This window comes from Mobula birostris, chromosome 10 (assembly GCF_030028105.1).
Source record: "Mobula birostris isolate sMobBir1 chromosome 10, sMobBir1.hap1, whole genome shotgun sequence".
Taxonomy (NCBI): domain Eukaryota; kingdom Metazoa; phylum Chordata; class Chondrichthyes; order Myliobatiformes; family Myliobatidae; genus Mobula; species Mobula birostris.
This window is the reverse complement of record NC_092379.1, coordinates 754957-827045: the sequence shown is the minus strand read 5'-3', so window position 1 is coordinate 827045 and position 72089 is coordinate 754957. Positions and strand designations below refer to the sequence as shown.

General features: G+C 43.7%; 1 protein-coding gene across 1 annotated transcript; it reads right to left on the bottom strand.

The window, feature by feature from the left end:
- Positions 1 to 35545: 35545 nt before the first annotated feature.
- LOC140204415 (uncharacterized) lies at positions 35546 to 71831 on the bottom strand. The gene is made up of 5 exons (XM_072271136.1): positions 71716 to 71831; positions 57174 to 57432; positions 51902 to 51935; positions 46574 to 46685; positions 35546 to 37633 (listed from the first exon to the last, which is right to left on the bottom strand). The coding sequence occupies exons 1-5, from the start codon at positions 71756 to 71758 to the stop codon at positions 37329 to 37331; spliced, it is 753 nt and encodes a 250-aa protein (XP_072127237.1). The 5' UTR covers positions 71759 to 71831; the 3' UTR covers positions 35546 to 37328.
- Positions 71832 to 72089: the final 258 nt, after the last annotated feature.

Here is a 72089-nt window from a genome sequence, read left to right as displayed (position 1 = left end):
GGTATCTAATCAGCCAATCATGTGGCAGCAACTCAACACATAAAAGGATGCAGACATGGTCAAGAGGTTCAGTTGATGTTCCAACCAAACATCAGACTGGGAAGGAATGTGACTTAGGTGATTTTGATCATTGAATGATTGTTAGTGACAGAGAGGGTGTTTTGAGTATCTCAGAAACTACTGATTTCCTAGGATTTTAACACACAACAGTCTCTAGAATTTATAGAGAATGGTGTAAGAAACAAAAATAATCCAGTGACTGAATGAGAGAGGCCAGAGGAGAATGGCCAGACTGATTCCTGCTGATAGGAAGGTTACAGTAACTCAAACACCATGCATTACAACAGTGGTGTACAGAAGAACATCTCTGAAAGGACTACATGTCAAACCTTGAAGTAGATGGGCTGCAACAGCAGACGTCCACACCAGATTCTATTCCTGTACCTAATAAAAGTAGCATTTGACTATATAGACAAGCTTTGTTCAGGAAATAACAAATAAATAAATATCCTCGTGTAAATAATAAATGTTATGTTTGTTAATTTCCTGCTGTACTCAAATTGTACTTGAGCACAAACAATCGACACACAGAGCCTTGAGCACAAGGGGTCCTTCCTGGCACCTCGGGGTATAATTGAACCTGAGCACTAACAATCAATCCAGGCAATACCTTGGGCATAAGGGGTCCTTCATGGCACCTTGAGGTCTTTGCAAAGACTGCACAGAAGGTCTTGTATTGAAGAGAGTCTGGGACCAGAGAGCACAACCTCAGAATAGTAGGATGTCCCTCTAGAACAGATGAGGAGGATTTTCTTGAGCCAGAGAATGGTGAATCTTTGAATTCATTGCTACAGACAGTTTGTCATTGACTATGTTTAAAGTGGAGTTTGATAGGTTCTTGATTAGTAAGGGTGTCAAAGGTTACAGCAAGAAGGCAGGTGAATAGATAGAGAAGGAAAACAAATCAGCCATGATTGAGTGGTGGAACAGACTCGACGGGTCAAATAAGGTGATAAAATATAGAAGCAGAATTAGGACACTTGTCTGTCAAATATTCTCAAACTCAGGGGTTCCCAACCTGTTAATGGTAGGAGTCCATGGCATAAAAAAAAGGTTGGAAACATCTGCTAACTCTACTAACACACATCAAAGTTGCTGGTGAATGCAGCAGGCCAGGCAGCATCTCTAGGAAGAGGTACAGTGGACGTTTCGGGCTGAGACCCTTCGTCAGGACTAACTGAAGGAAGAACTAGTAAGAGATTTGAAAGTGGGGGGGGGGGAGATCCAAAATGATAGGAGAAAACAGGAGGGGGAGGGATGGAGCCAAGAGCTGGACAGCTGATTACTTTACCTCTTCCTAGAGATGCTGCCTGGCCTGCTGTGTTCACCAGCAACTTTGATTGTGTTGCTTGAATTTCCAGCAGCTGCAGAATTCCTGTTGTTTGCTATAACCCTAATCTCTGGTTATCCACTCAATCAATGCATTTTACCCTCCAGATGTAGGGCTTGGAATCCTTTAGCAAATAATATGATTTGATGGTGGGAATGTTGTTGTCTTTTTTTTTGAATGGATGAAAAGACTCAAGTTTGTTCTGATTTTTGTCTGTGCTGTGGTCTAGTAAGGATGGGGAATTGTCTCAGCAATTTCCCTGTACATATTCTCATCCCTGCCATCTCACTATTGGCTCTCCACTGAGTCCATTAATGGCTGTACTCTGAGATGCCCCAAGAAATTTCATCTCCTCTCACCGGAGGGGAATGGAAATAGCAAATCCCCACGAGGGGTTAATGTCAATGAGCCTAGTGCGGATTCCGAGAAAATAATTCCCTGAGACTGATGGCATCTTGGATTATGAGACAAAGAAATGAAATCACTTTCCATTTAAACAGGCAGAATTTTGGACAGATGTTTAAGACTTTTGGAATTAATGTTGAATTACTGGATCAGATCAGTTTAATGTAATGTATTCTGGACGGTTAGTGGGAAAGCTTTTGGCACATTGGTCTTCATAAATCAATGTATTGAGTACAGGAGTTGGGATGTTATATTGAAATTCTGTAAGATGTTGCTAAGGCCTAATTTGGAGTATAGTGTGAAGTTTTTGTCAATGGCCCACAGGAAAGATATAAACTAGATTGAAAGAATACACAGAAAATTTACAAGATATTGCCAGATCTGGAGGACCTGAGTTGTAAGAAAAGATTGAATAGGCTAGGACTGTATTCCGTCGCATAGAAGATTGAGAGAAGATTTGATAGAGGTACACAAAATTATGAGAGCTATAGATAGGGTAAATGCAAGGAGGCTTTTTCCACTGAGGTTGGGAGGGACTACAACCAGAGGTCATGGGTTAAGGGTGAAAGGTGAGAAGTTTAAGACAAACATGAGGGGCAACTACTTCACTCAGAGGTTGTGAGTGTGGAACCAGCTGCCAGCACAATTGGTCCATGCAAGCTTGATTTCAAAATTTAAGAGCCATTGAGATAGGTACATGGATGGTAGGAGTACACAGGGTTATGGTCCTGGTGCAGGTCAATGGGAGTAGGCACTTTAAATGGTTCAGCATGGACTAGAAGGGCCTGCATTGTACTTTTCTATGACCCTTTGACTCTAATTGTAATAGAACATATGATTTACTCTTAGACCTGAGCATAATAATTTTATTCTGTAATCAAGACCTAGTCTGCTACCTAAGTCTTCCTGTCACCACCAATGTGTTATCAAAGTGTAGTTTTACTGGTAATCTCGTAAATTAAGAATGTAAAAGCTGTACCAAATTCATGTCCAAGTAGATCTGCTTTGACGGATCTTCTGGTGTGCTGTGCACCAGTTATTAAATAAATTGCCCATTATTTCAAATGCCAACTCTGTGTGATCTTCAGTTAGTTCCTACAATTGTAAATAGAAAGTTGTAGTGAGAGTAGAGGGCTATGAATGGGGTGAATTATATATGTGCAAATTTTATAAATACATTATTACTTTTGAAATAACAAAAATTGATCTCCTTCTTCTTATCTCTGCCCTTTACTCTATTTGTGAAAGATTCCAATTAATCCATTGCATTGCCTCATCAGTCAACTAAACTTTAATATTCACACAAATCACTCCTGACTTTTTCAAAAGTCATCGTTTGTCTCTTCAAGGCTAGAGCTAATAATAAACAAATTGTTACCTAGGCTGTATCTGTTATCGGTACTGACATTTGCTAATTGTTTTTCTGTCTATTTTGTGTTTTATCAGCTGAAGCTGCTCAACAGGAATGTAGTTTAACTTGTCCTTCAACAGAACTGACTCAACTGCCTAAAGTCCAAAGTTAACTCTTTCCTAACAGGAAATCTCACTGCAACACACACAAAATGCTGGAGGGACTCAGCAGGCCAGGCAACAATTAGGAAAAGAGTACAGTTAACGTTTCTGGCCGGAATGTTGATCGTAGGGTCCTGCTGAAGGGTTTCGGCCTGAAAGGTCAGCTGTACTCTTTTCTCTAGATGCTGCATGGCCTGCTAAGTTCCTCTAGCATTCTGAGTGTGTTGCTTGGACTTCCAGCATCTGCAGATTTTCTCTTGTTTGGAAATCTCACTGCAGTGGCTACTGAGCCAGCAACTTACTTAAAGGAAAATGAAAAGACATTTGTAAAGGAAAAAAAACTTGAAAACCATTAAGAGATAAGGCAGGGATATGAGATTAGAGGGATTGGTAATTATTTTGTGAATCATTCTTCGGGTATTAATAAAAACAGTCATCTTTTGCATGTGGGGATTTTAGCATCTGACTCACATTTGTGCAAACACTGACATGACATCCCCTAATTCATTCTGCATTGTAATATACAAAGTACAATCATAGCAACAACTTTATTGTAGGATTAGATGGGCTGAATGGCCTCAGTCTGTACTATAAAGATGGAGACGAGCTGCGATGTCCATCAATGCTGTGGCTCTGACTTTATTCTTAGGTTGGCAGGGACGGTTTTGGGGACAGGTTAAAGCTCAGGGATAGGGATGAGGCAGGAGCCAGTGTTCAGAGCTCAGGCCAGAGCTTAAAGGTCAGTGATACTGGAGATTGGGTTAAGAGGAACTGAGGAGACCAGCAATCCCTAGGTTGGCGAATCCTGAGTCAGAAATCCATAAGCGTGGGAGTTGTGAAGGCTGGTAATCCTCCAGGGCTCCTGAATATCAGAGGTTCACAATAGTCTGTAGTTTGAGGCCTGAAACACTCCACAGTCAAAGGACAGTGATCCTGGGGGTTAGGTTGGCAGGTGCTGAGGAGACCAGTGACTCCCAGGTTGGTGAGTCCTCAATTTGAAATCTGTACAGTGGTAGTTACGAGGGCCTGTGATTCCCCAGCTCACTGGAGGTCCATGCAAGTCCAGAAGTATAGTCTCAAGGGTCAAATCCATGATTGGCGAGTCCTGGGGTCAATACCCAGGGGGCCAATGAGATCTGGAGAGCAAAGCCAAAGGCTGAAAGTCTAGAGCTCAGCAAGTCTGGCGGTAGAGGCCTGAAGGTCGAATCTGCGAGTCTGGGTCTAAGGACTGGAGTCCTGGTCTGTGTGTGTGAGTGGGTGGGAAAAGGGCTTGTTTTGCTGTTTTGTTCTGTTGTTGCTATTTGTGTTGCTCTGTTGAGCTTTGTAGGCATGCAGTGTTTGTGCCGGAATGTGTGGTGTCACTTGCAGGCAGCCTCTCCCCTCAACTCATCCTTGGGTGTATTGGTTGTTAACACAAACAATGCATTTCACTACAGAGTTATGTTTCAATGTATGTAGCTAAACAAATTTGAATCTGAGAAAGTGAGAAGTATATACAGAGTCCATAGAACAGAACAGGCCCATAGCGATGAGGTAAAAGCTTAGCAACGCTTGTTTAAAAGGAGACCATTGCGGGCATTCGGGCTCATTCCAACGCTCAGTCAGCAGTGGGAGCGGGCCACCACGACAAGGTTTCTCACAGGTCGGCGATGCTGATTTAAAAGTACAGAAGGGACAACCGGGGTGGCCATTGTCGGGAATAGGTGAGTGATGAGAGTAGGTTCTTGATTGGACATGGCATCAAAGGATACGGAGAGAAGGCCGGGAACTGGGATTGAGGAGGAGAAGGAAAAAAGGATCAGCCATGATTGAATGGTGGAGTAGACTCGATGGGCCAGATGGCCTAATTCTGCTCCAGTGTCTTATGGTCTTATGACGTGTCAGGCTTTGGCTGAAAGGAGGCTTTGGCTCGAAAGAGGCATTAGCTCTGGGTAAGTTTCTGTTAAAGGTTCCCCTTTTTCCCTCTCTTATCATATCTAGTGTAGTAAATGGCTGTTATGTGTTCTTCATGCCAGATGTTGGAGTCCTGGGAGACCGGGTCTCGGCCCAAAACATCGACTGTACTTCTTCCTATAGATGCTGCCTGGCCTGCTGTGTTCCACCAGCATTCTGTGTGTGTTGCTTGAATTTCCAGCATCTGCAGATTTTCATGTGTTTGCGTCTCCCAGGGAACTACATCTGGGTGAAGTGGATCCAGCTGCAGCTCCTTGAAGACTGTTTTAGGAATTTGGAGCAGCAGCTGGATGACCTTTGACTTGTACGGGGGAGTGAGGAGATAATTGAGCAGAGTTACAGGGAAGTAGTCATCCCGAAGTTGCAAAAGGCGAGTAGCTGGGCGACTGTCAGGGGAAATAGAAATGTGAATAGGAATTTAGCACAGAGCACTCTTGTGGTCAGTCCCCTCAATAATAAGTATACTGTTTTGGATATTGTTGTGGGGGATGATCTTCCAGAAGAATGCCACTGCGACCAGGTTACTGGCACTGAGCATAGGTTAGTGGTGCAGAAGGGAAAGAAGGAGAAGAGGGAAGCAGTAGTGATAGAGGACACAACAGTCAGGGGAACAGAAAGGAGATTTTGTGGACGCGAATGGGACGTCCGTCTGGTATGTTGCCTCCCTGGTGCCAGGATCAGGGATGTCTCGGATCACATCCACAGCATTTTGGAGAGAAAGTGAGCAGCCAGATATCTTGGTGCATATTGCTACCAATGACATGGGAAGTATAATCAATGAGGTCCTGAAAAGAGAATTTAGAGAGCTAGGTAGAAAGCTGAGAAGCAGGACATCCAGGATAGTAATTTCTGGATTGCTGCCTGTGCCGTGCACAGTGAGGGTAACAACAGGATGATTTGGCAGATTAATGCATGGCTAGAAGCTGGTGCAGGGGGCAGGGGTTCAGATTCTCGGATCATTGGGATCTCTTCTAGGGAAGGTATGACCTGTACAAAAGTGAAGGGTTGTATCTGAACCTGAGAAGGAACCAATATTCTCATGGGTAGGTTTGTTAGAGCTGTTAGGGAGGGTTTAAACTAATTTAGCGCCGGGGGGAGGGGAGAACTGGAGTGAGGGGACTCAGGATAGGACGGATGGTGAAAAAGCAAAGATAGACTGTCAGAAAGGGCAGGCAGATGATAGGACAAAATTGCTGCTAGCAGGGTGAGTATCAGTGCATTACGGATGCAGAATCAAAAAGGGTAGCAAACACAGCACTCAAAGTGTGACATCTGAATGTACAGATTATGAGAAATAAGGTGGATGATCTTGTTGGACTATTACAGATTGTCAGGCATGATGTTGTGGCCACCACTGAATTGTGGGTGAAGTATGGTTGTGGTTGAGAGCTGAATGTCCAAGGTTACACAATGTATCAGAGAGATAGGAAGATAGGCAAAGGGGTGGCATGGCTCTACTGGTAAAGAATAGCATCAAATCAGTAGAAGGATGTGACATAGGATCGATAGATGTTGAATACTTGTGGATTGAGTTAAGAAACTGCAAGGGTAAAAAGACCCTGATGGCAGTTATATACAGGCCTCACAACAGTAACTGGAATGTGGACTACAGATTACAATGGGAAATAGAAAAGGCGTGTCTAAAGGCAATCTTATGATAACCATGGGAGATTTTAACATGCAGGTAGATTGGGAAAATCAGGTTGGTAATGGATCTCAAAAGAATGAATTTGTTGAATGCCTATGAGGTGGCTTTTTAGAGGAGTTTGTTGTTGAATCTACTAAGAGATCAGCTATACTAGATTGGATGTTACGTAATGAGCCAGAGGCTATTAGGGAGCTTAAGGTAAAGGAACCCTTCAGAGGAAGTGATCACAATATGATTGAGTTCAACTTGAAATTTGATAGGCAGAAGGTAAAGTCTAACATAGCAGTATTTCAGTGGAGTAAAGGAAATTACAGAGGTATGAGAGAGGAGTTGGCCAAAGTAAATTGGAAAAAGATGCTGGCAGGGAAGACAGCAGAGCAGCAATGGCGTGAGTTTCTGGGGGAGAATGTAGAAGTTGCAGATTAGATGTATTCTAAAAACAAAGAAATAGTTCAACAGTGGTTAACGGGGAAGTCAAAGCTAATGTAAAAGCAAAGGAGAGGACATACAACAACGCAAACATTAATGGTAAGACAGAGGATTGGGAAGCTTTTAAAGACCTACAGAAAGCAACTAAAAGAAGCTTTAGGAAAGAAAAGATGAAATATGAAAGCAAGCTAGCAAACAATATCAAAGTGGATAGTAAAAGCTTTATCAAGATTATAAAAAAAAAGAGAGATGAGAGTGAAAATGAGGCTGGAGAAATAATATCAGGGGACAAGGAAATGACAGATGAACCAAATGAGTATTTTGCATCAGCCTTCACTGTGGAAGATACTAGTAGTGTGCCAGTGTCACAACCGCGGATTCAGCAGCGCAGCAGATATGGCAATGGCGCTTGTGAATATGCACATGTCAGCTAATTATTATTTCATTGTGATAGCATTTAACTCCATTTATTCTGTTGTAGTATTTGTTGAGACTTGGATACAGCAACACTTCGCTGTCTGCTTGCATTCCGCCTTGCCTGAGAAATTGGACTATCAAGTCAGTTGACTCTGAAGACTTGTAGTATTAGTTTTACTCTTAGTTGTTCTTTTCAGCTGCAGTGTAGGCTTCATTTTCCATTTGAGGGTTTTAGTTAACAGCCCTGTTTGGCCTAGCTTTTATTGTTTTCTTTTCCCTTTAACACGGTTTGCATTAAAATCTGTGAGCTATCGACCTGCTTCAGTGTCTCTCACTCCGTACTTGGGCTATATCCGAACCTGGTGACAGCCAAATGTTGAAGGGTGCAAGGGAGAAGTGAGTGCAGTTACTATTACAAGGGAGAAGGTGCTCAAGAAGCTGAAAGACCTGAAGGTTCATAAGTTATCCAGAGCAAATGAACTGCACCCTAGGGTTCTGAAAGAAATAGTGGTCGAGATTGTGGTGGCATTAGTAATGATCTTTCAAAAATCATTGGACTCTGGTGTGGTGCCAGAGGATTGGAAAATTGCAAATGTCTCAACACTCTTTAAGAAAGGAAGAAGCCAGCAGAAAGGAAATTATAGACCAGTTAGCCTGACCTAAGTGCTTGAGAATATGTTGGAGTCGATGTTTAAGGATGAGGTTATGGAGACACAGGGCAAGATAAGACAAAGTCAGCATGGTTTCCTTAATGGAAAATCTTGCCTGAGGAACCTGTTGGAATTCTTTAAAGAGATATACATGGGATAGATAAAGGGGATGCAGTGGATGTTGTATAAGGCTTCAAGTGTGCAGACTATTTTCTAAATGGAGAGAAAAACCAAAAATCTGAGATGCATGGGGACTTGAGACACCCTAATGGTTAACTTGTAGGTTGAGTCAGTGGTGAGGAAGGCAAATGCAATGTTAGCATTCATTTCAAGAGGTCTAGAATATAAAAGCAGGGATGTGATGCTGAGGCTTTATAAGGCACTGGCGAGACACTTTTGTTTATTGTAAACAGTCGGGGTTCCTCGTACAAGAAAATATGTACTGGCTTTGGAGAGGGTTCAGAGAAGGTTCACAAGGATGATCCGGGAATGAAAGAGTTATCGTACAAGGAAGGTTTGATAGCTCTGGGTCTGTATTTGCTGGAATTTAGAAGGATGAACTGGGATCTCATTGAAACCTTTCAAATGTTGAAAGGCCTAGACAGAGTAGATGTGGAAAGGTTGCTTACCATGGTGGGGTAGCCTAGAATAAGAGGCACACCCTCAGGATAGAGGGGCGCCCACTTAAAATAGAGATGCGGAGAAACTTCAAACAAGAGAAAATCTGCAGATGCTGGCAATCCGAGCAACACACTCAAAATGCTGGAGGAATTCAGCAGGCTAGATAGCATCTATGAAAAAGAGTACAGTCGACATTTCTGTCCGAGACCCTTCAGTGGAGAAATTTCTTTAGCCAGAGGGTGGTGAATTTGTGGAATTTATTACCACAGGCAGCTGTGGAGGCCCGGTTGTTGGGTGTATTCAAGGCAGAGCTTGATATGTTCTTGATTAGACATGGTGTCAAAGGTTATGGAAAGGCCAGGATTGGGGTTGAGGAGGGATAAAAAGGATCAGCCATTATTGAATGACAGAGCAGACTCGATGAACCAAATGGCCTAATTCTACTGCTATGTCTTATGGTCATTTTCTTGCGATCACGTACAGAGCAGGTGCGACACCAAGCCATTCTGCATCCAGGCAGAATGCTTTCTGTGGTGCATCAATAAAAAATGGTGAGAGTCTACGGGGATGTGCCGTGTTTCTTTAGCCTCCTGAGGAAGTAGAGATGTTGTCATTCTCCCATGGATGTGCAGCCAAGTTTTGTAACTGAGAAAAGACCATTTAGCCCGACAGATCTGTGTCGGATTTTAAGCTTCATTCTTTCAGGTTGCAGACTTGCTTCCAATGGAGTTCTCGAAACCAGTAATATTCCTGTGCAGGTCACACAGAAGCACAAAGAGATATGGATACCGGGAATCATTCATAAGTGAGTTGAGCCACTTCTCTTAACCAAAGGAATTAAGCTGAGGCCCTCCTATAGCTGAGATCCATTGATGTGTTTGTGAGTCCCCAAGTTCAGATGGAAGTAATTTTTTTGAAGTATCTTCTGGCCACTTTGAGTTTTTCATGCACATTTTTTTTAGTTGTGGAATCCACCTAATGTTGAACCAGAGTAAAGTTGACTATTTTTGGACTCTTTTGACACTTGTGGAACCCACAGCTCTGGTCTGACTAACTTTGCCTGAGGCTGCGCTATTGTGAAAAAAGCTTGGATGCATTTTCAACAAATGCAAAATCTCATGAAAAGGTGCCTTTTCCACACACAGCCCTCTTATGTGCTGCCAATTCTTCATTTCCCTTTTGGGGTGGATAGAGTCAGAGATCCACACTGTAATCAGGCACGTTCTTCCACTGTGTTGATGCTGACCATCACGCTTACCTACATTAAATCCACTTGTCTACGTTAATTCCATGTTCCCGCTATGCCCTGCTCAGTCAAATACTTATCAAATCAAATTGAAGTTTAATTAATGTTCATAAATCCTGCCTCTCAGGATCTTTTCCATCAACTTACCAACCACTGAAGTAAGACTCACTGGTCTATAATTTCCTGCGCTATTTCTACTCCCTTTCTTGAATAAGGGAACAACATCTGCAACCCACCAATCCTCTGGAACCTCTCCCATCCCATTGATGATGCAAAGATCATCGCCAGAGGCTCGGCAATCTCCTCCCTCGCCTCCCACAGTAGCCTGGGGTACATCTCATCTAGTCCCAGTGACTTAGCCAACTTGATGCTTTCCAAAAGGTCCAGCACATCCTTTTTCTTAATATCTATATGCTCAAGCTTTTCAGTCCACTGTAAGTCATCCCTACAATCGCCAAGGTCCTTTTCCGTAGTGAATACTGAAGCAAAGTATTCATTAAGTACCTCTGCTATCTCGTCCAGTTCCATACACACTTTTCCACTGTCACACTTGATTGGTCCTATTCTCTCACGTCTTATCCTCTTGCTCTTCACATACTGTAGAATGCCTTGGAGTTTTCCTTAATCCTGTCCACCAACGCCATCTCATGGCCCCTACTGGCTCTCCTAATTTCATTCTTAAGCTCCTTCCTGCTAGCCTTATAATCTTCTAGATCTCTATCGTTACCTAGTTTTTTGAGCCTTTCGTAAGCTTTTCTTTTCTTCTTGACTAGATTTACAACAACCTTTGTACACCACGGTTCCTGTACCCTGCCATCCTTTCAACGTACCGGTGCAGAACTCCATGCAAATATACCCTGAACATTTCTGCTGTATATTTCCTTGAGAACATCTGTTCCCAATTTATGCTTCCAAGTTCCTGCCTGATAGCCTCATATTTCCCCTTACTCAAATTAAACGCTTTCCTAACTTGTCTGTTCCTACCTCTCTCCAATGCTATGGTAAAGGAGATAGAATTGTGATCACTATCTCCAAAATGCTCTTTCACTGAGAGATCTGACACTTGACCAGGTTCATTTCCCAATACCAGATCAAGTACAGCCTCTCCTCTTAGGCTCTACATATTGTGTCAAGAATCCTTCCTGAACACACCTAACAGACTTCACCCCATCTAAACCCATTGCTCTATGGAGATGCCAATCAATATTTGGGAAATTAAAATCTCCCACCACAACAGCCCTGTTATTATTACACCTTTCCATAATCTGCCTCCCTATCTGCTCCTCGATGTCCCTGTTACTATTGGGTGGTCTATAACAGACACCCAGTAGAGTTATTGACCCCTTCCTGTTCCTAACTTCCAACCACAGAGACACAGTAGACAATCCCTCCATGACTTCCTCCTTTTCTACAGCCATGACACTATCTCTGATCAGTAGTGCCACGCCCCCACCTCCCTGTCCTTTCCGAAACATCTAAAGCATGGCACTCAAAGTAACCATTCCTGCCCCTGAACCATCCAAGTCTCTGTAATGGCCACAACATCACAGCTCCAAGTACTAATCCATGCAGTAAGCTCCTCCACTTTGTTCATAATACTCCTTGCATTAATATAGACACATCTCAAACCATCGGTCTGACTGCATCCCTTCCCTATCACCTGCCTATCCTCCCTCTCGCACTTCTGTATTTGTGAGCCAATCACCCCTTCCTCTGTCTCTTCAGTTTGGTTCCCACCCCCCAGCAATTCTAGTTTAAACTCTCCCCAATAGCCTTAGCAAGCCTCCCTGCCAGGATATTGGTCCCCCTCAGATTCAAGTACAATCCATCCTTTTTGTACGGGTCACGCCTGCCCTAAAAGAGGTCCCAATGATCTAGAAATCTGAATCCCTGCCTCCTGCTCCAATCCCTCAGCCACGCATTTATCCTCCACCTCATTCTGTTCCCGTACTCACTGTCACGTGGCACAGGCAGTAATCCCGAGTTTACTACCTTTGAGGTCCTGCTTCTCAACTTCCTTTCTAACTCACTGCAATCTGTTTTCAGGACCTCCTCCCTTTTCATACCTATGTTGATGTTACCAATCTGTACCACAACCTCTGACTGTTCTCCTTCCCACCTCAGGATATTGTGGACACGGTCAGAAACATTCCGGACCTGAAGGACAGCCTGACATCGGCTCTGAGACAGAGATTATGGGGTGACCAGGTGGTGCAGGGATCCTCACAGCTGTAGTTTTATTCTCCTTTTCAAAACGAGCATGAAAGGTGTTGAGCTCATCTAGTCGTTAAGCATTGCTGCCATTCATACTATTTGGTTTCGCTTTATAGGAAGTAATAGTCTGCAAACCCTGCCAGAGTTGGAGTGCATCCGATGTTGCCTCCAAACTCATTTGGAGTTGTTTCTTAGCTCTTGAAATAGCCCTCCGGAAGTCATACCTGGTTTTCTTGTACAGACCTTGTTGGCCAGGCTTATATGTCACAGATCTAGCCCCCAGCAGACGCCGAACCCCCTGGTTCAACCACGGCTTTTGATTTGGATATGTACAGCAAGTTTTCATAGGCACTCAACCAACCAAACAGGTTTTAATGATTTCAGTGACAGTTACAACATACTCATCCAGGCTTGAAGATGACTCCCTGAATACAGTCCACCAGTTCAAAGCAGTCCTGTAAATGCTCCTGTGCCTCCCTGGTCCATGCCTTCTTGGTCCTCACTACTGGTGCTATAGTCTTCAATCTCTGCCTATACTTAGGTAGTAGAAGTACAGCCAGGTGATCAGAGTTTCTATAGACGGGTGTTGAATAGCAGGGTAAGCACTCTTGATGGTGGTATGACAGTGGTTCAGTGTGTTGGTTCCTCCGATACTACAAGTGATTTGTTATTAATAATTATTCAGAGACTTTTTCAAGCTGGCCTGGTTAAAATCCCCTAGAATAATGGAGAAGGCATCAGGATGTGCTGTTTCATGCCTGTTGATCACATCACTGAGATCGTCTAGAGCCTGAGGTAGAATGTACATTCTACCAAAAAGATCGCTGAGATCTACATTGGCAGGTAAAATGAATGGCACTTTACCACGATGTGTTCCAGGTCTGATGAGCAGGACTGGGACAGCACCACCATGTTTGTACACCATGAGGAATTGATCATGAAGCAAACCACACCACCTCCTCCCCCGTCTTACCTTTAAAAGACTCAGCAATCTTATATTGACTGTGTAATGTGAACCCGTCTATCTGAATCGCTTCATCTGGAATGGAAGGGGTTAATCAAGATCACATGAAACAAAAGATGCAAGTGGTCCTAATGTCTCTCTGTACAGCACCGAAACTCTGAGATCTTCAATTTTATTTACCAGAGACTCTATGTCTGCCTGAAAGATAGTCAGTATCAGGAGTTGAAAACCTTGTATTTGATGGTTTTGATGTTTTCCATCAGAACTGCCACATGAGTCGTCTTTATCTATGGCCCCCTTGAAGTCAAAGATCAATAAATAGTGCAAGGCAGAGCAGTGAGGTAGTGCTCATGGATTCATGCTCCACTCGGAAATCTGATGGCAGAGTGCTCTAATCCTCTTATAATTCATAATTTTATATTCCACTGTCATATCACCTCTCATTCCAGTGAAAGCAGACCTGGCCTGTCCACTCTCTCCTAATATCTCAAGCCCTTCATTGTCCAGAGACAGGGGCCTCTAACTGTATTCTGAACCCTGGCATAGTTTTGACCAATTTCTGCATCCTTCCAACTCAGTAACAGCCTTTCATATCCACAATCAAAAATGGAATTAGTATCAGATTTTGTGGGTTTTTTTGGCACTCCTCTAGCCCCTGACTCCACAAGATGTTCCAAAGTCATATAACAACACAGAGACCATTTGGCCCCTTAGATCCATGCTGGCTGTCATTGATCCTAATCCCTCTCCTAGTTCCCTGCAACTTAATCTTTCCTGCACTTACTCATGGATTCCTTTCTGATTCTCCTGGCTGTTAACCTATGTTCTAGGGTAATTTACAGTTCACAATGAACCTTTTAGCACGTCTTTGCGACATAGTTGGAATATAGTAGTTCTAACAGCCCTAACATAGAAACCATAGAAAACTACAGCACAGAAGCAGGCCTTTTGGCCCTTCTTGGCTGTGCCGAATCACTTTCTGCCTAGTCCCACTGACCTGCACACAGACCATATCCCTCCATACACCTCCCATCCATGTATCTGTCCAATTTATTCTTAAATGTTAAAAAAGAACCTGCATTTACCACCTCCTCTGGGAGCTCATTCCATACTCCCACCACTCTCTGTGTGAAGAAGCCCCCCCAATGTTCCCTTTAAACTTTTCCCCCTTCACCCTTAACCCATGTTCTCTGGTTTTTTTCTCCCCTTGCCTCAGTGAAAAAAGCCTGCTTGCATTCACTCTATCTATACCCATCATAATTTTATATACCTCTATCAAATCTCCCCTCATTCTTCTACGCTCCAGGGAATAAAGTCCTAACCTATTCAACCTTTCTCTGTAACTGAGTTTCTCAAGTCCCAGCAACATCCTTGTAAACCTTCTCTGCACTCTTTCAACCTTATTAATATCCTTCCTGTAATTTGGTGACCAAAACTGAACACAATACTCCAGATTTGGCCTCACCAATGCCTTATACAACCTCATCATAACATTCCAGCTCTTATACTCAGTACTCTGATTAATAAAGGCCAATGTACCAAAAGCTCCCTTTATGACCCTACCTACCTGTGACGCCACTTTTAGGGAATTTTGTATCTGTATTCCCAGATCCCTCTGTTCTACTGCACTCCTCAGTGCCTTACCATTTACCCTGTATGTTCTATCTCGGTTTGTCCTTCCAAAGTGCAATACCTCACACTTGTCTGTATTAAACTCCATCTGCCATTTTTCAGTCCACTTTTCCGCCCATTTTTCCAGCTGGTCTAAATCCCTCTGCAAGCTTTGAAAACCTTCCTCACTGTCTACTACACCTCCAGTCTTTGTATCATCAGCAAATTTGTTGATCCAGTTTACCACATTATCATCCAGATCATTGATATAGATGACAAATAACAATGGACCCAGCACTGATCCCTGTGGCACACTACTAGTCACAGGCATCCACTCTGAGAAGCAATCCTCTACTACCACTCTTTGGCTTCTTCCATTGAGCCAATGTCTAATCCAATTTACCACCTCTCCATGTATACCTAGCGACTGAATTTTCCTAACTAATCTCCCATGTGGGAACTTGTCAAAGGCCTTACTGAAGTCCATGTAGACAATAGCCACTGCCTTCCCTTCATCCACTTTTCTGGTAACCTCCTCGAAAAACTCCAATAGATTGGTCAAACATGACCTACCACGCGCAAAGCCATGTTGACTCTCCCTAATAAGTCCCTGTCTATCCAAATGCTTGTAGATTCTGTCTCTTAGTACTCCCTCCAATAACTTACCCACTACCGACGTCACACTGACTGGCCTATAATTTCCCCGATTACTTTTCGATCCTTTTTTAAACAATGGAACAACATGAGCCATTCTCCAATTCTCTGGCACCTCACCCGTAGACACCGACATTTTAAATATATCTGCAGATGAATATAAATCCACATAGGAATGTGGGGAGCCTGTCACCAGCCATTCTACTTTTGACCACCTTCCCCTTAAGACATCCTTCTGCAGCTGCACGGATGCATGTGAGCAGCCCTTCTGTGATGGAAGAGTTCATAGCATGCAATACAACATTAACCATTCTTAATGCATTTCTTCACAGTTTCCTTCCTGGTAGATAAATTATTTAATATTTTTTATGATAATTAATAAAATTAACAGAATTTTATCATCTGGTCATTCCTATGTCATTCTTTCAGATGGGAAAGAGGAATGTTGGCAGCTCAGCTGCTGTAACAGTGCGGAGATGATTTGTAATGTTTTTTTAAAGATATTTTTAGCTACCCTGTTTTTAACTTCATGCTTTTAAAAGTTTTTGGGTGCTTTCAGAGTCATGGAGAGATACTGCACAGAAACAGGCCCTTCAGCCATTGAATCCACAGCAACCATTACCCACCCATTTACATTAATCCTACACCATTCCTGTGTTATCCTTCCCACATTCCCATCAACTGCCCCCAGATTCTGCCACACACCTACACCCCAGGGACAAGTTACACTGGCCAATTAACTCATCAACCCACACATCATTAGGATGTGGGAGGAAACCAGAGATCCTGGGGGAAACCACATGGTCAGTGGAAGAATGTGTAAGCTCCAGCTAGACAGCACCTGAGATCAGCATCAAAACATCACTCTGTAGCCATGACATTGAATGTCAGCGTGCCATTGTAGCATAGCAGATAACACAGCGCTATTACAGCTCAGAGCGTTCTGGAGATCAGAGTTCAAGTCTGGTGCCTTCAATTCCACTCAGCCCTCATTGCTGGGGGAGAAGCTCCATTCAATGCAGGTTGGCACTTCCATTGTATCCTGGATAAGGTACTACCTGAGTGGCAGACCACAGTTTGTGCAGTTTCAGAGTTGTGTGTCAGACATGGTTATAAGTAGCACTGGGGGCCCACAGGGGTCTGTGTTGGCTCCCTTCCTGCTTACGCTGTATACCTCAGACTTTAGATACAACACTGAATCGTCTCATCTGCAGAAATTCTTTGACAACTCAGCAATACTTGGGTGTATAAAGGAAGGACGGGAGGAGAAATACAGGGCCCTGGTGGAGGACTTTGTCAAATAATGCAAGCTGCATCATCTGCAGTTCATCATCAATAAAAGAAAAGAGATGGTGATGGACTCTAGGGAGACTAACCTGCACTGCTCTGTGTAACTATTGATGGCGAGGGTGTGGATGTGGTGAGGACCTACAGGTACCTGGGGGTGCACCTGGATGACAGACTTGAGTGGAGCACCAACACAGAGGCTGAGTACAAGAAAGGCCAGAGTCGTCTTTACTTCTGGAGGAGACTGAGGTCTTTCGGAGTATGCAGGCCTCTCCTTCACATGTTCTACCAGTCTGTTGTTGCCAGTACAATTTTCTATGTGCTGGTGTGCTGGGGCAATGGGATCAACATGGGTGATACCAACAGGCTCAATAAACTGATTAGAAAGGCTAAGCTCTATTATAGAGACAAACAGGACACACTGGAGGCTGTAATAGAACAAAGGACCTTGGCTATTCTCACCCTGTTTATGCCACCTTGGCTGAATAGAAGAACACTTTTAGTAATAGACTAAGACAACTGTGCTGCTACAAAGAGTGCTATATGAAGTCTATATAAAATATCTAATTATAGACCTGTTAGCCTAACGTCGGTGGTGGGGAAACTGCTGGAGTCAGTTATCAAAGATGTGATAACAGCACATTTGGAAAGCGGTGAAATCATCGGACAAAGTCAACATGGATTTGTGAAGGGAAAGTCATGTCTGATGAATCTCATTGAATTTTTTGAGGATGTAACTAGTAGAGTGGATAGGGGAGAACCAGTGGATGTGGTATATTTGGATTTTCAAAAGGCTTTTGACAAGGTCTCACACAGGAGATTAGTGTGCAAACTTAAAGCACATGGTATTGGGGGTAAGGTATTGATGTGGATGGAGAATTGGTTAGCAGACAGGAAGCAAAGAGTGGGAATAAACGGGACCTTTTCAGAATGGCAGGCGGTGACTAGTGGGGTACCGCAAGGCTCAGTGCTGGGACCCCAGTTGTTTACAATATATATTAATGACTTGGATGAGGGAATTAAATGCAGCATCTCCAAGTTTGCGGATGACACGAAGCTGGGTGGCAGTGTTAGCTGTGAGGAGGATGCTAAGAGGATGCAGGGTGACTTGGATAGGTTGGGTGAGTGGGCAAATTCATGGCAGATGCAATTTAATGTGGATAAATGTGAAGTTATCCACTTTGGTGGCAAAAATAGGAAAACAGATTATTATCTGAATGGTGGCCGATTAGGAAAAGGGGAGGTGCAACGAGACCTGGGTGTCATTATACACCAGTCATTGAAAGTGGGCATGCAGGTACAGCAGGCGGTGAAAAAGGCGAATGGTATGCTGGCATTTATAGCGAGAGGATTTGAGTACAGGAGCAGGGAGGTACTACTGCAGTTGTACAAGGCCTTGGTGAGACCACACCTGGAGTATTGTGTGCAGTTTTGGTCCCCTAATCTGAGGAAAGACATCCTTGCCATAGAGGGAGTACAAAGAAGGTTCACCAGATTGATTCCTGGGATGGCAGGACTTTCATATGAAGAAAGACTGGATGAACTGGGCTTGTACTCGTTGGAATTTAGAAGATTGAGGGGGAATCTGATTGAAACGTATAAAATCCTAACGGGATTGGACAAGCTAGATGCAGGAAGATTGTTCCCGATGTTGGGGAAGTCCAGAACAAGGGGTCACAGTTTGAGGATAAAGGGGAAGCCTTTTAGGACCGAGATTAGGAAAAACTTCTTCACTCAGAGAGTGGTGAATCTGTGGAATTCTCTACCACAGGAAGCAGTTGAGGCCAGTACATTGGCTATATTTATGAGGGAGTTAGATATGGCCCTTGTGGCTACGGGGATCAGGGGGTATGGAGGGAAGGCTGGGGCGGGGTTCTGAGTTGGATGATCAGCCATGATCATAATAAATGGCGGTGCAGGCTCTAAGGGCCGAATGGCCTACTCCTGCACCTATTTTCTATGTTTCTATGTTTCTATGTTTCTATGTTTCTATCTATCTATCTATCCAGGAGTGTAATGTTACTTGGAGGTTGCTAAATCTTTGGAATTTTCTAACTGAGATCAATATATTTCTGGAAGTTATAGAATACCCTCAAAAACATCCCTGTGTAAAGGTCCAGAAAATGTCAGGATTGGTTTTATGATAATTACATGCAGGTAGAACAACTTATCTCCAAAACAAGAAAATGACTTCAGCAGCAAAGTCAAAAGAGAAACTTACTCCAGAGCCAAGGCAAATGTCCAGAGCAGGGTGAGAGAGCTAAGAAGTTCTTGGTGGATTGAGAAAACCTTGTAAATCCAGAGACAGACAGACTCTGGTAGCACGAGAGACTTCTTCAGTGCTACCAAAGCAGTCTATCATCCAAGTGACACACATAAAAGTTGCTGGTGAACGCAGCAGGCCAGGCAGCATCTCTAGGAAGAGGTACCTAGAAGAGATCCCTCCCCCTCCCACTTTTAAATCTCTTATTAGCTCTTCTTTCAGTTAGTTCTGATGAAGGGTCTTGGCCCGAAATGTCGACTGTACCTCTTCCTAGAGATGCTGCCTGGCCTGCTGCGTTCACCAGCAACTTTTACGTGTGTTGCTTGAAATTCCAGCATCTGCAGATTTCCTTGTGTTTGAGTCTATGGATTCAAAGACTCCATAGTTTGGATTCAAAGAATGGGAAGAACTTGCTAAAGGAGGGAAATCATATGCATGATCGATGGAGAGAGCACTTTCAAGAACTTCTTAATTGTGACAGCGCTGCTGAACCAAAGGAAACTAACCAAATCCTCCAGATAGACCTGTGAGAAAAGACATGGGGGAACCTCCCAATATGAAGGAGGTTCATATGCCATCAAGAGACTGAAAAGCCACAAAGTCACTGGTCCTGATGGGATCTCAGCAGAAATTCTCAGTGAAAGTGGACCAGTGCTCCTGAACTGCATTGATGCCTTGCTCTTGAAAGTCTGGGAAAAAGAACAACTGCCCTCAGAGATCAGGGATGCTCTAATAGTGATCATATTCAAGAAGGCAGACGAGACAGATTGTGGCAATTACAGTGGCATCTTCTTCCTGTTAACAGGCAAAGTGCTTGCACGTGTCCTTGTCTACCGAATCTTTCCGCTCTCTGAAGAAGCACTCCCTGAAACACAGTGTGGTTTCAGCCCATTTAAAGATACCACAGAGATGAACACAGTAAGCCAATTACAGGAAAAATGCCGAAAGCCAAGGCAGCCCATGTACTTGGCTTTCATAGATTTCACAAACAGATTTGATACAGTAGGCTGCCAAGCTCTCTGGTGCATATTATCAAGACCTGGCTGTCCTGACAAGTACTTGCGAATACTGTGGCTACTGTATGATGGCATGTCAGCCACGGTACTCAGCAAGAGTGGTGCTGGATCATAACCTTCACTGTCAAGTCAGGAGTCAAACAGGCCTGCAACATTGCACCCACCGTATTTGCCATCTTTATGGTGTCAAAGCAGCTGGTTGAGATGTTGGGAAAGAAGCCCGTTGGGATATCAGGGGAGCTGGTTTGGGTACAGAGGAGATGACCTGGCTGCAGACTGTGTTGCTGCCTACTACTCAGAAGCATCGAGGTTGGTGCAGTGTAACCGTGGGAGATTGTCTCGGACATTTCACCTGCGATCGCAAAACTCTGTTGGACAGTGATAATGTAAGTTGCTGCAGGCCTGGTACCCTTGTCTGGTGGAGGGACAGATGACACGGGAGCTGTGTACCCTCAGTTGAAGTGAGAAACGAGCCTCAAGCTGTTGCAGACCAGGTAAGAAGATGCGGAAGTGTTACAGCGTGGCGTCCGCGCTCAGCTGTAGCCTGGCCTTTCCTGTTGGTGCTCTGCCCCTGTGTTCAGCAGTGGAATGACAAGCTGGATTGCGTGCATTTGCGCACTGTTGAGAGACTGTTTCTTCGATTGCCAGACATCATTGCTCAGGTCTTGGACTATATACAGTATGCTTCTCCGAGTGAATATGCTTCTTTGGCTATTTTGAACGTTTTACACCGTGGCCCCAGAGGAATGCTGTCTCATTCAGCTGAATCTATGTATGGTTGAACGATAATTAAATCTGATTTGATTTTGATTTATTGCTGCAATCCTTCACCTCCTTGGCCAAGGCCTGCCACAGGGAATCCTATCTAGAGAATGGACAGCAGGCTTTTTGAACCTCAACTGGTTCAAAACCTGCCACAGGGAATCTCAGTTGTGTATAGAATAAGACCATTCTTCAGCGGAATAAGACCACTGTACATGGCCTATCAGCAGCATCAATAGAGCTTTACCAAGAGGGATTTCTCACAGGTCAGTGGCAGTTATTTAAGAAGGGAACTTCGAGAGCATTTGTCCATAGTACGTGGCCTATCAGTGACTATAACTGGAGCACCAGTCGTGAGTTGGATAGCAGGGAAAGTTCAGGCATGAAAGGGAGACACTGCCTAGTGGAGTGGTCATCAAAGGAGCGGTCGTCGATGGAGTGATCTGAGGCAGAGGGGTAGGGCTTTCGCTCATTCAGGTTTCGACGAGTTGAGTGGACTTCGTTTTTTTTCTTTCCGTTTTTTTTAGAGGAATGCCTGTAGGGTTAATACTTTGCTCTGGGTGTCAGATGTGGGAATCCTGGGAATCTTCCGGTCTCCCAGATGGCCACATCTGTGCTAGGTGCACCGAGATGCAGCTCCTGAGAGACCATGTTAGGGATCGGGAGCTGTGGCTTGATGACCTACAGCTTATTAGAGAAAGTGAGCAGGACATAGAGAGGAGCTACAGGGAGTTAGTCACCCCGAGGCTGCAGGAGTTAGATAAGTGGGTGACTGTCAGGGAAGGGATGGGAAGAGCTCAGATACTAGAGAGCACCCCTGTGGCCATCCCCCTCAGTAATCGTTATCTCGTTTTGGATGCTGTTGAGGGTGATGACCTGACAGAGGACAACCATGGCGATCAGGTCTCTGGCATTGCGCCTGGTTCCATGGTGTAGAAGGGAGAGAAGAAGATGAGGAATGCGGAAGTCATAGGGGATTCCATAGTGAGGGGAACAGACAGGAGGTTCTGTCAGCTTGATAGAGATACCCACATGGTGTGTTGCCTCCCAGGTGCCAGGGTATGGGATGTCTCAGATTGGGTGCAGAGTATTCTGAAGGGAGAGGGTGAAGAAGCATAAGTCTTGGTACACGTTGGTACCAATGACATAGGTAGAGAAAGGGAGGAGGTCCAGAAGAGAGAATTCGGGGAGTTGGGTAGGAAGCTGAAAAGCAGGACCTCCAGGGTAGTAATCTCGGGATTGCTGCCTGTGCCACATGCTAACGAGTGCAAGAATAGCATAATCAGGCATATTAATGCGTGGCTGAGAGACTGGTGTAAGGGGCACGGCTTCGGGTTCCTGGATCATTGGGACATCTTCTGGGGGAGGTATGACCTGTACAAAAAGATCAGTTTACACCTGAACCCAAAGGGGTCCAATATCCTAGCAGGCAGGTTTAGTACAGCTGTTGGGGGGGGGCATCTAAACTAATTTAGCAGGGGGGATAGAAACCAGAGTGATCGGGCTGAGGAAGGGGAAAACAGAAATAAATCAAAGATACTATGCAACAGAGATGATAGAAAGGAAGGCAGGAGATGAGGCATAACACAGCCAGTGAGATGAGTTACAGGGCAATAGAGGTGTGGTGCAGTTAAGACAGAAAGCAACAAATACTGGACTGAAAGTGTTGTATTTGAATGCACACAGCATAAGAAATAAAATGGACGATCTTGAAATTCAGCTACAGATTGTCAAGTATGATGTGGCCATCTCTGAAACTTGACTAAAAGATGGCTGCCATTGGGAGCTGAATGTCCAAGGATATACGGTGTCTCAGAGAGATAGGTTAGTAGGTAGCGGGGGTGGTGTGGCCCTGTGTATAGAAATAATATTAAATCATTAGAAAGGGATGACATAGGATCGGAAGGTGTAGAGTGTCTATGAGTTGAGTTAAGAAATGGCAAGGGTAAAAGGACCCTAATGGTAGTTGTATACAGGCAGCTGGGATGTGGATTACAAGTTACAGCAGGAGATCCATGCAGGAAGGGTAACTATGGAGCGGAATCATGGACTGAAAGTCCTGGAACAATAACACCAACTGTACTTATTCAGTTTTTGATATCTACTCCATCCTTGAGAAGGAGGTGGTGAGCCATCAAAAACAACTAAATCTGCGCTGTGACCTACTTGATATCAAAGGTGTCAAATGATGCTCTTGAGCATCTTGGGAAATTTTACTCTGTTAAAGCTGCTGTAAAAATGGAAGGCATGAACATTGATTTCTCTAACTTCCGTTAACACCCCTCCTCCCCTTCTTACCCCATCCCTAATTTATTATTTATTATTATTTTTTTCTCTCTCTTTCACTCTCACAATAACTCCTTGCTTGTTCTCCATCTTCCTCTGGTGCTCTCCTCCCACTTTTTTTCTTCCAAGGGCTTCTGTCCCATGATCCTCCCCCTTCTCCAGCCTTGTATCCCTTTTGCCAATCAACTTCCCAGCTCTTGGTTTCATCCCTCCCCCTCCAGTCTTCTCCTATCATTTCGGGTCTCCCCCTCCCACTTCCAAATCTCTTACTATCTGTTTTTTCCCGTTAGTCCTGATGAAGGGTCTCGACCCGAAACGTTGACTGTACTTCTTCCTATAGATGCTGCCTGGCCTGCTGCGTTCCGCCAGCATTTTGTGTGTGTTGCGTGAAAATGGAAGTGCCTTTTTAGGCTTTTCGCCAGATCCTTTGAAGGGTGAAAGAAGTTATTCCTTCTCAGCCATCACGAGACAATGGGAAACTCTTTCAGACTGTGCTATGAGAAGTTGCTCACATATGGTTCCTTCGATGAATGATCACCAATACATAACAGACATATCCCATGTCACCACAAACTGAAATTGAAGTCCCAAAGGATAATCCTGCAGTCAACAGACATTACTTGGCAGGCACTAATACACAATGAAATTAGTGCCCTGTAAGTGGCTGGAATCAATTAAAATTCAATATTACTGGAGAAATTGGACATCATAGGACAATATTAGTGAAAGGTCATAAATACTTCAGAATATAAGACCATAAGACATAGGACCAGAATTAGGCCATCTGGCCCATCGAGTCTGCTCTGCTATTCAATCATGGCTGATCCTTTTTTCTATCTCCTCCTCAACCCCAGTTCCCGGCCCTCTCCCCCTAACCTTTGATGCCATGTCGAATTAAGAACCTATCAATCTCTCCCTCAAATATGACCTGGTCTCCACAGATGCATGTGGCAACAAATTCCACAACTTCACCACCTTTTGGTTGAAGAAATTTCTCTGCATCTCTGTTTTGAAAGGGTGTCCTTCTATCCTGAAGCTGTGCCCTCTTGTCGCACCATGGGAAACATTCTTTCAATATTTGAAAAGTTTCAATGAGATCCCACCTCTTCCTTCTGAATTCCACTGAGTACAGACCCAGAACCATCAAACGTTCTTTGTACAATAACCCTTTCGTTCCTGGAATCATCCTTGTTCCTCCTCTGGACCCTCTCCAATGCCAGCACATCTTTTTGAAGATGAGGGGCCCAAAATTGTTGACATTACTCAAGGTGAGGCCTCACCAGTGCCTTATAAAGCCTCAGCATCACATCCCTGCTCTTGTATTCTAGACCTCTTGAAATGAATGCTAAGATGGCATTTGCCTTTCTCACCACTGACTCAACCTGCAAGTTAACCTTCGGGATGTTCTGCACAAGGACTCCCAAGTCCCTCTGCATCTCATATTCCTATATTTTCTTCCCGTTTAGAAAATAGTCTGCACATTTATTTCTAATGAACCAAGGAATGCTCTAGGATTATGAACCAATGTGATCTTCGGGTGTGTGTCAGAATTGTCTGCTTGAAGTGAGTCAGTGTTTACAGTGGGGTCTGCAGGTTGTGTCTCAGTCCCCAGAATATGTGTCAGCCTTTGAAAAGGGTGTCCCCTGGCTGTGAGTTAAACTTCACAGGAGGGTCCTGGGATGTGTGTCATTGTTTCCAAGGAGATACCTGGGACGTGTGTCATTGTTTACAAGGAGATACCTGGGATGTGTGTCAAGTATTTATAGGTGGTTCTTGGGATGTGTTTTGGTGTTTACGGAGGGGTGGGGAGGGGAGGTTTCCCTGAGTGAGAGTCAGTTGTCCCTGGGATGAGTGTCGTCTTTACAGGAGTGTGGATGCTGCGCAGTTCAGTATCTCCATCTCTGTCAGATCATATAACCATATAACCATTACAGCACAGAAACAGGCCATCTCGGCCCTTCTAGTCCATGCCGAACGCTTACTCTCACCTAGTCCCACCGACCTGCACTCAGCCCATAACCTTCCATTCCTTTCCTGTCCATATACCTATCCAATTTTACTTTAAATGACAATATCAAACCTGCCTCTACCACTTCTGCTGGAAGCTCGTTCCAAACAGCTACCACTCTCTGAGTAAAGAAGTTCCCCCTCATGTTACCGCTAAACTTTTGCCCTTTAACTCTCAACTCATGTCCTCTTGGTTGAATCTCCCCCACTCTCAATGGAAAAAGCTTATCCACGTCAACTCTATCTATTCCCCTCATAAATTTAAATACCTCTATCAAGTCCCCCCTCAACCTTCTACACTCCAAAGAATAAAGACCCAACTTGTTCAACCTTTCTCTGTAACTTAGGTGCTGAAATCCAGGTTACATTCTAGTAAATCTTCTCTGTACTCTCTACTTTGTTGACATCTTTCCTATAGTTCAATGACCAGAACTGTACACGATACTCCAAATTTGGTCTTACCAATGCCTTGTACAATTTTAACATTACATCCCAACTCCTATGCTCAGTGCTCTGATTTATAAAGGCCAGAATACCAAAAGCTTTCTTCACCACCCTATCCACATGAGATTCCACCTTCAGGGAACTATGCACCATTATTCCTAGATCCCTCTGTTCTACTGCATTCTTCAATGCCCTACCATTTACCATGTATGTCCTATTTTGATTAGTCCTACCAAGATGTAGCACCTCACATTTATCAGCATTAAACTCCATCTGCCATCTTTCAGACCACTCTTCTAACTGGCCTAAATCTCTCTGTAAGCTTCGAAAACCTACTTCATTATCCACAACGCCACCTATCTTAGTATCATCTGCATATTTACTAATCCAATTTACCACCCCATCATCCAGATCATTAATGTACATGACAAACAACATTGGACCCAGTACAGATCCCTGAGGCACACCACTAGTCACCGGCCTCCAATCTTACAAACAGTTATCCACCACTACTCTCTGGCGTCTCCCATCTAGCCACTGCTGAATCCATTTTACTACTACAGTATTAATACCTAACGATTGAACCTTCCTAACTAACCTTCCGTGTGGAACCTTGTCAAAGGCCTTACTGAAGTCCATATAGACATCATCCACCGATTTACCCTCGTCAACTTTCCTAGTAACCTCTTCAAAAAATTCAATAAGATTTGTCAAACATGACCTTCCACACACAAATCCATGTTGACTGTTCCTAATCAGACCCTGTCTATCCAGATAATTATATATACCATCTCTAAGAATACTTTCCATCAATTTACCCACCACTGACGTCAAACTCACAGGCTGATAATTGCTAGGTTTACTCTTAGAACCCTTTTTAAATCAGTTGGATACAAGCACTTAACAACCTTTATGGCCACTATTTACTAGATTTCAACTATCCTTGTGATGTTAAAAGATCTTCCTCGTACCCCTTTTTAATGGTGAGGTGGGACAGTTGGTGTCAGGCAGTGTGGTCACCACTGGGTCTGTTACCACAGAACTATGTTCAATTTGAGAATGTGCCTTGCCTGTTCTTCTGCATCTTCACCCAAGCCACAACTTCTAAATCAAAACCCTTTACCAAATTACAAAGGACATTTGAGGTTGGATGGGATGCTGGCTGGTGCTAGATCAGTGGGTCTCTGTGTAAAGAAGGAGTTGCGTTTGTATGATGCCTGTTAGATCAGCTAATGAAGTGTGTGAACATACCCGCTCTCAGATTCACACACCCCATTTCAGAGTAGGCTTGGAATCAGAGTCTGGTTTATTATCACTGACATAGGTTGTGAAATTTGTTGCTTTGTGGCAGCAGTTCAGTGCTGCCACAAAGTAATAATAATCACACTAAAGATTACAATAAATATAAAATAAATAATTGGTGCAAAAGTGGAATAGTGAGGTAGTGGTTCATGGACAGTTCAGAAATCGGATGGCGGACAGGACGAAGCTGTTCCTAAAGCACTGAGTTTAGGTCTTCAGGCTCCTGTACCTCCTCCCTGATGGCAGCAATGGAAGAGGGCCTGTCGCAGATGGGGAGGATCCTTACTGATGACGCTGCCTTTTTTAAGATGTTCTCAATGGAGGGATAGGCTTGTGCCCATGACGGAGTTGGCTGCAGCCTCTTTCAATTCTGTGTGTCGGATCCTCCACACCAAGTGGAGATGCAACCAGTCAGAATACTGTCCATCATACACATGTAGAAATTTGCTAGATAACACAGGAATGGGCTTTTCAACCCATCACATTAAAGCTGACTATCAAGCATCTGTCTTTACAAATCCGATTTACCAAATCCTGAGGTGTAGCATTGGAAATGCAGATGCTTGTTAAGACACTTGGGGGTCTCTGCTCTGACTACCCTCCCGCCCCTCTGGCCAGTGCATTCCAGATTCCAAACTTCCTTTGGCTGAAACAAAACCTTCCTCAGATCAGCACAACAGAATGTTGGAGTAACCCTGCGGGTCTATGGAGAGAAATAGATTGGATGTCTCAGATTCCCTGGAACCACCTTCTAGTCATGCTGGGCCATCAGACTCCGGTAATGTGGTCATCACTTGGTCTGTTTGCATATGCTCGATACCCCACAAGCGTCTAATAATCACCAGGGAATGTACATTGTTGACCGGCGTGTATGAGTTTCCACCTGGCCTGCATGAGAGGATATTTGTTCTCTGGGATTCTCCACACCATCTCTTTTTTCCTGGAATTCTATAAGACTGGGATGTGTGATGGTGTCAGGGAGGGTTTGGTCCCTCAACACTGCGCTGCCACAATCAATGTGTCTTGTTGCTCTGCCAGTGCTGTATGAAACCCAGCTGCTCAGTTGTATTCAAGTCCTACAAAACAGTTGTATTCAAGTCCTACAAAACAGGCGGCTGGTCCAGGCAAGCTCAGATCGTTTGTACATTAACCAGACTGATTTTCAATTCAAAGCTGGCAGTAATTATTTAAGTTGTTATGTGCAATGTAATTAGGAATGAAAAATCCAAATAAATAACTTCTATGAACATACACTCAGAGGCCACTTCATTTGGCACCGCCTGTACCAATAAAGTTGCCACTGAGTGTGTGTTCACAGCTGCTCTTCTGCACACCACGATTGTAATGCATGGTTATTTGAATGATTAATGCCTTCCTATTAGCTTGAACCAGTCTGGCTATGCTGCTCCGACTTCTCCCATTATCAAAGCATTTTAATCCACAGAACTACTGCTCACTGGATGTTTTGTTTTTCACGCCATTCTCTAAACTGTTGTGTGTGAAAATCCAAGGAGATCAGCAGCTTCTGAGATACTCAAACTGCCCCATCTGGCACCAACAATCATTCCACTGTCAAGTCACTTAGATCACATTTCTTCCCCATTGGTCTGAACAACAACTGAACCTTTTGATCATATCTGCAAGTTTTTACGCATTGCGTTGCTGCCACGTGATTGGCCAATAAGATATTTGTATTAATGAGCAAGGGTACAGGTGTACCTAATGAAGTGTATATGCTTTATTGTGATGTATAGTATCTGTTTCAATTCAAACCCTGTATAACCCCTGACAAAGTGGAGACTCAGGATTGTCACCCCCGACTCTCTGCAGTAGAATTCACTTTGATTTTTAAGGGTGTGTGATATTCAGAACCCTTAAACATTACAGACACTCACAACTACACTCAATGCAGTCAGAGTTTATTGGCTATTACCAGGCATTATAAGCTAGACACTTAAATTAACTCCATTCCAACAAAATCACCACCATCTGTAGTTAATCGCTTCAGAGCTACAGGGAATAAAGTTTGACGCAAAAGTGTGAATTATTCACCAGAGTTTTCATGGAGCAACTTTATTGGTCACTCTAAGATCAAGTAAAAATAGAAACAGAACATAAACACGAGATTCTGCGGATGATGGAAATTCAGAGCGACAGACACAAAATGCTGGAGGAACTCTATTCCCCATTCTGGCCTCTTACATCTTCTCACCTGCCTATCACCTCCCCCTAGGTCCCCTCTTCTTACCTTTCTCCTATCGTCCACTGTCCTCTCCTATCAGATTCCTTCCTCTCCAGCCCTTTACCTTACCCATCCATCTGGTTTTGCCTCGTCTCTTTCCCCTCCCCCTCATACTTTTTTATTCAGGTGTCTTCCCCCTTCCTTTCCAGTCCTGAACAAACGCCTTAGCCCAGAATATTGACTGTTAATTCATTTCTGTAGATGCTGCCTGACCTGCTGAGCGCCTCCAGTGTTTTGTGTGTGCTGCTTTGGAACTCAGCAAGCCAGGCAGCATCTATGGAGGGAAATAAACTGTCAACATTTAGGCCTGGACCCTTCATCAGGACTGGAAAGGATGGGAGAGGAAGCCATAATAAGCTGGGTGGAGGAGAAGGAATACAAGCTGGCAGGTGCTAGGTGAAACCAGTTGGGGAAGGTTTGGATGGAGAAAGAAGATGGGAGGTGACAGGTAGAAGAGGTAAAGGGCTGAAGAAAGAAACAGAGTGGACCATGGAAAAAAGGGAAGGAGGGAGGAGATGGGCAGGTGAGAAAGTATGAGATGGTAATCAGAATGGAAAACAGGATAAGACAGGAGGAGGAAAGTGGGGAAGATTATCAGAAGTTTGAGAAATCAATATTCATGCCACCAGATTGGAAGCTACTCAGACAAAACAAGGTGTTTCTCCTCCAATCTGAGTTTGGCCTCATTATGGTAGCAGAGAAGACCATGGGCAGACCTGTCGGAATGAGAATGGGAAGCTGAACTGAGTAGCCACCAGAAAATCTTGTCTTTTGTGGTGGACAGATCGAAGGTGCTTGACAAAGCGGTCCCCCAATTTATAACGGGTCCTTCTTGCTCCAGGTCTGGTCTGCTCTACATCTACATAACCCTTTCCCCTATTTTATTACCCTCCGTAGAAGTGCCTAACTTACTGAGTTCCTCCAGCATTTTGTACATACTGCCCAAAATAAAAACAGGATATTATATATATATATATATATATATATATATATATATATATATATATATATATATATATATAAATAAAGATGTCTTTCAAAACTATGTCTTCTGCTGTAGTTGAGTTTGTCTGGATAGTTGACAGGTATAGAACTTAGTTCACAATCTCAATAAGTCACACAAAAAAAAAAACAAACTGTTCCCTGTATTCTAGCATCAATACATTGCTTCCATCAATATATCATTCTTTCTTCAAAGAAAATAATTATCAAATCAGCCCATGGATCTCCCAGCAACAAAACTATGCCAAATATCCCTAATCAGCCTCCACCTCTCCAATTGTAGATGAATTCCGCGCCCCCCACCCCCCATCCCTAGAATATTTTCCAGAGCTTCCCTCAGCCTGACATTAACCTCACAGGCCTGTAATTAACTGGATTACACCTGCTACCCTTCCTGAATTAAAGTACCACATTTACTATTTTCCAGGCACCTGTTGTCACCCTAACGTGGTAGTTAGCATAATGCTTTACAGCACTAGTGATTGGCAGATCCGGGTTCAATCCCGGCTACTAACTGGAAGGAGTTTGCCCATTCTCCCTGTGACTTGTGGGTTTCCTCTGGGTGCTCCAATTTCCTCCCACATTCCAAAAATGTACAAGTTAGGATTAGTTAATTGTGGACATGCTATGTTGGAGGTAGAAGCTTGACAACACTTGTAGTCTGCTCTCCGCACATACTCGGTCTGTGTAGTTTGTTGACGAAAGTGAGATTTCGCTGTAAGTTTTAATGTACATGTGACAAGTTAAGCTAATCTTATCAAAAGTTTAACTCTCCCCCCCCCGAAACAGCTTACAATGAAATCCTCTGTCAGTACACATCTGTTGTTTTTGCTACTTCCTGTCACCAGAGACTTCTGTGAAACCACAAATTCATTTTTTGCTGCTTCCTTCATAGCCACACCTCAAGCAGTACATCTGTCCCAGAGGTGATATCCACTGCAAACTCTTCTTTTTGAGCACTACACCACAGAAGTAGGACTTTCAGCCTGTCTAGTTTGTACCAAATCATTATGCTACCCAGTCCCATCAACCTGCAAGTGGACCATAGCCCTCCACGTACCTATCTAAATTTCTGTTACCTCCGCATCCATCACCTCCACCGGCAGCTTATTCCACACTCTCACACCACCCTCCGAGTGAAGAAGTTCCCCTGCAGGTTCCCTCAAACATTTCACCATTCACCCTTAACCTACAACCTCTAGTTCTAGTCTCACCGAACTTCGGTAGATAAATAAACACAAAATGCTGGAGGAACACAGCAGGTCAGACACCATCTATAGAAAGGAACAGTCAACACTTCAGGCCTTTTTGAAGCACTACAGCACAGAAACAGTCTGTTTGCATTTACCCTTTCTATACCCTCATAATTTTGTATACTTCTATCAAATCTCTCCTCATTCTCCTAAGCTCCAGTGAATAAAGTCCTAACCTCTTCAACCTTTTCCTATAACTTAGGTCCTCAAGTCCCAGCAACATCCTCGACAATTTTCTCGGTACTCTTTCAGTCATTCTTCCTGTAGGTAGGTAACCAGAACTGCACTCAGTACTCCAAATTAGACCTCACCAATGCCTTGTACAACTTCAACATTTGTGCAACTTTGACTGCTGCACTCCAAGCTTGTATACACTACTCCACCTGCTGGATGGCCATCACTCTTCTTTGCAGACAATAATTTTGGAGTGACCAGCTCACTCAATGTGCCCTTAAAATCACAAATGCTCCATGGAAAATTCATCCTCAACTCTGGCTGCATGATGTAGTCAGTCAGAAGCTGCAGCTTGACACACCTCTGGCACACATGGAGGTGTCCACAGTTCATCCTCAACCCCAGCTGCACGATGCAGTCAGTCAGGAGCTGCAGCTGGACACATCTCTGGCACACATGGAGGTGTCCACACTTCCCTCACATCATGCCAGAGGAGCATTCCACAGGGGTGAGTTCTCCTGGCATCAACGACCTTGGCATCCTCTGTTAGTAACTAATTACTAATTACACTGGGGGCTTGATCCCACTTGAAGCACAGCATATTGCAGTCTGAAGTCACAAAAAAAGCAGTTGTAAAGAAAGTTTAAAATTCCAATCTGTTGCTCCTCGACGAAGCCCACCTCCTCCGAGACAAATGCATTCCAGGATTATCTGTGCAAAGCACTCTCATGGCTTCTCAGCTCTCCGCTCATTCATTCAAACGTATCTAATCCAGACAGGCACACTTAATTATTTAGAGAGCGTCATAGAATCAAATAGCTTGGAAACATCCCTTCAGCCCAGGATGCACATCCAAGCAAGACCCATTTGACCCACAAGGTTCTATGCTTTGTTATTGTGCTTACCTCAACCATTTCCTCTTGCAGCTCATTGCACATTCATATCACCCTTTTTACCTGTTAAACTCCTACTACATTTTTCCTCTCGTCTTAAATCTATGCCCTCTTGTTCCTGATTCCCCAATTGAAGAGGTCACAATTACAATTACCTGCTCACTTCAAAATACACTTCAGCTAAAAAAAAATGCTTCAATTACAATTTTGACTATTGAGGTGGGGTAAACAGTAAAATAGTGAATACTCATAAACACAAGAAGCTCTTCTGGGGAAGGGACAAAGGGCAGTTTACACCCAAACCCAGTGGGGAACCCATATCTTTGCGGGCAGGTTTGATAGATTTGTTGGAGAAGGTTTAAATTAATTTGGCAGGGGGATGGGAACCAGAGTGATAGAGCAGAGAACGAGGCATTTGGTATACAACTAGAGCCAGTGCGCAGTGAGAGTGTATGGCAAAATTGCAGATGGTTGGATAAATTCAAGTGCAACATTGGGGAAAATCTTAAAGGGTGATGAATACAGGTGTTATCTTTGAATGCATGCAGTATATGGAATAAGACAGATGATCTGGTAGTGCGGTTAGAGATTTGTAAGTATGACGTTGTAGGCATCACCAAGTTGTGGCTGAAAGAAGATCATAGTTGGGAGCTTAACATCCAAGGATACACATTGTATTGAAAGGACAAGCAGATAGGCAGAGTCAATGGGGTGACTCTGTTGATAAAAAAATGAAATCAAATCCTTAGGAAGAAGTGACGTAGGATCAGAAGATGTAGAATTATTGTAGGTAGAGTTAAGAAACTGCAAGGGTAAAAAGACCCTGGCAGGAGTTGTTATACAGGCCTCTGAACAGTAGCCAGGATGTGGGCTACAAATGACAATGGAAAATAGAAAACACATGTCAAAAGGGCCATGTTACAACAGTCATGTGAGATTCCAATATGCAGGTAGATTGGGAAAATCAGGTTAGTGCTAGATCCCAAGAGAGATCATTTGTAGAATACTTACAAGATGGCTTTTTAGAGCAGCTTGTGGTTGAAACCACTGTCTGTTTTGGATTGGGTGTTGGGCAATGAAATGGATTTGATTAGGGAGCTTACGATAAATGAATCTTTAGGAGGCAGTGATCATAATATGCAATTTACTCTGCAATTTAAGAGGGAGAAGCTAAAGTGAGATGTAGCAGTATTACATTGGAGTAAATGGAATTATGAAGGCATAAGAGAGGAGCTGGCCAAAGTTGATAGGAAGTGGGCACAACCAGGGATGATAACAGAAGAGAAATGGCTGCAGTTTCTGAGAGAAATTTGGAAGGTGCAGGACAGGTACATCTCAAAGAAGTATTCTAAAGGCAGGATGATGCAACCATGGCTGACAATGGAAGTCAAAAACAACATAAAAGCAAAAGAGAGATCATATAATAGAGGGAAAATAGTGAGAAGCTAGAGGATTGAGAAAGCCATAAGGAGGGAAAAGATGAAATACGAAGGTAAGCTAGCCAATAATAATGAAGGGGATACCAAAAGCTTTTTCAGATATATAAAGTGTAAGAAAGGTGACAGCAGATATCAGACCACTGGAAAATGATGCTTGAGAGATAGAAATGGGAGACAAGGAAATCATGGACTAACTGAATAAGTATTTTGTATCTGCCTTCACTGTGGAAGATACTAGCAGGATGATGATAGCTTGAGAATGTCACGGACAAAAGTGAATGTGATTGCAATTGGGAGAAAGTGCTTGGGAGGCTGAAATGTTTGAAGGTAGATAAGTCACCTGGACCAGATGGTCTACACCCCAGGGTTCTGAAAGAAGTGGCTGGGGAGATTGTGGAGGCATTGGTAATAATCTTTCAAAAATCACTAGTTCTGGCATGGTTCCAGAGGACTGGAAAATTGCAAATGTCACTCCACTCTTCAGGAAGGAAGAGAGGCAGAAGAAAGGAAATGATAGGCCAGTTAGTCTGACCTCAGTGGTTAGGAAGACATTAGAGTTGATTCTTAAGGAGGAGGTCTCATAAGATCTGGAGACACATGATAAGATAGGCCAAACTCAGCATGGTTTCCTTAAGGGAAAAACATATCTGACAAATCTGTTGGAATTCTTTGAGGAAATAATAAGCAGGATAGACAAAGGAGAATTGGTGGATGTTGGGTACTTGGTTTTTCAGAAGGCCTTTGACAAGGTGCTGCATATCCGGCTGCTTAACAGGATAAGAGTCCTTGGTATCACGGCAAGGATACCAACATGTACTTTTTTATTTCTGTTTTTGTTTTTGCACTACTTATTTTAACTTAGCTATTTAATAGACATATATGTGTATACTTAATGTAAGTCCTTTTCTCTCTATTTATTTATCATATATTTCATTGTACTGCTGCCATAAAGTTAACAAATTTCATGATTCTGATTCTGATGTATTGAAGATTGGCTGATTGGCAGGAGACAACATGTGGGAATAAAGGTGCCTTTTCTGTTGAGTGCTGGTGACTAGTGGTTTTCCACAGGGATCTCTGTTAGAACTGCTTCTTTTTACGTTACATATCAGTTACTTTGATGACAGAATTGATGGCTTTGTGGCCAAGTCTGAGGATGACACTAAGATAGATGGAGGTGCAGGTAGTTTTCAGGAAGTAGAGAGGCTGCAGAAGGACCTAGACAGATTAGGAGAATGGGCAAAGTGGCAGATGGAATACAGTGTCGGGATGTGTGTGGTCATGCACTTCGGTAGAAGAAATAAAAGGGTAGACAATTTTTTATATGGGCAGAAAATTAAAAAATCTGAAGTGCAAAGAGACTTGGGGGTTCTCATGCAGGATTCCCTAAAGGTGAATTTGCAGGTTGAGTCAGTAGCGAGGAAGGCAAATCCAATGGTAGCGTTCATATTAATGTTAGTTTTATTGACTATTAAAAATATACAATTCTGTTGAGCCAGAATAAGCTCAGTTCAGCCTTGTTACTTCCTAAATGAATATTTTCTATTCATTAGAAGATTATGGAACAATAAATGAAAAGCAAAAAACCCTGCAGATGCTGAAGAGCACCACAGTAGTTAGCGTGACACTATTACATCAGGGTTCAGGGTTCAATTCCAGGGTCCACTGTAAGGAGTATGTACATGCGTGCTAACCATGACTGTGTGGGCTTCTTCCGGGTGCTCTGGTTTCCTCCCATAGTCCATAGACATACCAGTTAGCTGGTTGTAATTAAGCTAGTGTTAAATAGGTGGCTGGCTGAACTGTGCAGCTTGAAGGGCTGGAAGGGTCTGTTCTGCACTGTATCACTAAATCAATCAATCAATCAATCAATCTAAGCTAAAAACAGAAGATGCAGAAAGTACCCAACAGTTTAGTTAGCATCTGGGGAGAGAGAAAAGCAGATAATATTTCAGAGCCATGAAACTGACCAATTTCTCACTCTCTCCCCCACCTTCATTGTTTCTGGTCAAGATATGAAACAAAGAGCATCAGTGCAGATTTTAAACAAAAAACCTGTGAGGTTAATGTGCATTTACTTTGTGGGTTAGACATCCTTTAAGAAGTTTGTCCCTCTTTAGGCTACAGAGCGATGCCGTACCACAGTGAAACTTTTTGATAGTCTAGTACCCTTGCCAGGGTTTAGATGTTACTCCTATCCATTCCCAAAACACTTCTCATTCGTATTTTTAAAACAATTTTTACCACAGCATGGTAGCATAGTGGTTAGTTTAATGATATTAATCTGACGCTGACTGTAGGGAGTTTGTACTTCCTTGTGATTGCATGGGTTTTTTTCCCACATTCCAAAGACGTATTTGACCAAATGGGTGCAACTGGGTGGCACGGACTGGAAGAGTCAGTTACTGTGCTGTATCTCCAAATAAAAGAAAATATCACCCAATAGCAAAATAAAACTTCCAGTGAACTTGGTGGATTTAAAGGGAGTGGGAAATGGGGCCACAGTGAGTTTGAAAAGAGTGTGGGAAAGAAGACCTGGTTGAGTTTACTTGGAGTGAGGGAACAGGCCTCTGTGGGTTTAAAGAGAGCATGGGAAACAGAATGCAGTGAACCAGAGCCTGAACTATCAGGATTTCTGAACAAATTATACTGGATTCTTGAAATGTTACTGCAACTCTCCTGTTTGTATAATATTCTAATGTTTTATGAATATAACAATTGACCCAACTGAAAGTAATAAAGGACGCCTGCTGTGTGGTTACCAGCTTTGATAGGAAATATCCCTGGAGATTCCATCATACATCTCTCCAAATATCCTTTCTCATCTAGTCTACTGGACCATTAATAAAAGCATTCAAAGACAATGATGTTACCCTACTGGGGTTGCCCAGGCAGGTGGGGGGATGAGGTGGGAATGATCTGGAAGTCTTGGGCTAAATGGGTTCCAAATTGTAAGAAAGATATAAGCATGAAAAAATGAGACTTCAGGAGATTACTCGCTAACTCCTGGAGACTCTGTCAATATCGTGGAGGGAGTGCCAAGCCTCGTTGAGAGCTAGCAGATTATTAATGCCCTTTCCTTGTTGGGAACAAGAGGGATAGTAGTGTATTGCTATAACAGCACCGGTGATCCAGGTCAAACTCAATCCCAGTTCACGTTCAAAGCTAGCATGATTATCCATCCTGTGGGGAACTAGAGGGAAGACACAGAGAACAAAATATGGTTGCCGTGGCTACCAATCATCTAGAACGCAAACCCCCCAAAGTCAAAAGTGTCGAAGTCCTGGTCCATAGCTTCACATTCAAAAGTGTTGTAGCTTCCACAGTCGGCCTCTTGGCAGCCATCGGACGAGTGGATACCGAGGTCCTTGAAATCTGGTGAGGCAGTGGCGGAAGGTTGAGCGGCTGATGAGGTCACCGAGTAACCGAGGGTGGGGCCGACTGCCGCCCCACCCACCAGAAGGCAGGCGGCCCCAACCACCTTGTGGGACTGGGCGCCGTGGCGGAGGCAGTCTGCTGACCGACGGACTTTGGACCTGTTTGGTTTGCCTGCAAGTGGAAACGGAGCAAGATGTCACCCCGATGGGAAACAGGAATCAGCCTCTAATAATTACATCAGCTCAGTACATCTGGGAGATTGCATTAGGTTTAGGGATTAGGTTCGTAAGTAAGGGGTTAGTGTAGGAATACAGATTGGGGTTAGTGTTATGGGTGCATATTATAGTTAAAGATATGTGTTTGTGTTAGGGAAGTGCATTAGGGATATGTGTTGGGTTAGTGTTAGGGACACACATTAGTGTTAAGACCATAAGATATAGGAGCAGAATTAGGTCATTTTGTCCATCAGGTCTGCTCTGCCATTTCATTATGGCTGATCCAATTTTTCTCTCAGCCCCAATCTCCTGCTTTCTCCCCATATTCCTTCATGCCCTGACCAATCAAGAATCTATCAACCTCTGCCTTAAATACAACTAAAGACTTGGTCTCCACACCTGCCTATGGCAAAGAATTCCACAGATTCACCAGTCTCTGGCTATAGAAATTTCTCCTGATCTCCATTCTAAAAGGATGCCCCTCTGTTCTGAGGCTGTGTCCTCTGGTCTTAGACTCTCCCACCATAGGAAACATCCTCTCCACATCCACTCGATCAAGGCCGTTCACCTTTCAATAATTTTTAATAAGGCCAGCCCTCATTCTTCTGAATTCCAGTGAATACATCAAATGCTCTTCATATGACAAGCCTTTCAATCCTAGCATCATTTTGTGAAACACCTCCTTTGAATCCTGTCCAGTTTCAGCACATTCTTTCTAAGGCAGGGGCCCAAAACTGTTCACATTACTCCAAGTGAGACCTCACCAGTGCTTTATAAAGTTTCAACATTGCACCCTTGCTTTTATGTTCTAGTCCTCTTGAAATGAATTCTAACATTGTATTTGCCACAGACTCAACCTGCAAATTAACCTTTTGGGACTCCTGCACAAGGACTCCCAAGTCCCCTTGCACCTCAATTTTTTTTGTATTTTCTCCATTTAGAAAATAATCAACTCTTTCATTTCTTCTCCAAAGTGCATGACCATACACTTTCTGACACTCTATTCAATCTGCCATTTCTTTGCCCATCTTCTAAGCTAAGTTCTTCTGTAGCCTCTCTACTTCCTCAAAACAACCTGCACCTCTACCTGATATCGTATTGTCTGCAAACTTTGCAACAAAGCCATCAATTTCATCATCCAAATCACTGACATATAATGGAAAAAGAATCAGACCCATCACAAGACCCCTGTGAAACACCACTAGTCACTGACAGCCAACCAGAAAAGGCTCCCTTTATTCCCACTCTTTCCTGCCAATCAGTCATTGCTTTATCCACGCTAGAATCTTTCCTGTAATACCAAGGGCTCTTATCCTGTTAAGCAGCTTCATATGTGGCACCTTGCAAAGGTCTTCTGAAAATCCAAGTACATAACATCAACCAATTGTCCTTTGTCTATCAATCTTGGTATTTCTTCAAAGAATTCCAACAGATTTGATAGGCAAGATTTTCCCTCAAGGAAACCATATTGATTACGGTTAAAGGTGCATGTTTGTGTTAGGCTGGGCATGTGCATTAGCATTAGCATTAGGGACATATGTTAGGATTAGTGTGAGGGATGCACATTATGGTTAAAGACTCCCGTTTGTGTTAGATAATGGATTAGAATTAGCACGCTGTGTTACATTTGTGCCCAGATGTCCTTGCAGAGAGAGCAGATAGTCACTGTGGGTGCAGGATTTCCAAGAATGGTGGGCTCACAGGGAAATGAGTGCTTTGTAGATGATAATAACGATAGTTTAATTTGTAATTATTAATGTTTTGTAAGCCCCTGACCTTTGTATTTCGTGATTGAATAAAGCTTTGTATGTTTGTAAAAAAAAAGGATTGCTATTAGAGAGGCACATTCACTTTAGGATTAGGATTAGGGGTAGGGATGTATGTTGGGGTTCGATTTATAGTCTCCCATTATGGTTTGGACCACAAGCCTGAGCTTGGGGTCAGGGCCAGATCTTAATTTCAGTGCCTGTGCCCATTGCTCACATCAACTGGGACTATCTGAGAGGCATTGATTGTGTGGATAGTCAGAGGCTTTTTCCCAGGGCTGAAATGGCTAACATAAGAGGGCAGTTGTAAGGTGCTTGGAAGTAGGTACAGAGAAGATGTCAGGGCTAAGTTTTTTTACACAGAGAGTGGTGAGTGTACGGAATGGGCCGCCGGCGATGGTGGTGGAGTAGGATACAATAGGGTCTTTTAAGAGGCTCTTGGGATAGGTGCATGGACCTTAGAAAAACAGAGGGCTATGGGTAACCCTAGGTAATTTCTAAAGTAGGTACATGTTTGGCACAGCATTGTGGGCTGAAGGGCCTGTATTGTGCTGTAGGTTTTCTATGTTTCTATTTGCCTCACTGCCGAATGCCACTTTGATCTGGCCCAGGTTTCTATACACTAATCCAATTCTATTTACTTTTTTTAACACCTAGACTAGGGTCATTGATTGATAGTTCCCAGTAAGTATCAGTTTGTATGAGAAGAAAGAGCAGTCTAACATTGTAATTAGATGGCAGATTCGGGAATATCAGATAGGTGGGCCTATTGTTTGCCGTCTGTCTCTATTTGTCTGAATCCTGTCTGGTGTTGGGGAGATGGTGGCTGTGTAGGAGATTTGGAGCTTAGGATGAGGGCAAATATATAAATTGGCTCATTCGAGGTAACAGGGGCCTTGGCTGGGGACTCCTAAGGGGATTAGGTATTTAGGTCTAGCACTGAGGCCATTAGATTCCTTGTCCTAATGTTAGGTTTAGGAACAATATATTGTTTCTGATGAAGAGAGATCTTTCTGCATTTATGCAGGGTGAGTCAAATCACTGAAGTCTTTTGAAGACATTGCCATTTATTTGGGTACAGCAAGATCCCACAGGCAGGCAATGCTACTATGGATGAGAGACAGAGGCTACGTCCACACTACGCCGGATAATTTTGAAAATGCCGGTTTCGAGTAAAAACGGCAGGTGTACACACTAAGTGTTTTTCAAACTATCTCTGTCCACACTAACACAGATATTTGGGCGAATCTCCTCTACTGGGCACGCGCAGGACACACAGAAAACAAGCGAAGAGGAAACGGTATACTTAGTACGCGTTTGTCCAGTTACAGAATAAAAAAACTTAAAAGGAATTGCTTTTGGCTCTCGCGCAGGAGGACTTAAAACTGAAAAAAACAAATACTGGAGCATATGGAGGCAACCGACAGGGAGTTCACGGACAGTATGACCCGGCTGACGATGAACATTGAAAAACTGACCAACTCTGTTGCATTAATAAAGCACCTTGTTAAATGTATAAAACATGTCTGCATCAGTGTTATCTTGTATTTCCATACAATGTTACATTCGGATGTTAATCTATTGTCAGAGAAGTACTTGCATAAATAGGTAAACCACCTTCATACAAGCAAGGACAGAAAACAGGGCAAAGTGAGTATACTTATTTATTCAGTAAGCTATGGGTCAAAGTATTTGGTGAGTACATTTCTAACTCTTCTGGCTTCAGTCTCGTTGTCGTCTGTTCTGAAATTGTTAGGTTAGAAGTGCAGAATCAAATATCACTGTGATGATTGTATGCTCTAGTATCAATTGTTTGGCGACAATAAAGTAGTAATAATAATAATAATAATAAGAAGAAAACAATGAAATGCCGGGCTGCTGCCATCTGTTGCGGCACGTCATGACAGCGGTTTTAAAAAGCTCCGGTTACCCCATACACACTGCAACAGATATTAAGCGTTTTCAGATTTATTCCCTGTGGAGACCGTTTCTGAAAATCTCCATTTTTGGGGGATGAAAACGCCGTTTTAGTGTGGACAGAGAGTCAAAACGAAGAGAAAAAGATTTGTTTTCAAAATTATCTGTCGTAGTGTGGACATAGCCAAAGATTGGCCAGATTACTGGGAAGACTTGCTCTGATGTACTTTAAATGGCTCTGTGGGATCTTCCACATCCACCCAGAAGGGCAGGTGGAGCCTCCGTTCAATAAACTTCTGAATGGTGATGCAGTAATCCTACAGGACAGTCTTAGATTATTCCTGAAAAAGGGGCTTCAACAATAGTTTTCTGATTTACAGCTCAGCCAAACACACAGGAACTGAGTTACTTGATCTGGGTTACTGAATCAGTGATACAAGGTTGACAAGCTGGTGATTTCAATTTGACAATTAGCTGTGAACGTGCAAATGCCATCACTATTAGTTCTGATCATGAAACTACAGACATGTTGTAAAATTTCATCTGGTCCACCAATATTCAAAGGAAATCGACCATCCTTGAATGAAAATTGACAACCTGCAAATGCTGGAAGTCTGAAATAAAAATGGAAGGGGCTGAACTTAGATGGTCAGGCAGCATCTGTGGAGGGAGGGACAGGGTAAATGTTTAGGACAGGGGTTTCCAACCAGGGTCCATGGACCCCTCAGTTAATGGTAGGGGTGCATGGCATAAAAAGGGTTGGGAATCCTGGTTTAGAGTCCCTTTGATGGATCCTTCCCAAGTTTTGATAAATGCATTGCAGCATTTTCTATTTTTCCTTGCGTGGTATAGGGTCTGGACCAGAAATGTTGGCTTTTTTTTTTGTCTCCTCAGATGCTGCCTGACCCACTGAGTCCCTCCAGGTGATTGTTTGTTGCTCCAGATTCTAACCTGCAGTCTCTGTGTCTCCATCCTCAACACTTCAAATCCATTCGTTTGGTCAACAGAATCACCCATGGAAAACTATCGTGTCTTGGAGGTGTTGAATTAGGGTGCAGAATTGTTATTTTACTAGCATTTTCCTGGTAGTTAAAGTTTCTATGCTTGCTTATATTTTTTATATAACCACTTATATAAGTGCCATTGTTCAGTAAATTCTCCAGTAATTGTAGTGTAGCTGAATGTGTATTTTTCTAGAAGCTTCTCAGGTTTTCAGCAGCAGATGTCATGCCATATCTGACATTTTATAGGTTAATTGTTATCAATGGAATGTGCTGATATCTGTAGTCTGAGTACAAGATAACCAAGACTTCTTTTGTCTTTACTATTTTCATTCTTTATTCTTCTAAATAAAGCATAACCACTAAGTTTTATGCCTCATTCTGGATGTTACCATAGAAAACCATAGAAACTACAGCACAGAAACAGGCCCTTTGGTCCTTCTTGGCTGTGCCGAATCATTTTCTGCTTAGTCCCACTGACCTGCACACGGACCATATCCCTCCATACACCTCCCATCCATGTATCTGTCCAATTTATTCTTAAATGTTAAAAAAGAACCCGCATTTACCACCTCGTCTGGCAGCTCATTCCATACTCCCACCACTCTCTGTGTGAAGAAGCCTCCACTAATGTTCCCTTTAAACTTTTCCCCCCTCACCCTTAACCCATGTCCTCTGGTTTTTTTCTCCCCTTGCCTCAGTGGAAAAAGCCTGCTTGCATTCACTCTATCTATACCCATCATAATTTTATATACCTCTATCAAATCTCCCCTCATTCTTCTACGCTCCAGGGAATAAAGTCCTAACCTATTCAACCTTTCTCTGTAACTGAGTTTCTCAAGTCCCGGCAACATCCTTGTAAACCTTCTCTGCACTCTTTCAACCTTATTTATATCCTTCCTGTAATTTGGTGACCAAAACTGAACACAATACTCCAGATTTGGCCTCACCAATGCCTTATACAACCTCATCATAACATTCCAGCTCTTATACTCAATACTTTGATTAATAAAGGCCAATGTACCAAAAGCTCTCTTTACGACCCTATCTACCTGTGATGACACTTTTAGGGAATTTTTTATCTGTATTCCCAGATCCCTCTGTTCCACTGCACTCCTCAGTGCCTTACCATTAACCCTGTATGTTCTACGTTGGTTTGTCTTTCCAACGTGCAATACCTCACACTTGTCAGTATTAAACTCCATCTGCCATTTTTCAGCCCATTTTTCCAGCTGGTCCAAGTCCCTCTGCAGGCTCTGAAAACCTTCCTCACTGTCTACTACACCTCCAATCTTTGTATCATCAGCAAACTTGCTGATCCAATTTACCACATTATCATCCAGATCATTGATATAGATGACAAGTAACAATGGACCCAGCAGTGATCCCTGTGGCACACCACTAGTCACAGGCCTCCACTCAGAGAAGCAATTCTCTACCACCACTCTCTGGCTTCTTCCATCGAGCCAATGTTCATAGAACCTGAGGATCAATATCACCAGATTCATCAGAGTTAATTAAGGCTCCACAATAAATGCTGGCCCCCTTAGCTACTTTTCACATATTATAAATTAATAAATATGGAACCAAGAACCCAAAGGCTTCTGAAAAATGGCCAGAACCATTTAACTATGTGACTTCCTTGGTGGACCTCACTGAGACATCGTTATATCATTGGCAGACCCATTTCTGAGATGAACTCCTAAAGTTCAGTTTCATTGGAGCTCATATAAGTCATTAAAACAAGCACAATTCAGTTAATGTGAATAACAAGGTTTTAGATACTGTAAATTTAAAACTAAAAATGAAATTCAGAAAATACTCGTCAGGTTGGACAGTATCTGTGGAGCGAGAAACAGAAAATACTCATTGGGTTAGACAGCATCTGCAGAGAGAGGAAGAGAGAATACTCATCAGGTCAGATAGTATCTGCAGAGAGAAGAACAGAGAATACTCATTAGGTTAGACAGCATCTGTGAGGAGAGAAAGAGTTAACATTTCAGAATGTTCCGTGTTAAAACTGAAATGTTAACTGTTTGTATTTCCATAGATACTGCCTGACCTGCTGAATCATGGAGTTATGGTGATGGAAAGATAGTACAATGGGCCCTTCAGCCCATTGAGTCCACACCAACCACCCACTTAAACCATTTCCACTTCCTGACATAAGTTGGGAAGTCATGCTGCAATTGCAGACATCCCACCTCTCCTGGAAGTTCCGGGAGTCTCCCGCATCTCAGTAGTGGCTCCCTAACTCCCGGAAATTATATACAATATCCCGGAAATAGATTTTTTTGAGAGAGCGAGCATCCTGATTGGTCTCTCTTCGTGCTAAGAGTGGTCCCCAACCACCGGGCTGTGAGGAAACAATGTGATTTGGCGATATGAAATGATATGAGTTAGCTGCACCTTTCCTCATTCCCTGTCACGCACTGTTGAATTTTAACGCACGCAAGATCATCAGTGACCCGAGACGAGCAAAGAGTAAATGTCTCCGGTGAATCATCCAGTCAGTGCGGGAAAAAGATCAACTCCTCGAGCTTGCAAATGACGGCGGGCTGAAAAGTATGTTTGACATAACATCTCTGTCGGCATTCTGGATCAAAGACAAGACTGAATATCCTGAGATAACCACGGGAGTACTGAAAACATTGCTTCCATTTCCAACATATCTCTGTGAAGTGGGGTTTTCTGCAATGAATGCAGCAAAAACTAAACTGCGGAATAGACTGGACATAAGGAACCCCCTTCGAGTATCGCTGTCTCCCATCACCCCTCGATAGGACCGTCTTGTTGCAGGAAAACAAGCCCAGGGCTCCCACTGATACAGCGATATTGGTGTGTTGCAATGATTTTATATGTTCATATGGGGAAAATATGTGCTGTGTGTTTAATATCCAAACGTTACTTAAAATGTTATGACGTGATTGACTTATCACCTATATTCCGGTTGTGATTAACACCCCCGCCCCCCGTCGGCCAGTCCACAAGAATATTGTCAATATTAAACTGGTCTGCGGTGCAAAAACGATTGTGGCCCCCTGCTAAGTAGACCTATCAGTTTTCTCTGTGGGCGGGCTTTACAGTCGACCTCAAAAATAATGACAGTGTTGCTCGCTGCACTATTTGCAACAGTGACTTTTCTATTGCCCATGGTGGGTTAAAATGTAAAAGACATGTTGAGGTGAGTTTAACAGGTGTCATTCATTCATTAGCATAGCTAACGTTATTTAAACTAGCTGGCCAGCTGCTAAGGAGCTATTCTATTGATGTCCTACGTGATGACTCCAAACTCCCTGTAGACTTGCTTAAAATTGCAATAGAATAAGCATGATAATATAAGTACATATTTTAATGTCACATTTTCTGCATATACCCAACTTGGTTTACTGATTAGACAAAATCACTAAACAAAGTATTACATACACCCCTGGAGGTCGACTGTGGCGGGGGGGGGGGGGGGATATGGGGTTGCAGGGGGTGGAGGTGCTACCTCCCTGAAATGGTGGTGATACCTCCCTGAAATGAGTTTTTGCAGGGTGGGATGTCTGCAATTGTATAAATCTTTTGTTAGACCACATTTGGAATATTGTGTGCAGATTTGGTTTCCGTATTATAGGAAGGTTATGGAGCCTTGGAATAGGGTGCAGGAGAGGATGTTGCCTGGATTAGACTGTATTAATTATAAGGAGAAACTGGACAACCTTGGATTGTTCTCTCTGACTCATCAGAGACTGAAAGGTGACTTGACAGAACTTTATAAATTTATGAGAGGCATAAATAGATAGGAGGAGATGGCATAACTTTAAGGTGAGAGGTGGAATGTTTAAAGGTGATTTATGTGGCAAGTTTCTTTAGATACTGATTGGTAGGTGTATGGAACAAGTGGCAGGGGAAGTGGTGGCATTGACAGCTGTTAGGTAGACAGGTCAGGAAAGGAGGCTGTGTACAGGCAGATGTGCAGTTTCAACTGGCATCATAGTTAGGACGGACATTGTGAGCTGAAAGGCCCTTCCCTTTGCAGTACCGTATCTTTTCTCTGTACCTGAGTGTTTGCAACATTTCATGAATATGGGCACATTAGAGATACCAGTATTGAAATGGCATCCACATCCTCAGAATGCACCTGAGGTGTGGTTTGAGCCTAGGAGACTGGAACACTCAACGACCATTCACCCGAGAGGAGAGAGAGGGAACGAACACATGCTCTACCTTCATGGTGCTGGCATGTCTTTTCTCCTGCCATGTGCTCCTTCTCTCTGAAGGACATCCTGCGCTGTTTATCAACATGGATCATACATTTGGGCACGCTGGGTGAAAAGCACTAGAAAGCAAAGAAAGAGAAAACAAGTCAGCTGCTGCTTCATAGTATGGCAAAGAAACAGCCCTGGGGAAGACAGCATTACATTGAAGGATGGAGATATAAAAACTGATTTGGGATATTTATAATTCTATTGTCCTATATCCAAGAAGCCTGTGGCCAATTCCTCTCCAATTAACATCTCTACTTGCATCTCATCCATATAAGACTTGTCTGAAATAAAAGCAGAAAATGTTGGAAACACTTGGCAGGTCAGGCAGCATCCATAAAGAGAAAAAAACAGAGTTAACATTTCAGTTTCCAGGTCAATGAAGGTTTCAGACATGTTTCTCTCCGCAGATGCTGCCTGATCTGCTGATTGCTTGAAAAAGGGCAGTGCTGAGGTATATTTGCCCTGTCTGGTGGCATAGGCGAGTGCCACAGTATACACTATCATTAGCTCACCTGTGTCTACTAAATTCATCCTTCTCAAGTCAATAGAATGAATCAAATACAGTGCTGTGAAGTTTTGAGACAAAGTGCAACATACCAATGGATTTGAAACATTAGTTGTCCTCAGAAAAAAAGTTGTCATAAATGAAAGTCGAAAAACCTAGAAACAGAAATTACTGGAAATACTCAGCAGGTTAAGCAGCATCTGTGGAGAGAGAACCCAAGTTAATATACAAGATCTAATACCCTTTGTAAGGAATTGATGGCTTTGTGCCCAGGTTGGCAGATGATACAAAGATAGGTAGAGGGGCAGATAATGGTAAGAAAACAGGAAATCTGCCGAAGGACTTGGACGGATTAGGAGAATAGACAAAGAACTAGCAGATGGACTATAGTTAAGGGAAGTGTATGGTCATACAATTTGCTAGACTATTTTCTAAATTGGGAAAAAAATCAGATATCTGAGGTGCAATGGGACTTGAGAGTCCTCGTGCAAGATTCCCTAAAAGTTACATTGCAGGTTGAGTCACGATGTTAGCATTCATTTCAAGAGGACAAGAATATAGAAGAAGGATGTAACATTGAAACTTTATAAAGCACTGGCGAGGTCTCACTTGGAGTATTGTGAGCAGTTTTGGGCCCCTTAGAAAGGATGTGCTGAAACTGGAGAAGGCTCAAAGACGGTTCACAAAAATGATTCCAGGATTGAACAGCTTGTCATATGAAGAGTGTTTGATGGCTCAGGGCCTGTATTCACTAGAATTCAGAAGAATGAGGGGTGACCTCATTGAAACCTATCAAATGGTGAAAGGCCTTGATAGAGTGGATGTGGAGAGGATGTTTTCTATGGCGGGAGAGTCTAAGACCAGAGGACATAGACTCAGAATAGAGGGGTGTCCTTTTAGAACAGAATGAGGAGGAATTTCTCTACCCAGAGTGTGGTGAATCTGTGGAATTCTTTACCACAGGCAGGTGCCGAGGCCGAGTCTTTATGTATATTTAATGCAGAGGTTCATAGATTCTTGATTGATCGGGGCATGAAGGGATATGGGGCGTGGGGGGGGGGGGGGTGGGAGGCAGGAGTTTGCGGATAAGAGGAAAATTGAATCAGCCATGAAGTAGCAGAGCAGACTCGATGGGCCAAATGGCCTAATTCTGCTCCCATATCTTATAGTTTTATGGTCTATGAGGAGAACTTTCTTTAGCCAGAGGGTGGTGAATCTGTGGAATTCGTGCTGCAGAGAGCCATGGAACCTAAGTCAATGGGTATAACTAACCCAACGTAAGGTAAGTACATTGTTGTATGGTTGTATGTTCTCGATTAGTCAGGGCATCAAAGGTTATGGGAAGAAGGCAAAAGATTGAGTTGAGAGGGATAATAAATCAGCCATGATGGAATAGTGGGTCAGATTTGATGAGCCAAAAGATCTAATTCTGCTCCTACGTCTTATGGTCTTATAGCCTTAACTGGGAACTAATGAAGGGTATCTTATCTGAAATGTTAACTCAGTTTCTTCTTCCACAAAAAGCATTTCCAGCATTTCCTATTTTTATTTCAGACTATTCATGGCTCCTAGGCAGGATGCCTCCTGGATCACTAGGAGTTGAAAAGTGGACAATCTTCTTTTTAAGTTTTTAATGTTACAAAACTTTTATTTTTAAAAAGGAATATCAATCTGACAACTGGAGGCAGTCAGTTAATTGAGGACTATCAAACAGAGAAAGCTGTAGCTGTTATGTTAGTGGCATAATGTTAAAGGCATACAATTTTTGGCTCCCCTAGTCATATTCTTTGACGGCTTTGATTCCTCCCACATTTCCCTTCCTTGTTACTTGTACATTGCAATGGAGCCGCAACATTAAAGGTATTTACTCCCTTATGTTGTGAGTAATATATTGCAAGAAATAAAATAAATTCTAATACTAATTCTCATACTGGTTGATATACTTATGGACTTTTAGAAGGCTTTGGACAAAATTTTGCAGAACAGATGTATACAAATTTAGAAGGCAGTAGGGCTGGAGGCGCATCTGCAGCAGGATGGATAATGGGCAACTGGTTATCTCTTGAGCCATAAATGAATGGCAGAACAGAACAGACTTGATGGGCCAAATGGCCTAATTCTGTTTCTATGACTTATTGACTTATTGTTCTTCAACTTTAGATCAAATCCTACAATGTAATGTCTAAAAGCTTTGGCACTCAGTCTCTTGCACGTCCAGCCATAGAATGATCAAATTGTGGGAGGAAACTGGAGCATGTTTACAGGGAGAATGTGTAAACTCCACGAGACAGCACTGGGAGTCAGGACTAAACCTGGGTCTTCAAGATAAGGTTCCTCAGTGTGAAGAGCAAAGCAAAACTTCAACCACTTGCAGTCATAATATTTAGTACGGTAGGTTAATCAAACAACTGTTAACCATGAGTCGCTCACTGATACTTGTTTGGTGAACTGTTTGAGGGCCACACAAAGCAAACAGGAGCCTCAGATTTAATGTGCTACTTGTGTGCAATGAGTCACAAGTCTTGACCCCAAACTTGGTCTTGGGTTTTATCCAACTTCTGATGAAGTCCAAAAAGCTATGAAACGTCATTAAGTCTTTAGAAAGCAGTGACGAGGACAACCTTCTGAGTTGTAGAAGCATATGTGAGTCCTTCTGAGTAGATGTGGAGGAGATGAACCGGAATGGGACATAGGGACAAGAGAAGATAAGGAATCAGAGTTGGAGACCATTCAACCCTTTGAATTTACTCTGCCATTTGTTAAGTTCATGGGTAATCTTCCACCCCAGCACTAACTCCTCACTCCTTGATTCCTTAACATCCACAAATCTACTAAGCGCTGTATTGAATTAACTGTGGGGCACAGAGTTTCAAAGTTCCTGCATGTTCTGTATGTATAAATTTCTCCTCATCTCAGTGCTAAACAGCCTATCCATTATTCTCAATCTGTGCCCACTGGCCTTAGACTCCTCAGCTGGGAGAAACATCTCTCCTGCATTTAGCCTGAGAAGCCTTTGTGTGTTCTGATAAAATCCTCTTTCATTTTTCTTTTGAGGAGAAGATGGAGACGCGACGCAGCTTGCGCAGCCACTCCGGTGAATGATATCTGTAATCTGTCAAGTAGGGTGCCGTGCACAATCCTGATTTGATGGAGACAGACATGAGAGAACGGAGGAACATCTGGAGAAACTTCTGAAGTGCCCTTTTCGCTGCCGCTGTTACTGTGTGATGCAGAATCTTCGGAGGAGAAGGCCCCGAATCCTCAGCTTTGCTTGTTCCTTGGTGGCTGGGACAGGGTTGAAGCGCTCGGCAGAGATGGTGCTCGGTGCTTGGTGTCGAAGGGCTGGTCGGAGGCTCGAAGTTTTCGGACGGACTTAGAGTCGGCTCTGGTCGGGTGCTTCCAATGCATCGACAGTTGTTGGTGCCTGGTGGTTTATGGCAGAGAGAGTTTCTTCCTTCTGCTGCCTGCTATCAGGGACTGTCGGGAGTCGATCGGAACTTTGAGACTTTTTTTTAACCATTCCTATGGTCTGCTCTTTATCAAATTATGGTATTGCTTTGCACTGCTGCAACTATATGTTATAATTATGTGGTCTTGTCAGTGTTAGTCGTTGGTATATCTCGTTTTTTTTTGTGATATCACTCTGGAGAACATTGTATCATTTCTTAATGCATGCATGCATTTCTAAATGACTAAATGGAACTGTATTCCTTAGATTTCTAAATCTAAGGAATACAGTTCCAGTTCATTCAATCTCTCCTTCAATAGCAACCACCGCCTCCCCCCCCCATCCCTGGAATCAGTCTGGAGAACATGTACTGCACTCCCTCAAAGGTATATACTGTACCAAATACTTAAGGTGTGGTCTCACAAAGCAATTGCAATAAAGCTACCTTTTACTCCTGTGCAGAATTTTGTTAGATAAACCTGAACTATGGAATCTGAACTATAACTACTACCCCAATAAACCGTACCTAGTGTCACTTTATATCCATAACATTCATTCTAAGCTAATCTCAACAGTTATTTGTACATTGTGTTTTATACACTTAGTATATATTTATTATGTTTTTATGTTTATTGAGTTTTGTATATACTGCATCGGATCCAGAGTAACAATCATTTTGTTCTCCTTTACACTCATATACTGAGGAATAACCTAAAGCAGTCTTGAATCTTGAATTTCAAAAGAGGCATAAATAATGGAGACATTTATGCTAATAAAACAATTGTCCAGGAAGTCAAATTGCCTTATCCCTTAGAGATTCTTTGGATTTCCTGCGGATGACTCCAACTATCCTGTGGGTGCCAACTCTAGCGCAAGAAAATGAACTATATATCCTGAAAGCTAGGGCTTTACTCTTTGGAGAGGAGGAGGATGAGAGGAGACACGATAGAGGTGTACAAGGTAATAAGAGGAATAGATAGAGTGGATAGCCAGCACCTCTTCCCCAGGGCACCACTGCTCAATACAGGAGGACATGGCTTTAAGGTAAGGGGTGGGAAGTTCAAGGGGGATATTGAAGAAGGTTTTTTTTACTCAGAGAGTGGTTGGTGCGTGGAGTGCACTGCCTGAGTCAGTGGTGGAGGCAGATACACTGATGAAGTTTAAGAGACTACTAGACAGGTATATGGAGGAATTTAAGGTGGGGGCTTATATGGGAGGCAGGGTTTGAGGGTCGGCACAACATTGTGGGCCGAAGGGCCTGTACTGTGCTGTACTATTCTATGTTCTATGTTTAAAGCGGGATTGAGAGTGAATGAATAAGTGAAAGTTCTTACCTCTTTCACCTTGTTAAGCATTTTCAGCCATCGACTGTGTTGAAAGAAGAGATAAAAGAGAGAGTTAATCCTAGGGCCCTGGAGCAGGCAAGATTATAATTAGGCAAAAGGCTAATGGGGTTAGTCAGAAACGGAATCAGAATTAGGCTAAATATGTTGTTTTGTGGCAGCAGTACAGTGTACACATACAAAATAGTATAAATTACAAAAACAATTTTTTATATATAATTAAATGAGCAGCACAAAAAGAAAGCAAAAATAGTGAGGTGCTGTTCGTGGAAGTTGTTCCTTAAACATTGACTGTGTGTCTTCAGGCTCTTGCACCTCCTCTCTGATGGGAGAAATATGAAGAGAGCATGTGCTGGGTGATATGTGCCCTTAATGATGGTTCTCACCTTCTTGAGGCATTGCCTTATAAAGATGTACTCAATGGAGGGGGTGCTCGTGCCCATGATGGAGCTGACTGAGACTGCAACACTCTGAAGCTTTTTCTGATCCTGTGTAGTGGCCCATCATATCAGAGTGGCAACCAGTTAGTATGCTCCCTATGGTACATCAGCAATCAGTGGTGGTCAGGGATAGTATTCCTGGGAACAACAGATCTTTCTCTTTACCAACAGGCAGTCCACTGAAGGGTTAGCAAGTATTTTATATTAAATTCCACATCTTCACATTGAATTCCACATCTGCATCAGTTGTCCAAGCCATACTGACGGAGTTGATTTTTATCCCCTCTCTCTGGAAGCGAAAGGCAGCCCAGCCTGACCTGCCGGTCACACGTTCCTACTCTGCACTTTGCAATTCCTACTTTTTTTGTCTACTTTCTCAATAATCTGCTCCCATTCATTCATTGACCAGATAACAGCTTTGTCTCAGTTGATGTTTCAGGTCGAGGAGGGAACTGGATCGGGGGATGCTCTACATGGTTCGACTCATGGTTGGACTCGAATAGACTGAACGGTTTGCTGCTGTACAGTAATTCCATGAATAGCAGATATTGACCGTAGAGGTTACAGATTCAGCCTCGGGCCGTGATGAATTTAGTCAGATTACACAAAAAAATGGTACGTCAGAATCAGAATCGGTTTTATTATCACCGGCACTTGACGTGAACTTTGATAACTTAGCAAGTTCAATGCAATACATAATCTAGCAGAAAAAAAGTAATAAATAAAAGTAATAATAATAAACAAGTAAATCAATTACAGTATACGTATATTGAATAGATAAAAAAATTCTCGGCTTTGCCTATCGCCTGTTGCCAGGGCCGGGGTCGAAGCGCTCGGCAGAGATGGTGCTCGGTGTCGAATAGCTGGTCCGAGGCTTGGAGTTTTTTGGACGGACTCGGAGTTGGACTGTGGTCGGATGCTTCCGGGATGCTGCACCGGCAAGTTGGCGGCGCTGGAGGTTTACCGTCTGCGTGAAATGATGGGACTTTCGAGAGACTTTGAGACTTTTACTGTGCCATGGTCTGTCTTATCAAATTACAGTATTGCTTTGCACTGTTGTAACTATATGATATAATTATGTGGTTTTTGTTAGTTTTTAAGTCAGTTTGTCATGTGTTTTTCATGATATCATTCTGGAAAAACATTTTATCATTTCTTAATGTATGCATTACTAAATGACAATAAAAGGGGACTGCGTGTCCTCATAATCATAATCATCATAAATTGTGCAAAAACAGAAGTACTGTATATTTAAAAAAGTGAGGTAGTGTCCAAAGATTCAATGTCCATTTAGGAATTGGATGGCAGAGGGGAAGAAGCTGTTCCTGAGTCACTGAGTGTGTGCCTTCAGGCTCCTGTACCTCCTACCTGATGGTAACAGTGAGAAAAGGGCATGCCCTGGGTGATGGAAGTCCTTAATAATGAACATTACCTTTCTGAGACACCGCTCCCTGAAGATGTCCTGGGTACTTTGTAGGCTAGTGCCCAAGATGGAGCTGGCTAGATTTACAACCTTCTGCAGCTTCTTTCGGTCCTGTGCAGTAGCCCCTCCCTAGCAGACAGTGGTGCAGCCTGTCAGAATGCTCTCCACAGTACAACTATAGAAGTTTTTGAGTGTATTTGTTGACATGCCAAATTTCTTCAAACTCATAATGAAGTATAGCCACTGTCTTGCCTTCTTTATAACTACATCAATATGTTGGGACCAGATTAGATCCTCAGAGATCTTGACACCCAGGAACTTGAAACTGCTCACTCTCTCCACTTCTGATCCCTCTATGGGGATTGGTACGAGTTCCTTCATCTTACCCTTCCTGAAGCCCACAGTCAGCTCTTTCGTCTTACTGACGTTGAGTGCCAGGTTGTTGCTGAGGCACCATTCCACTCCTGTATGCTCTCTCGTCACCACCCGAGATTCTACCAAAAATGGTTGTATCATCAGCAACTTTATTGATGGTATTTGAGCTATGCCTAGCCAGATAGTCATGGGTATAGAGAGAGCAGAGCAGTGGGCTAAGCACACAGCCCTGAGTTCCGCCAGTGTTAATCGTCAGTGAGGAGGATATGTTATCACCAATCCGCACAGATTGTAATCTTCTGGTTAGGAAGTCAAGGATCTAATTGCAGAGGGAGATACAGAGGTCCAGGTCAGGTTCTGCAATAAAATGGTTATTTAATGTTGAGATGCTATACTGGAGGGGCCTGCAGAAATTGCAGCAATTGCCCCAGATGTTCACAATCCATATCAATAAAGGGATCAGGTAGTATACATCCAAGATTGCTCTCAGAGTGTTGCAGAAGCACTTCAGGGGTTAGAGAAAGACTAAGTGAATGGGGAGGACATGACTGGTGGAATATAATGTGGAGAAAATGAGAGATTATCTGCTCTAGTGGGGAAAAAAGACAGAGAACATGTCTGCTTTACTATGAAGGGCCTCGGCACGAAATGTCGACTGTACTCTTTTCCATAGATGCTGCCTGGCCTGTTGAGCTCCTCCAGCATTTTGTGTGTGTTACTTGGATTTCTAGCATCTGCTGATTTTCTCTTGCACATGATTAGAGCACACACTTTCCTCATGAAAGCTAAAAAGGGTAAAACAATAACAACGCAAGATAAAGTGTAAAAGCTTCCAAAAAAAGTGCATTGCAGGTAAAAGGTAAATTGCAAGATCATAATGAGGTAACTTGTGAGGCCAAGAACCCATCCTATTGCACAAGAGGTGCATTCGATATGTCTGTATGAGGACATATCTGGGATCCATATCTGAGGAAGTATAACATTTCATTGTAGGTTCACTGGACCAACTTCTGGGAAGGCAAATGTGTTGTATGAGGAAAGATTAGGCAGACTGCATTAGTTAAAAAAATGAGAAGCGATCTCATTGAAGTCAATAAAATTCTTAGAGGTCTTAACAGAGTGGATACTGAGTTGTTCTTGAAACAAGGTGCTGGCCATTCAGGGCAGAGGTGATGAGGGAATAGAAGGATGAACTTGAGTTATTGCAGGAAAGTAGCCCTGAAGTAAAGGTCACCCATCACCTTTTGAAACATTGTATGTAGGACAGCAGTGTGGATAATAAGGCTGCCTCAGTTGCAGAGACCCAGGTTCCATCCTTATTCAGGGAGCTTGTACAGTCGACGTTTCGGGCCGAGACCCTTCGTCAGGACTAACTGAAGGAAGAGTTAGTAAGAGATCTGAAAGTGGTGGGGGGGGGAGATCCAAAATGATAGGAGAAGACAGGAGGGGGAGGGATGGAACCAAGAGCTGGACAGGTGATTGGCAAAAGGAATATGAGAGGATCATGGGACAGGAGGCCCAGGGAGAAGGAAAAGAGGGACGGGGGGAAAAACCCAGAGGATGGGCAAGGGGTATAGTCAGAGGGACAGAGGGAGAGAAAGGAAAGAGAGAGAAAGAATGTGTGTATATAAATAAATAACGGATGGGGTATGAGGGGGAGGTGGGGCATTAGCGGAAGTTAGAGAAGTCAACGTTCATGCCATCAGGTTGGAGGCTACCCAAACAGAATATAAGGTGTTGTTCTTCCAACCTGAGTGTGGCTTCATCTTTACAGTAGAGGAGGCTGTGGATAGACATATCAGAATGGGAATGGGATGTGGAATTAAAATGTGTGGCCACTGGGAGATCCTGCGGAGAGTGGCCACACATTTTAATTCCACGTCCCATTCCCATTCTGAATTGTCTATCCACGGCCTCCTCTACTGTAAAGATGAAGCCATACTCAGGTTGGGGGAACAATACCTTATATTCCATCTGGGTAGCCTCCAACCTGATGGCATGAACATTGACTTCTCAAACTTCCGCTAATGCCCCACCTCCCCCTCGTACCCCATCCGTTATTTATTTATATACACGCATTCTTTCTCTCACTCTCCTTTTTCTCCCTCTGTTCCTATGACTATACTCCTGGCCCATCCTCTGGGCTTCACCTCCCCGCCTTTCTCCCTAGGCCTCCCATCCTATGATCCTCTCATATCCCTTTTGCCAAACAACTGTCCAGGTCTTGGCTCCATCCCTCCCACTCTTGTCTTCTCCTATCATTTCGGATCTCCCCCTCCCCCTCCCACTTTCAAATCTATTACTAGCTCTTCCTTCAGTTAGTCCTGATGAAGGGTCTCGGCCCAAAACATCGACTGTACCTCTTCCTAGAGATGTTGCCTGGCCTGCTGCGTTCTCCAGCAACTTTGGTGTGTGTTGCTTGAATTTCCAGCATCTGCAGAATTCCTCGTGTCAGGGAGCTTGTCAATGTGGAGTTTGCACATTCTTCCATTCACCACGTGGGTTTCCTCTCACATCCTGGAAGATTAATTGGGCACTGTAAATCACCTCTTTTGTGTGGGTTTTTCCATGTGTTAGGGTTAGGGCTGGCACATCAGTCCCATTCCATCTCCTCCTTACTTCTTCATGGCCCTAAAACTAATTCTCCCTTACACATGCCCATCTTTTCATTCGTTTTGTCATTAGCCTTTACTAGGGACAATTTACAGCAACTAATAAACCCAGAAGTGCATCTTTAGGATGTGGGATAAAACTGAAGCACCCAAGGAAACCCACGCAGTCGCAAGGAGAACATGCAAACTCCACACAGACAGTGCCGAGGATCTGGATTGACCCTGAATTCCTGAGGTTGTAGGCAGGGCACTAACTGTTGTGTGCCACTATGACACCCAGTTACACTAAACACGGCATGAATTTACCTTCCTTAAAGGAACCTGAATGTGTGGTGTGAAGCTGAATGCCAAAGTTCAGGGATCACACCAAGCCCCAACGAGATCAGATTAGGTGGCTCCCATAGCGAACTTACCTGGAGTCTTCACTGTCCGCTGCTAGTAAGAGGAGTAGTTTGCCTTCAGAGAGGACCAGAGCCAAGCAGCAGTCCCTCTCTGCGCCCATCGGGAGCCGGGGCAAGTCACTGATCTGGCTGCCCTTTAGGATGGCATGGCAGCTGGTAGCCAGCGGCACCTCCATCTCAGGCAGCGAGTCATGATCACGGCAGATGACCAATGATCCCCCCAGTGACAGAAAGAAGAATTTCTCCTTCCATTGCTTGAAGACAAAGCCACCTGGAAGTAAAAGACAAAAGAGTAACGTGAACGGAGACCCATCCACCACTTACTGCAGCATAGTCAGAGTAACACAATCTGGAAATGAGCCCTTCAGCCTCACTCGTCCATACTAGCTGATGTGCCCATCATAGCCAGGGCTCCTTGCCTGCCCTTGGTGCACATCCATCTAAAACTTCCCTATCCATGTACCTGTTTAATTACCTTTTCTATGTTGCTCTTGTCCTAGCAAAATCCAGACCCAGTTTAGTCCTGAACTTAAATAAAAACTTTTGTAGTGTTTCCTATCATCAGAATTTAAATCACTCAGGAGAATGAGGGGTGGCGTATAAAGTTATGAGGGGCATAGATAGGATGAGCGAACAGTCTTTTCCCCCCATGGTTAGAGAACCAAGATCTTGAGGGATAGGTTTAAGGTGAGAAGGGAAAGATTTAATGGGAATTCTGCAGGCATTTTTTTCCACCCAGAGAGTTGTCCGTATTTGGAATGAGCTGACAGAGGAAGTGGTAAAGATAGGAGCATTAACAACATTTAGAAAGTATTTGGACCAGCAGATTCTAAGTGAGCTGTGTTTTCTCATTTACAGATGTAGCATTGTCATTCAACCACCTCATTTTAGTTCTAAAAAAGAACTTGGATACTGCCCTCTCCCGCACTGTGTAAAAAGGGGACCATAAGACATAAGACATAGAAGCAGAGTTAGGCCATTTGGCCCATCGAGTCTGCTATGCTATTCCATCATGGCAGATTTCTTATTCCTCATAACCCTTGATGCCCTAACTAATCAAGAGCCTATCAACCTCCACTGTAAATACAGTGGATTCCAGTTAATTGGGACACATCAAGACCAGTACATTTTGGCCCAATTAAATGACTGCCCCAACTAGCTGAAGTTTCATGGAAAGAGTTAAAAAGGTATAAAAAAGACAAATTACCATTTAACTAAGTAACAAATTGTGCATTTAAATGAAATACAGAATAAATTAGAACACTACCAAATACTACTCCAGTACTATAAGTCTGTGTATTAGTTCCTAACAGTTATCGACAAGAATTCATAATGCTGCCGTGTTCTTTTGATTGACTGTAAATGAACAATATCAGCACAGATACCGAAGTGCAGGTAATGCTTTTGATAATTTCCTCCTCCAAATCTTCATGTTAATTGTAACATTCATGATGATTGTCAATACCTTCAAGTTCTTCAAAGTTCCTAACTTGTTGAAATAGTGAAATCATTTCATTTTCACTCTCGACCATTCCTGACATCTCCAAGCCTGAATGCTTGAAACCACAGTGAACAAAATGGTTCTGAATTATCTTATTGCCTATTTCTCAACATCAGTGACAAAAATCATTGCTTTTTGAACACAAACACACGCAAGTGACGCTATTTAAAAACTGTTCTCCCTCAGTGTGGTGTAATGTCTGATAGCCACACAATGTGCCTGTGACTGATGCTAGATAGAAACTGTTCAGCAAGTCTTCTGTCCCAATTAAGTGCCATAATGTCCTAAGTAAACAAAGGGGATCCTGCCAATTTTCTCAATTCGTTTTTTGTTATTTAAGAGTTGTCCTAAATAAACAACTGTCCCAATAAACTGATGGCCCGATTAACTAGAGTCCACTGCATACCCAGTGACTTGGCCTCCATAGCCGTCCATGGCAATGAATTCCACAGATTTACCACACTCTGACTAAAGAAATTTCCCTTCATCTCTGTTCTAAGGGAACAAACTTGTATTCTGAAGCTGTGCCCTGTGGCTCTAGACTACCCCACTATGCCCCATCCTCACAACATCCACTCTACCTAAGCCTTTCAGCATTCAGTGAGTGTCAATGAGACCCCCTCATTCTTCTAAACTCCAGCGAGTACAGGCTCAGAGCCATCAAAAGCTCCTTATATGTTAACCCTTTCATTCTTGGGTATTATTCTCATGAGCCTCCTTTGGATCCTCTCAAATGCCAACACATTGTTTTTTTAGATAAGGGGCCAAAAACTGCACACAATACTCTGACCAATGCCTTATAAAGCCTCAACATTACATCCTTGCTTTTATATTGTAGCCCTATTGTAATGAATGCTGACATTGTTTTTGCCTTCCTTAACAAGAATGTCAGCTGGGAAGGCTTTCCATGGAGCCTGATGCTGATGGGTGGCTTGCTTGTGTGGCTGAAGGACATTATCTCCCAGTTGATGGACTTCCAGCAGGCAGATGCCCTTTGTGTAATGTGGGCAGTAGAACACAGTCTTCCCTCTGCTTTTCCTCAAAGGCTGCTGTAGGAAGCAATTGCTCATGCTTTTTCCCACTGGCCCAAACAGCCAGACAGACTTTGTCCTACATCAGTCTGAGAATCCAGCTATCGAGGAGGACGCAGTGACTCTTGGAGTCCTCCATCAGCAGCTGGAATGTATCCTGGGTGTGGAGGGGAACATCTGGAAAATGACAGGGATGAGGGAAAAGTTGGATACCAAATAAGGTTCAGATGGACAGCCAAAGGTTTAGTCAATGAAAATCATAGCCGGGGGTGGAAGGGTGGGGAGGGCTGAAACAGAGTACAAGTGCACAGCTCACTGAAAGAAAATCGCAATCAGAGTCGGGTTGACTATCACTGTTGAAATGTGTTGCTTTGCAGCAGCAGTACAGTACAACATATAAAATCTATTACGTTACTAAAATAAAAATAATGAGATAGAGTTCAAGAATCTGATGGCGGAGGGGATGTTGAGGGTGGGTCTTCAGGCTCCTGTACCTCCTCGCTGAACAAAGCAATGCAAAGAACCTGTCTCTTGGATGGGACTTTAATGATGGATGCCGCCTTGCTGAGGCGCCCTGGAGTGTACTCAGTGACAGGGAGGGTTGTGCCGGTGATGGAACTGGAACCTGGTGCTTGTGATCCTGCATATCGGAGCCTCCACACAAGGCTGTGATGCAGCCAGTCAGTTTGCTCTCCACTGCACATCTGGAGAAATTTGCAAGAGTCTTTGATGACATACCAAATCTCCTCAAACTCCTAATGAAGCTGGTATACCTTTGTGACTGTATCATTATGTTGGGCCCAGGATTGATCCTCTGAGATGCTGATGCCCAGGAACTTGAAGAAGCTTCTTTCTGCTGCTGACCCCTGAATGGAGACTGGAGTGTGTTCTCCCAACTACAAACAAGAGAAAATCTGCAGGTGCTGGAAATCCAAGCATCTGCTCTCAGGATGAGGCTTTTCATTCCAGTACAAAACAGATGTCCTACTTCCCTTCCTCCAGCATCAATGCTACCCTCAACTGCATCTCTTCAATTTCACACGTCTGCTCTCACCCGTCTTCCCGCCACCCTACCAGGGACAGGGTTCCTCTTGTCCTCACCAGCCTCTGCATCCAGTACATAAATCTCCAGAACTTCTGCCATCTCAAACAGGAACCCACCACCAAGCACATCTTTCCCTCCCCACCCCCACACTTTCTGCTTTCCACAGGGATCACTCCCAATGCGACGCCTTTATCCATTCATCCTTCCCCACTGATCTCTCTCCTGGCACTTATCCTTGCAAGTGGACCAAGTGCTACACCTGCCCCTATATCTCCTACTTCACTACCATTCAGGGCCCCAAACAGTCTTTCCAGGTGAGGCGACACTCCACCTGTGAGTCTGTTGGGGTCATATATCCCCGTGTGGCCTCCTGTATGTCTGTGAGACCCGACATAGACTGGAAGACCGCTTTGCTGAGCACCTACGCCCAGTCTGCCAGAAAAAAGGGACAGCCCAGTGGCCACCCATTTTAATTCCACTTCTCATTCCCATTCTGATATGTCAATCCATGGCCTCCTCTACTGTTGTGATGAGGTCACACTCAGGTTGGAGGAACTGTGCCTTCTAATCCACCTGGGTAGCCTCTAACTAGAGTTAGAGCTTCCAACTAGTGTGTAGAGAGTAGAACTGAGGGCTAAGCATGGATCCCTGAGGTGCACCTATGTTATTGCAAGAGAAGAGAAGAGAAGACGTTATTCACATTTGCACTGACTATGGTCTCCCAATAAGGAAGTCAAGGATACGGTTGCAGAGAGAGGTACAGAGGCCCAGGTTTTGAAACTTGTACTGAATGGATGATGGTGTTATAATCAACAAACAACAGCCTGACTGACGACGTAGGTATTATGTTGTCTAGGTACTCTAAAGCCGAGTAGAGAGCCAGTAAGATCACGTCCACTGCAGACCTATGGAGATAGAAGGCAAATTGTAGCAGATCCAGATCCTTGCTCAGGCAGGAGTTGATTGTAACCACGAACGCCTACTGTTGTTATTTCTGCTGGTTGTACTTCTGTGTTGTGGCCTCATTCTTGGAGATCTGGCTACTAAATTAACATTTAAAGGCAACAGAATTCCTTTGCTGCCATTCACTTTGTACTTCTCATCACCTGATCACGTCTTTAAGCTGCTCTGCCTCTGTGTTACTGTAAGAGCAGACAAGGAGGACTAGAAGTCTCCCGGATCTCTATTTCATCAGCAGCTGGACCATATCCTGGGGGAATAACATCTGGATAGTGACAGGGATACAGGGGAAAGCCAAGAAGCAAGGCAAGGAAGGGAAACCTCATTTTAATTGTGAAAGCTCAGCTTCTTCTCCCACGCTGTGTGCAGAGACTAATGAGACTGTTTCCTATGGTAGCCATGTAAACATTGGTAAACAGCTTTAACAACATGAATATTTCCACATCTATTTTCCCTACACAACCCTGCCACTTGTGTTCAATAACACAAGGGATTTAATTTAACTTTTTACTACATAGTGCGGTACAGTAGTGCAGTGGTTAGTCAGCTGTAAGCCAATGCTAGTTGGGCTCGATTCCCACTGCTGTCTGTAAGGAATTTGTATGTTCTCCCTTGTGACCGTGTGGGTTTCCTCCGAGAGCTCCAGTTTCCTCCCACATTCAAAAGTAGTACTGTTAAGGTGAGTGAGTTGGGGGCATACTGTGCAGGCACCTGAAGTGGGGTGACACTTGCAGGCTGCCCCCAGCCCAATTCTATTCGATTTGATTTGATCCAAATGATGCATTTCATTGTATATTTCAATGTACATGTGACAAATAAAGCTACCTTCCTTTCTTTCTTTCTTCTTTTTAGCAACTCCGCTGAAGAGGATTTGGATCCACTCCTCAGCTACCCTCCATTGCTATCCAGTGGACTTTGTCATCAATAATTCTTTCCCCACACTCGCCTCTCCCCAGACTGATGACTTGCTCTAACTCCCTTGTATCCCTTCCATAAATTCTCCCTCTAGCAGGGAAACATTATAGACTGACAATAGCTGAAAAAAGGGTTACCTCCACAAGTCATCAGGCTGATCGGTGCATCCGTCTATTAACACACCCCACACCTGCACTGACACACTCCTCTCCACAGTCCCTCAGCACCCGCTTCATCCCCCCCATTCACTGTCACTTTACACTGACACTCCACATCTCATACCCACACTGACACACTTCTCTCCACAGTCCCTCAGCACCCGCTTCATCCCCCCCATTCACTGTCACTTTACACTGACACTCCACACCTCATACCCACACTGACACACTCCTCTCCACAGTCCTTCACCACCCCGTTCATTCCCCCATTCACTGTCACTGTACACTCCACACCTCCTACCCACACTGACACACTCCTCTCCACAGTCCCTCACCACCCCCTTCATCCCCCCATTCACTGTCACTGTACACTGACACTCCACACCTCATACCCACACTGACACAATCCTCTCCAGAGTCCCTCAGCACCCGCTTCATCCCCCCCATTCACTGTCACTTTACACTGACACTCCACACCTCATACCCACACTGACACACTCCTCTCCACAGTCCTTCACCACCCCGTTCACTCCCCCATTCACTGTCACTGTACACTCCACACCTCATACCCACACTGACACACTCCTCTCCACAGTCCCTCACCACCCCCTTCATCCCCCATTCACTGTCACTTCACACTGACACTTCTCACCTCATACCCACACTGACACACTCCTCTCCACAGTCCCTCACCACCCCCTTCATCCCCCCCATTCACTGTCACTGTACACTGACACTCCACACCTCATACCCACACTGACACACTCCTCTCCAGAGTCCCTCAGCACCCGCTTCATCCCCCATTCACTGTCACTGTACACTGACACTCCACACCTCATACCCACACTGGCACACTCCTCTCCACAGTCCCTCAGCACCCGCTTCATCCCCCCCATTCACTGTCACTTTACACTGACACTCCACACCTCATACCCACACTGACACACTCCTCTCCACAGTCCTTCACCACCCCGTTCATTCCCCCATTCACTGTCACTGTACACTCCACACCTCATACCCACACTGACACACTCCTCTCCACAGTCCCTCACCACCCCCTTCATCCCCCATTCACTGTCACTGTACACTGACACTCCACACCTCATACCCACACTGACACACTCCTCTCCATAGTCCCTCACCATCCCCTTCATCCCCCCATTCACTGTCACTGTACACTGACACTCCACACCTCCTACCCACACTGACACACTCCTCTCCACAGTCCCTCACCACCCACTTCATCCCCCATTCACTGCCACTGTACACTGACACTCCACACCTCCTACCCACACTGACACACTCCTCTCCACAGTCCCTCACCACCCCCTTCATCCCCCATTCACTGTCACTTTACACTGACACTCCACACCTCATAACCACACTGACACACTCCTCTCCACAGTCCCTCACCACCCCCTTCATCCCCCCATTCACTGTCACTTTACACTGACACTCCACACCTCATACCCACACTGACACACTCCTCTCCATGGTCCCTCACCATCCCCTTCATCCCCCCATTCACTGTCACTGTACACTCCACACCTCATACCCACACTGATACACTCCTCTCCACAGTCCCTCACCACCCCCTTCATCTCCCATTCACTGTCACTGTACACTCCACACCTCATACCCACACTGACACACTCCTCTCCACAGTCCCTCACCACCCCCTTCATCCCCCATTCACTGTCACTGTACACTCCACACCTCATACCTGCACTGACAGTCACTGACCTATTCTGTTTTCATCTGTCCTGCAGCTACCTAGCAGAGTTCCTCTTGCCAAGAGTCACTTTATCATTTCTTGTCAGTCACCTTATGTTCCGATAATCCGGTACCTCGTGTCACTGTATGTGTATACAATCAGTCTGTGTATACATGGTAGTCTTAGGTACATATGGTCAAACCCAGTTATTTATACACTGTGTTTAATAAGATTGTTATATTTGTATTTATTTGTGTTCTTTATGCTTGATGTATTTTTTATGCTGTATCACATCTGGAGTAACAATCATTTTACACTCATGTACTGAAGAATAACAATAAACAATCTTGAATCTTGAATTACGAGATTCATTCATTCAGACAGAACAGAACAACTCTTGAGTTTGGAACTGATGTCAGTGCGATATGTTTGTGAGCAGCCCAGGTCCCAGCTGATCAGCGCATGCAGTCTCGTGTCTGACTTGGCTTGCAAAAGTGCAACTCGCCCAGACATTCCAACCATCAGACATGATGACTTGCCTGTAAACGGAGGCAACGGTGAAAACACCACCAAACATGACAAAGTGTGGGCACAGCTGGTCCATGTCCTTGCTCCAGCTGGCAGCTGGTGTTCTCTGGAGGTCTGCACACTGAAGGCAGAGTGTGTGTGTGGTGACTGTATGCAGATGCAGACCCATCATCCAGAGCAGCACCTTACCCGAGAAAACATTTCTCCAATGCAGAGTAACATCACACACATACAGGAGCCATGTCCCCAGCGGAAATGATAGGAATTAGCAAGATAACATTACAACTGATAAACACAGGGGATTCTGCAGATACTGGAAATCTTGAGCAACAGATACAAAATGCTGGAGGAACTTAGAAGGTCAGGCAGTATCTGTGGAGAGGGTTTTGGGCCAAGACCCTTCATCAGGACTGGAAAGGAAGGGGACTTTCCTGCTTCTCGCCTCTTCCTTTGAGTCCTGATACGAAATATGATTAGTGCCTACTTCTACCTAATGATCACAGTAGGAGATGCCAAAACACATTGGGAAAACAATGTAAACACGAGGAAATCTGCAGAGGCTGGAATTTCAAGCAACACCCATCAAAGTTGCTGGTGAACGCAGCAGGCCAGGCAGCATCTCTAGGAGGAGGTACAGTTGACGTTTCGGGAAAACAATGTAATTGGTTTATTTTCATCATGTGTACGAGATAAATGAAATACTTTGTTTTGCATGGTATCCATTCATTGAGGCAGTACAAGGGACAGAACAGTAACTAACTGCAGAATATAGCAGAGAAAGTGCAGTGCAGCTAGGCAAAAATGTGCAAGGGCAATTTCAAATTAGTTTGAGAAGTCAAAAGTTAATTTGTATTGTACAATAGGTCTGTTCAAGAATTTTCTAACAGTTGGATGGAAACTGTCGTTGAATCTGGTGGTAAGCACATCCAAGCTTTGTATCTCCTGCCTGATGGCAGAGAGGAGAAGAGAGAATGACCAGGATGACTGGGGTCTTTGTTTACGTTGGTTTTCTAAAGTGTGTTGATAAAAATAGTTGTCTCAAAGGGGACATGCCAAATTTCTTTCACCTCCTGAGGAAGTAGAGGCCTTGCTGAGCTTTCTTGTCCATGGTGTCTATATGGTTGGACCAGGACAGGCCACTTGTACATCAGTCACTGAAAGCAAGCATGCAAGTACAGCAGGCAGTGAAGAAAGCTAATGGCATGCTGGCCTTCATAACAAGGGGAATTGAGTATAGGAGCAGAGAGGTCCTTCTGCAGTTGTACAGGGCCCTGGTGAGACCACACCTGGAGTACTGTGTGCAGTTTTGGTCTCCATATTTGAGGAAGGACATTCTTGCTATTGAGGGAGTGCAGTGTAGGTTCACAAGGTTAATTCCCGGGGTGGCGGGGCTGTCATATGTCGAAAGATTGGAGCGACTGGGCTTGTATTCTCTGGAATTTAGAAGACTGAGAGGGGATCTTATTGAAACATATAAGATTATTAAGGGATTGGACACGCTGGAGGCAGGAAGCATGAAGCATGTTCCCGCTGCTGGGTGAGTCCAGAACCAGAGGCCACAGTTTAAGAATATGGGGTAGGCCATTTAGGACGGAGTTGAGGAAAAACTTTTTCACCCGGAGAGTGGTGGATATATGGAATGCTCTGCCCCAGAAGGCTGTGGAGGCCAAGTCTCTGGATGCTTTCAAGAAAGAGATGGATAGAGCTCTTAAAGATAGTGGAATCAAAGGTTATGGGGATAAGGCAGGAACTGGATACTGATTGTGGATGATCAGCCATGATCACAGTGAATGGCGGTGCTGACTCGAAGAGCCAAATGGCCTACTCCTGCACCTATTGTCTATTGTCTAGTGATGTTCAAGCCTAGATACTTGAGACTCTCAACCCTCTTGACCTCAGCACCAATGATGTAGACAGAAGCATGTATACCATTCCCCTTCCTTAAGCCAGCTCTTTCTGTTTTAATGACATCGAGTGTTGTTTCTAAGCTCTCATCTCCTCCTGTACTCAGACTCATTGCCATTTGAGATACAGCACACTACAATGGTGTCAACTGTGAATCTGTAGATGGAGCTAAAGCAGAAACTGGCCACATAGTCATGAGATTACTGGGAGTGTTCATTCAGGTTTATCAGGTAACTCCTGTATCTAATAGAAGGGCCACAGAGAGTACAAATGTGGCATTCTGTTGCTGTGACCCATCCTCTTCCATGTCTGATGTTCAGAGATGCTCTTCTACATACCATTGTTGTAGCTCATGGTTATCAGAGTTACTGTCACCTTCTTATCAGCTTGAACCAGTCTGGCCATTCTCGTCTGACCTCTTTCATTAACAAGGCATTTTTGCACACAGAGCTGCCACTCACTGGATATCTTTTTTGTTTTTCGCACCATTCTCTGTAAACTCTATAGATTGTTGTGTGTGAAAATCCCAAGAGATCAGCAGTTTCTGAGATACTCAAACCACCCCATTTGGCATCAACAATCTTTCTACGATCAAATTCACTTAGATCACATTTATTCCCCATTCTGAACAACAACTGGACCTCTCGACCATGTTGGCATGTTTTTATGCATTGAGTTGCTGCCACATGGCTGGCTGATTAAATATTTGCATTAACAGGCAGGCGTATCTAATAAAGTGGCCACTGGGTGTACAGTGTACATTGCAGAGGGCTGAGGACACAACCTTGTGGAGCACCAGTGTTGAGAATAATCATGATATTGAGGAGGGTATGTATTGACAAGGAGGTTGAGACATTGGGCATTCTGCAGACTAAGAAGTAATTTCAATGCCACAGAGAACCAATGTCCAAGAAAACCATTTCCCCGCTGAAGCTGTAATTGCTGAGAAACACTTGTCTCAGCGAGGCAACCAGTGTGCAGTAAAGTGGATTCTGGTTAATCAGGGCAGATGCTTATTTGGGACAACTCTTAAAGAACAAAATCTAACTGAGAAAATACTTGGGATTCCCTGTGTTTACCTGGGACACCATGCCCTCAGTTGGGACAGGAGACTGTTGACAAACAGTTTTCAACTAGCGTCAGACACATGCACATTATGTGGCCGTTATGTGACACTGCAAAGTACTTAGAGCGAACAGTTTTTAAAATAGCACCACTTGCATGTATCAGATTGATTGTGAGAAGGTGGCAGGTACTCCTGTGGCCATTTGATCTCGCAGTGAATTATTGTGCCATACGTGGAGCGTTCTCTCCCTTTTGGCGTGGCTTTGGAGTGGGTGTGGTGCAGTCTTGCTGGACTATGTTTGTAGCTCCCACACAGCTAGTTGCCCAGTGGGTACCGTTGATAACATGACCCAGTAAAAACATTAAAATCATACTACTCTGCTTTCGTTCTTGATCCACGTATACATAAAATTTGGTGCTGACTCTCAAGCAAAGAATGGCCACTTTACTCCAAGCACCCAATCCATTCTCACAATCAATCTGATATGGTACAGAGGAAGTACATGCCATCAGGAATTATCATACTTGTGATGGCATAGAAGACCATTCAGTCTGTAAGATCAATATTGACTTCCGGGGAGAAATCCCATTCCCCTCTTTATTCCCCTGCAGCCTCGCAACTTAATCTCTCTCACATGCTCATCAATGCCCCATTGAATCTATTATCAGGGGTTATTCATAATACCAATTAACCTATCTGCATATCATTGGGGAGCGAGAGGAAATGATGGAATATTTCTGCTCTTCTCCGTCTTTCCTACACCTCTCCCCTACCAGTTCCCATCAACACCTTCCATCCTCTTGAATGGACCTCTTGTATGTTAGAGGATGAACTCCTGATCTCCCATATCATGGCCCTCGCACTGTGTTTGTCTAATTACACCACACTTTCTCTGTAACATTCTCCATTTCTGTTTCCCTTTTCTACTACCTCAATGTACTTACGTATGGTATGAATTGTCTGTGTGGAATTCAAGCAAAAGTTTTTCATGGTATCTCAGTTCATTCAAGTTCAAGTTTAATTGTCATTCAACCATACATGACTTCAGCCAAATGAAACAGTCTTCCTCTAGAAATAATTGCATCAACGGTCATACACAGCACAAGGTACATATAGCATGTATAACATAAGCAGTAAGCATACAGTCACACAAAAAAATGTAATTTAGTCCAAGTCCCTAAATCCATGCATATTATCAGCATCAGTAAGCCCATAGCAGTCTGCAGACAAATGCACAGAGTAAACACTGGAGAGGTTCCAGTTGCAGAAGGAGGTACAGAGGTCCAGGTGTTGAAGCTTGTTAATTCATACTGTGGGGATGAAGGTGTTGAACGTTGAGTTGTATTCAGTAAACAGCTGTCTGACTTAGGTATTGCTGTTGACCAGGTGGTCCGAGGATCTACACAATCCCATATTTATAATTATTATAATTTAATAATTTAGGATTTAAACTAATCCCATCTTTTCAGTCTCCACATATTCTTTTTGGTGCCCAGATCCCATTATCCACCTCCATACTAGGGGCAATTTACAGTGGCCAATTAACCTACTACTGCAGATGTCGTTGGGCTGTGGAGGAAACGAGAGAACCCTGACGGTCACAGGGAGAACTTGGAAATTTCACCCATGGCTGGGATTGAATCTGGGTCTCTGATGCCGTGAGGCTGTGACTCTACCAGCTGCACTGCTGTGCCACTTGAACTAACGAGACCTTTGGGCTCAGAATCCCATTCTTGTTATTTATCCATTATCCTAATTGAATGACATCTCTGTGGTGCCCAATCCCTGCACACAATAATCCCCCACCCCTTGCAATGAAATCTGCCCTCCCTGTCCCATTATCAGTATTCAGACTAATAACATTGTCTGCCCAGAGAGAGCCAAGGCCGATTAGAAAGTGATTAAATTATGTATTATGGGGCATCAATTCTTGTGTGGATTAAGAAGCAATCAGCTTTTTGTGGTGTTAATCCTTAAAATGCTAAAAGGGTCATGCAAGCTGCAACTTGTCGGGGAGACAAATGGTGCAACTCTTGATTGGAGCTGTTTAATCTGAAACAGAATTCAACCCTGGCCCTGTTACTACTATTCCTTCTCTCTGGTAGTTCTCCATACTTGATCTAGAGCTACAGCTCTACACAGGGTTGGCTTTCCAATAACCAGTAGGTATTACAATGCCTGTGTACAGACCCAGATGTGTATAACATGCCCCTGGAATAGCAATGAGGTTGTCCAGGTCTCTGCAAGGAATAGTAACATACAACCAATCATATGCCCCACACCTTGCCAAGTAACAATTCTCCTATCATCTCAGCCTTAAAGACAGAGATGTACTAAATAGAGAAATAAAGTCTATCTAATTGCAAACGCAAGAGATTCAGCTGATGTTGGAATCTTCAGCAACAGACACAAAATGCTGGAGGAACTCAGCAAGGGAGGCAGCATAAATAGTCGATACTGCAAGCTAAGACCCTTCTTCAGAACTGAAAGGAAGGGTGCAGGCACCAGAAAGGGAATCACAATGGGTGCTGGTGCCAGTCGTGGTTACAAGACCAGTTTGCAATTAAATGGACTAGTTTATAATGCAAAGGATAACTAGTTCAGCACATCGCAGGCCAAACAGCCTGTTCCTCTGCTGAACTGCTCTATGACAGAACACTCCTTCCCAGGATGTAAATGAGAAATTAAAATTACAATTAAAAATCTCTATTGATCTGATCTCTTATACACAGAAACAGATTGGGAAATTTCCCCAAAAGAAGTTCAACCTCAAGTTTATTGTCATTCAACCTTACAAGTATACAGCTAAATGAAAGAATGTTCCTCTCGGGCCAAGGCGCAAAACACTGTTCATCTATCACATGCAGTGCATAACATAATATTAACACAATAATATTTACAGATAAAATATATTCTGTAGATGTACAGGGTGACATAAAGTGCATATTCAACATATAGGGTTTATAAGAATGGAGTGATTGAACAAGAGTTTCCAGGAGGGACTAGACAATGTCTCCTTAAATATAATCACAAACAAGAGAAAATCTGCAGATGCTGGAAACCCGAGCAAAACACACAAAATGCTGAAGGACTCAGCAGGCCAGACCTAATGTCTGAAACGTCGACTGTTCTCTTTCCCATAGATGCTGCCTGGCCTGCTGAGTTCCTCCAGCATTTTGTGTGTGTTGCTCCTTAAATACAAATTCAGTACGGAGAAGATATAAAGAGGTCAGGGTGAGATTAGGGCTGGAAACTATAGTTACACAGTGACATCTCCAGTCGTTACATCTACGCCCTTTTATACTTAGTCTTTACTCAGCCTATAAACCGCATCTGAAATGTTACTTCAAACAGAAATTGCTGGAAACACTCAGCAGTCAGGCAGCATCTACGGAAGGGGAAACGGTTTAAGATTCCCGGTTACACAAGGCAGAAATCTCGTCGGAGAATTTAAAACGAATTCAAGGGCGAGGGTCCTGACTAACAAAAGCAAATCTGCAGACGCTGGAAATCCGAGCAACACACACAAAATGCTGGAGGAACTCAGCAAATCTAATTGACTGTTTAATTCACTGACATTTCGTTCGCAGAAATGCCGGATTTTAGCATCTTAAGCCTTTTGATTTTGATGTAACTGTAATTACGACTTGCCTCGCTACCTGGACTAGTTGCAACCTGCCGCTCTCTCTCTCTGCCATTCCGCCAGCAGTGACAAATCATCGCTGCCTTACCGTATTTCTTGAGGTATCCCTGGTGAATCCCACGGGCGCTCATCCCAAAACATCACCCGGAGCAGCGCTGTGAGCGCGCAGCCAGTCTGTCGCACCAGGACCAGGGAAGCGAGTCCGGCGCCGGCGGTTCAGCAGACTGGGGGAGCTCACTGCGCTGACCCTCGCAAGGAGAGCGGGGTCCGCCCTGCCCCGTCGTGATTGGGAGAGGGCTTGAGCGGTGGGTTCTGGTTGGTTCGCAGTCTCCCTTAGCAGATGAACACCTCTGCATTTTCAAACCAATATTGATGGCGAGATGTTTCCAGAGCTGTACTAAGAGATTTCTTATTGATTGTGTTTAGGAGGAAGGGACTCTGTAAAACAGTCAGCATAATCAA

What these genes read in the sequence shown, in the direction of transcription:
- LOC140204415 (XM_072271136.1), bottom strand. Translation starts at nt 71,758, where the DNA reads ATGAGCGCCCGTGGGATTCACCAGGGATACCTCAAGAAATACG. An exon ending in TGCTTAACAAGGTGAAAGAG is followed by an intron (nt 46,686 to 51,901) that starts GTAAGAACTTTC and finishes TTTGCTTTCTAG; the next exon opens with TGCTTTTCACCCAGCGTGCC. An exon ending in GACATGCCAGCACCATGAAG is followed by an intron (nt 37,634 to 46,573) that starts GTAGAGCATGTG and finishes TTCCACTTGCAG; the next exon opens with GCAAACCAAACAGGTCCAAA.